Source organism: Moschus berezovskii, chromosome 23, assembly GCF_049115385.1.
Source record: "Moschus berezovskii isolate FMDL1 chromosome 23, NW_MosBer_1.0, whole genome shotgun sequence".
In the NCBI taxonomy this organism is placed as follows: domain Eukaryota; kingdom Metazoa; phylum Chordata; class Mammalia; order Artiodactyla; family Moschidae; genus Moschus; species Moschus berezovskii.
The window spans coordinates 53,862,012-53,930,946 of NC_142482.1; the positions used below are offsets into that span (position 1 = coordinate 53,862,012).

Sequence of the window (68,935 nt, forward strand, 5' to 3'; positions counted from 1 at the left end):
TATTTAACTGGTCTCCCTGACCAATTATGGGCTCCCCCAGTGGCTCAGATGGTAAAGCGTCTGCCTGCAATGGGGAGACCCAGGTTTGATCCCCTGGAGAAGGAAATGGCAATCCACTCCAGCACTCCTGCCTAGAAAATTCCATGGACGGAGGAGCCTGGTGGGCTACAGTCCATGGGGTCGCAAAGAATCGGACACAACTGAGCAACTTCACTTTTCCTGACCAATTATACAATATAATCATGTGGAAAAATCTTTATTCTTATGTCCTAACTTGTGGTTTAAAATATTCAAAGTGCACTTACATCCCAGTTCAGGGGAGTCACTTTTTACTCAATTGGGAGGAAAAGTGGGGGTAAGTGACCAGAACAGCCTCTCCGCTGTAGGAGTGACCAGTCTCTGGAAACCATGTAAACACTCGCTGGGGAATTGCTTTAGGATTCTGGACCACAAAGTGCTGAAGAGACGATCTGTGCCATCCATCTTTTTCTTCCCCTTCACCCCAAGCCCTGAGAGGTCTCCGTATATATTAATCTCAAATCCCTTGGACAGCAAGGAGATCAAACCAGTCAATCCTAAAGGAAATCAATCCTAAATATTCATTGGAAGGATTGATGCTGAAGCTGAAGCTCCAATACTTTGGCCACCTGATGTGACTCATTGGAAAAGACCCTGATGCTGGGAAAGGTAGAGGGCAGGAGGAGAAGGGGGCGACAGATGATGAGATGGTTGGATTGGACATGAGCTTGAGCAAACTCCAGGAGATAGTGACAGACAGGGAAGCCTGGTGTGCAGCAGTCCATGAGGTTGCAGAGACTCAGACACGGCTTAGCAACTGAACAACAATACTTTTAAATTCACTGAACCCTCCACCTTGAGATTTTTTGGCTTTCACTTCAGCTGATTATGAGGTAAAGAAGCAGAGATCTAGAGAAAATAGCACTTCATCACCTAACAGGATTCCAGATTTTCCTATCCACCACACATGTCCAAAATGTGAAATTAAGGGTTATAACATGGTCTGGATGGGAGGGGAGTTTGGGCGAGAATGGATACATGTATATGTATGGCTGAGTCCCTTTGCTATCCACCTGAAATTCTCACAACATTGTTAATCAGCTATACTCCAATGTAAAATAAAAAAGCTTCAAAAGAAAAAAAAGATTATAACGTGAATTATGAGTTTTTTAATACACACCATTATAAACTAAGTTTTCTAATATTCTGGTTGAAAAATAAATTAGCCAACTTATATTTTCTAAAAGCCCTGGAGGATATAAAATTACTTACAAAGCATTAAAGAATTAACTGGTAACTTTTCCCCATAAGAAAAGGAAGGCTAACATAGAATATTTGGGTATTAGGTATCATAAATAATGAGTTACACATATAATAAGAATAACCGTAATAGTTGGAAAACAAGTAATTCCTCAACTATAAGATCTCAGATGACTTTATCAAGCAATATGGAATAAAGAAAAGGAATCAGCTGATAAACATTTGCTGACTGATGTCCAAAACTATTCTATATAATTGCTACAAAGAACTGGCACATATGGAAATCAAGCGTTGATCTTGAACTATGTTTACAACACTCCAATTCTGTGCCAGACTAAATAAATATATGCATTTCCCATTTTGTAAAGTGGTTTACAAAATGGCTTAAGAGATCTTATCCTCATTTCAACTGAGAGCAGGAAAAAAATGAAACACACGCCCACAAAAGTTTCTCAGCCTCCATCAATCTCTACTAACTGTCCATAGCACAAAACACCCCTTCCTATCACCACCAGCATGGGTTTCCCACGCCTTTTCTCAGCACAGTGGTTACAATCAATACTCACCACACACAGCAGGTCAGCTGACAATACCTTACATTACAGCATTCTTTCCTTGAAGTCCCGGGGCTAACATTATTCTCCCCAGCCATAAATCCAAATCCAAGTGTTTTGGCAATGAAGAAATCATGTTTTTAAAAACTATCATCTTTTTCACAAATACATTTTTACAAATGCTACAGCACATTGTACGAGATGCTAAATTACCAACCAGTCATCACGTTTTCACAGAGCTAAAAACTGCTAGAGAACACTGACCCAGAAACAGCCAACAAAGCCTTCAATGGCCTAATGCTGATCATGCAGGCTCATATGGTTAAAAATATGACTTTCAGTGGCACAAGAACAATGTTAATCTGACTTAAATGAGAACATTTCTTGACTCCTTTTGTCTCTTTGGACATGCTCGCTAAGTCAAGTTAGAGAATTCTTCAGGCTGTGTATATCATTATCAGACTAAATTTTACAACGTATACTAAAATTTAGGACCCGGGTTTTATTTTAATTATTAAATTAAGATTATAAAATTATGACATTACAAAATTATAAAATAATTTTACAAAATTAAGACTTTTCTAATTGTAAGGCAAGGCTCTGAAGCTTAGAAATGCAAAAGGTTTCTACTACTGCGAATGAACCAGCGACAACTGGTATATAACACCTAAGGATGCTCTGTGCTGTTTCCTACTTCCACCAGGTGGCCAATCTCAGCCACAGACCTACGGCACACTCCCATCTGCATTTCCTAAGGGGTTCTATGGACATCACAGCTTTTTATTTTTTTTGGCCTTCATTATTCGGTTATGCACATACCTCGTGATGCTAGTAACATATATAAATATGCCAAATTATTGTTTTTCACTTCACTGACAAGAGCTTCATTTCTTGCTTCAGAGCTTGCGTAAATAAACCACTAGGACAATACTGTACTTGCAATACATGCCTGTTTATTTCTGATGTTTACGGATTTTATTTTCTTGGCAGAAAGCGATTATATTGAATCCTGTGCCTTGGGTGAGCAAAGTTATCACTGTGCTGGATTAACATTGGCTATCTCCAATCTTCAGAATCCAAACTAAGGACCACAGACTAGAACTCATAGTTAGGGGCCCATGTAGCTGAAAAGCAGGTCCAGAATCCTTGCACTTGAATGTTGGATTTGCTAACAAAGATGTGAATTATGCTGTACTATAGCTGCCTCAGAAAGAACACAAAACTAATTATTTTTAGTACAAAACATGAAATGATATTCTGTCTATAGAACAGGACAAGGCCTCAATGTTCATCCTAGTTGCCTTTCATGCTTAAATGAAAAAATGCTTATTTTTCCTCTCCTGGTTATCTTCTGAAAACAGATCAACTTCATTTTAACCAATGTACCATTTCACTACCATCACTGCAGAGTGTTTGTGAATCACTCTACAGGTTAAGATTCAGTTTAATAACAAAACCAATTGTGAAATAATCTGCAAATTGTTGCTGCAACTCAATTCTCTATAGTTTCCAACACAATCTTCTAATGAAGTGACATCACTTAAAATTACTAGCAAATATGAACAGACTCAGAAACCTAGTAATCAGCCAGCTAACAGGTGTTGAAATCCCGAAAGAGAGAAGTATCAGATAATCACTTTATGTCTGATACCTCAAGTAGCTTTAATTCTAATCAACTTAACTGCAATTCAAAATGATCAGTGCCAATGGTTTCTTCTCATTAACTACCTTTAAGCAAAAATACAATTTTTTTCTTTCCATAAAATTTCCTCTGACCTCTTCCAACTTAAAGATTATTTTTCTCAGTTGGGTATACAATTCAATAAGTTGAATTATCTTCCAGTTATCCCCTATTTCAAAAAAATTAACAAATACCTTATTTCCACCTGCACTGACCAGCTTATTTCTAAAACTGAAAACTGTCTTCTTTCACATGGGTACACCTAAAGATGATATCTTAAGTCTTCACAAGTCTATTTTTAATCTACTCTGTGTCTGCTACAAACTAAATATCACGAAATGATGGCAAGGTTGGGGCCCATTGAGAAAGGAGGAGACTTCCCATAACTTGAACAGGTCTCCATCCAGTAACCCTATGCCCTTGGCAACGGGATCGTAACCCTCTCACCAGACTCATAAACAGACGCAAACACCGCCCAGACACCTGCCCTCAGAGGTGCTTTGGTTTGCTTCTTCACATATAGAAACAAAAAAAAAAAAAAAAAAAGGCATTTCCAGTTCCTTAAAGCACGAACACATTACCTTCCAGAAACAACATCGCTGACATGGGTGCCAAGCATCTAATCTACAAAAGGACTGGTCCTGTTAACTCTCGTATTGCCGGAGGGAATTCCAGGCTACCTCTCCCATGTAGTTACAGGTGCCGGCACCCATTCCAAAGATAAAGGTGCTGATGTTCAAAAGCCCAAGGAACTTCAAAAGCGCCTCAAAATGCTCCCGTCCCAGGCATGGAAACCTGGACTCACTTTTCAGAGATTGTTAAAAAAAAAAAAGTCTCAATTGTTCCCTTGGCGACCCATAGCATCATCCCGCCCTCAAAGAGGATCAACTCGGCACATCAAAGTCCCAGAGGGAAATATTTTCATATCTTTCTGTCTTCCCCCGCCACCCCACCAGAAAAGCCTCGATAACACCCCAAAAGAGACAGGCAAGGACGGGTAACGTGGACAGGTTCCACCCCGGCCTCCGCGCACGGCCTCACCCCGCGCACCCCGCCGGCTCCGGGCACCAGCGCCCCGCGCTCGGTCGAGCGGCACCGGGACCGGCCGGGCCCGTCGGGCGCGCCCGCCGCGAAGTTGGCCGCCCGCCGCCGCGCCCCGGGGCGCCGTCCGGGAGTGCGGGGCGGCCCGGCGGAGAGACCGCGTCCGGCGGCGGCGCGCGCCCCCCGGGAGACCAGCCTCCCGCGGCGGGCCGACGCCCCCCGTCCCCAGCCCGCGGCGCCCGGCCCGAGCCTCCGCCTCGCAAGCCCCGGGCGGCGGCGCGCTCGCCTCACCTGACCCGCGGGCGGCCGCGGCGGCGGGTGTGTGAGCGGCGGCGGCGGGCGGCGCGGGCCCGGGCGGGGCGGGAGGCGCCGCGGAGGAGGAGCTCGGGCGAGGAGCGGGCGGGCGGCTTTGTTTCCACCGCGCCGAGCCGCCGACCCTGCGTCACCATGGCAACCGCCGGGGGGCGGGCCCCCGGCCCGGGCCCAGCGGGGACCCCCGGGCACCCGGGGCCCGGGACCCCCGCGCTTCCCCTTCCCAGTCTGGCTGCCCCGAGGGGACAAGGACCACCACCACGACCCCCTCCACCACCCCCCAAGGAGCCGCCCCCGCCGCACACGCCCCTCTCTCGAGGGCCCAAAGCGTTCGTCTGGCCCCAGCAAGAGGGGAAGAGCGGGCGAGAGGAGCCCACCCCGGCCCGATGCCCGTTGGCATCCCCGTAGGCACCCTCTTTGGCTTCGCGCACTGGACATTCCCAAAGCCCACCACCACCACCACCACCACCACCACCCCACCTTTCTCCTCTCTGGCGCTGGGCCCTCAACATGGAAATTCACTGAACAGAGGAGAAAGCGGTGCAAACTGAGAAAGTGTGCAGCAACTGGTCCCGCGGCATCTGTTGCGAGCTGCCGCAGAAGCGCGGCGCTGCCAAGAGGCGCCAGCGCCCCGCCGCCTCCCGCCCCGACCGAGCTGCGCCTCGACGGGTCTGGGCTCGCTCCACCCAAATCCGTTTGTCTCGTGGCGGGGCTCCAGTAAGAGAGAGAAGGGGGCTTCGTGTTTTGGGGGGGGTTTCTTTTATTATTATTTAAACACTGGATGCACTTGTAACCTCATGCAAAAACACAACTTGGAGGCTGCCCTTGTGAATCTCTGCTGCTGCTGCTGTTCGGCTACTGGCCGTGACCGCTAAGCGCCTACCTTGAGCGCGGGCTCGCTCGCTCTCTGTGCCAAGCCCCGGAGCCGTGCACTGCAGGTCGTGGTGTTCCGGGGAAGATAAAAGGGTGAGGCTGACCTTGGCACATGGTAGGCATCCTCTCCTAAGGAAATTCTTGGAGAGGGAGGGAAAAGTACCAGCACAGTCACAGTAATACTTCCTCTGAAGGACAGAGCTGGAGGACAGCTACCACCGGGGTGAGTCATCACCCCATCCTATGCTTTCTTGAAAGATCAGTGGTTGAACCTAGGACCGACAATGTCTTCATTTAGACCCCGGGGAACGTGGCATTTATTTTCTAGCACTTGTGAATCACCAAAGGAATGTCAATAACATAATAAAACCCCAGGGTAGCTGATATTTTCTGGATTTGCTCCCTATCTGAGAAGCCATAAAGCAAAACAAGGTTATTACCAATGGAAGCCACACATTTTAATTAATGAAAATAGAAGATTCATTTTAGGGGGAACAGAAACAGCCTGTTCCTCAGAACAACTGGCCTCTTTCCTGTACTGGGAACATTGGTGCTTCCAGACGAAGTCCAGAGACAAGGTCTTCTCACAGGCTGTTAAGCAGTCTGACAGTATTTGTCAAAATTTTAAATGTACATCCCTTTCTCCCGGCTAGCTCAATTCTCAGAAATTTGTCACGCGGAAATACACAAGTATACAATAACAGATTAACAAGGATGTGCATTCCAGCAATTATTTATTAGCAAAAAATTGAAACAACTTGTTTGTCCATCAGGTAAATAAGTTTGGCACACTCATACCATGTAGTCCCAACTGACATGTTCAGTAAGTGCAAATTGCTCACCAGATTCCAAACACTTGGAACAATAACCCCCCCAAAGTATAATATCTCATTAATAATCCTTATATTGATCACATGATGAAATAACATTTTTAATATCTGGGGTCAAATGAAATATATTAATAAAATTAGTACAGTTTCTTTTCACTTTAACATGCTTACTAAAAATTTTTAAATTATGTAAGTGGCATATTGGACTGCTCTGTTTTAGAGCTAGTGTTTATGCTAAACATCAGCAGGAAATCCAAAGTTAACTTTTAGTTAAAACAAGATATAATTATCGCATTAATGTTTTCATACATGCGTCATAATATAGCAATTTATGTTAAATATTTTTTACTTATTGAAAACGTTAAACACAGACAAATGTTAGAGATAAAACTAGCTCATTTGTTTATATTTTAGAAAGACTTTACCACAAACACTAAAGTTCAATTACCTCGGCCTGAATCCCAGCTCTACTATGTATCAGCTGTATGACCCAGGCAAGCAGTTTAATACATCTGGTCCTCAGTTTCCACATTTGTTAAATGGGTCCCATAACAGTACTTACCTCATTGAGTTATTTTGAGAATGAGATAAGTGAATGTGTAGAAAACTCTAATTGTGATGTCTGATCATAGACAATGCTGAATAAATTTTAACTATTATTTTTATTACACTTTGTCATATCTGTCACTTATTTTATTAATCTTCAATTCTGGTTAGTCTAAATTTGTCTGGTTAGTCATAACAAATCTTTTCATCTTCCTTTAAGTAAGCCGATTGGCACTGTGACTGAGACATGAAATTTAACTCTCTTTACCCTTGAACTAGTTATAAAATTGCTATCAAAATCAAGGAGATATTTTAATCCATTTAAAAATAAACAAAAACTTTCAGTTACATCATCAGTCAATGTTTCAGAGTCGCCAAAATGTGCTCAATTAACATTCTCAATTCCTTTATCAGAGTGAATCTCTTGGAGAAAGAAAGATCCAGCCAGATGACAAGAATGTCACCTAACTTGAAATGAGCTCTGTGCATCAATTCCTTCATCATTGGGAATCTCTTGGAGACATAAAAATCCAGCAAGCAACGGGAATGTCACCCAGCTTGAAAGGAGCATTTTGTGTAGTGTTGGTTGACAAAAGGCTGCTGCTGCTGCTGCTAAGTTGCTTCAGTCCTGTCCGACTCTGTGTGACCCCACAGACGGCAGCCCACCAGGCTCCCCCGTCCCTGGGATTCTCCAGGCAAGAATACTGGAGTGGGTTGCCATTTCCTCCTCCAATGCATGAAAGTGAAAAGTGAAAGTGAAGTAGCTCAGTTGTGTCCAACTCATCGACCCCATGGACTGCAAAGGCTATGCATCCCCAAATGGCTCTAGTCCGCTTTCCTACTAATGCCGAAGTGAAAGTGTTAGTCACTTAGTCGTATCCAACTCTTTATGACCCCATAAACTGTAGCTTGCCAGGCTCCTCTGTCCATGGAATTCTCCAGGCAAGAATACTGGCGTGGATAGCCATTCCCTTCTCCAGGGGATCTTCCTAACCCAGGGATTGAACTTGGGTGTCCCACACTGCAAGCGGATTCTTTATCATCTGAGCCACCAGGGAAGTCCATCAAATGCCAGAGACATTACTGCTTATAGGAGGACTAATTTTTCATTGCAATCCATTCCACAAAGATAAAGTGAATTTTTAAATTACCTCGCTCTTTATGCAGGTATTGAGAAGAATATTGTCAGTACTTAAAATAGCAATGTATTTACTGAGCTATCTGACATATCAACCTCAGTGTGAGAAATTGGCTGCTAATTAAAGAAATGTATCCTGTAAAAATCCTGGAGGATACAGGTAAAAGTAGATAAGGTTGAGACGTACTGTCCATTTTATAATTAGCCCCTGGTGTGTATTGTGTAGCCCAATTAAAAATATATACATATTCTGTACCAGTGGGGAAAATGGCAGGGAAACAGAGAGTTAAACAAACAAATACATCACAGTTCTTTGCCAAGAGCTCCCTATGGAGAGATTCCACATGATATCTCAGCCAAAAGTATAATTTGATAGCGACCAGATCCCATTAAAGTTAACTTTTGATGTGCTTTAATCTGGTTTAAGTAAGTTTTGTTTTAAATCTATTAATTTGGGGCTGTGTTCAAAAATGTCACAGTTTAAAGATGTTGCTTCCTTTTCTTGAGTCATTAATAGAGCCTCACACCTCTTTTCAGGGTTCTCTGGTGTCAGGCTTTCCCCACACTCATAGCTCATCTCATTCCAGTGGCAAAAAGTGTGTCAGAATATTAACCAGCTCAACATGATGTCTTAAATTCATAGGTCATTTACTTATTGATCCCTGACATAGCTCTTAGCAGACTGGAAATGATTTGTTTCTCGTTTCCTCGCCTATAAAATGAAGGTTCTGAAGGCTGCTCTTGTTGCCAGCAAAGGATTTCCTAAGTCTGAATTAGATCGTTCAGTAAAGCTCATTGATCAAAGGTTCTGTGCAACTCTAATACTGTAACACTTTTGAAGTGAAAGACTAGAATTTGTGTCAAAAGGAAACCATGTGCTGTACACATCATTGTAATAGTAAAACGATTTGAAAGGCCTTCTTTGTGACTAGGCCTTTTGAACATTATAAACGAAGAACTCTGTGCCATCAAAGCCATGGATATTGTGACCAGATAGGCTCTCGTGGATGAGGCACACAACACAGGGAAGGAAAGGTGGCTCAAGACCCTTCCACTGAAACCTCACCATCACTCTGAGAGCTTACCTTGCTCTGCTAGACAGGAATAGAAGACCGGAAGTACCCACATGTTTACCATGGCTTGTTTACTGTGGCCAGACGGGGCAGTTCAAGCAGAGGGGAGAAAGACAAACTCTGCTCAGTAGGGTGGGAGAACTCCAGACAAAGGGCAGGATAGAGTGACCAGATAAAATACAGGACACAAAATTTGGGGAACATATGGATACTTTACTCCTTGGAAGGAAAGTCATGACTGGCCTAGAGAGCATATTAAAAAGCAGAGACATTACTTTGCCAACACAGGTCCGTCTAGTCAAGGCTATGGTTTTTCCAGTTGTCATGGACGTAAGAGTTGGACTATAAAGAAAGTTGAGTGCCAAAAACTGATGCTTTTGAACTGTGGTTTTGGAGAAGACTCTTGAGAGTCCCTTGGACAGCAAGGAGATCCAACCAGTCCATCCTAAAGGAAATCAGTCCTGAGTATTCATTGGAAGGACTGATGCTGAAGCTGAAGCTCTAATACTTTGGCCACCTGATGTGAAGAGCTGACTCATTTGAAAAGACCCTGATACTGGGAAAGATTGAAGGTGGGAGGAGAAGGGGACAACAGAGGATGAGATGGTTGGATGGCATCACCAACTCGATGGATTTGAGTTTGGGTAAACTCCGGGAGTTGGTGATGGACAGGGAGGCCTGGAGTGCAAAGAGTCAGACATGACTGAGGGACTGAACTGAACTGAACCGATACGAAAACATTTTGATGTGTTTATCTGAAGTGCAAATCTAACTGGGTGTCGTCTATCTTTATTGCTAAATCAGGCAACATCAGGTACAGGAGCAGCTCCAGGAAAGAATCTGTTCTAGTGGGCAAAGCAAGACCTCTCAGCGACACCATGGTCAGCGGCTACTAATGGCGGTGCCCGTGAGTCGTCCATGAAGGAAGTGAGGGCCGATGTGAGGGCGCTCACGGAGAGGAAGAACAGTTATTAGAACAGGGAAGAAGATCAAGGCTAGAGTGAGCTGACTGCGAATTCCAGAATAACGGGCGGCAAGTGTGATTCTCCCATGTTTCTGCCTCCATACCGTTCCCAGAACCAGACAGTCCAGAGACCCGGAGGTGTATCAAATTTCCCAACAGGAGAAAGAGTCTTAAAAAAGCCACCCTTCAGCTTCTAACCATAAATGAGGCTATCTCCCCAATTAGCAGTTTTTTGAACATCCCTCTGGTTGATGGAGAATGGATTTGTGGCGAGCAAGATGAAAACAGGGAAACTCACATGTGTATCAGTTTAATAGATCAAGTGCCAGATGATTTTGAATTGGACTGGGTGGGTGGTGACAGACGAAATGGAGAAAAGTAAAAAGATTAAAGAGGCATTTTGGAGGAAGAACAGAAACCTCTTCAGAAGGTTTCCTCCAGGTCATGGAGGAGAGGACTGTGCCAAGAATGCCTTCTAGGTTTCTGGCCTGCCGTGAAAGGTTCTGTGCTGAGGGAGGTCACCTGAGCCAACTAGATTCTCTCTCTTGAAAGAAGAGAGAGGACAAGTGGGTAGAAGTGGACAGAGCTGGGAGATTTGATGGACGCCCAATGTGGACCTCCACGTTCATCCTAGGGCCGGAGGAGGACGAGCAACTGCAAGGAGAAAACAGACACCAGGGCTGTGTGACCCGCTGAGACCTAAAGCCTCACGGGCTTGCTTCCTGTCTGAGTCCCCTCCCCAGATCTCCTTCCCTCGTATCTTTCGGCCACCCACTGAAATGTCACCCTCTCAAAGATGGCTTTCCCAACCAATCTGCAAGAATGCCCAGTTTCTCATTATCATATCAGCATCCTTTTTTAATATTTTCAAAATGCCACCTTCTAAAATTGTCATTCATTCATATTGTGTCGCCCACCACCTCTGCCTCTAGAATGCAAGCTTCCAGACCACAGGGATGTGCCTGGCCCTTTCAGGCTGACCACCCTCCACCCCTAGAACAACACCTGGCATGGCTGGACACTCAGTAAACACCTGGTGAGTCGGTTCTGATCTGGCCGGCCTCCCAGCTCCAGGTTCTAATTCAGAGAGATCCAGCCATAAATTGCTTTCTACCCTTAGCTGCTGTAAAATCGCCACATCCTCATAATAATCTTTTCTTTTCCTTGATCTTATTTGAGTGACTTCTTGACCTTACCAACAAAAGGGCTGTACCAGAATACACATAGAAATCTAAATCAGTAGAGGGGCTGGACAAAGACCAGGAAAGATCAACCTCTAATAAAAAGAAAATCCACAGGTTTTTTTGAAAAAAAAAATTAGGACATATACATCAAGGGAAGAATACTCCACTAAGTAAGACAATCTAGTGACTGTCTTACTGCTGATGAATATTAGCTAATTCAAAGGTTTTATTCCTTCCATGTGCAATCTCTGAGCAAGGCCAGGGATCCAGAGATGAAGAAGGGGCAGCCCAGGTGTGAGGGAAGGCAGTGTGCAGAGAGCAGATAAGAGTCTCAGTAATGGCAGCACAGGAGATTCCCAGGTGGCGCTAGTGGTAAAGAACCTGCCTGCCACTGCAGGAGGCACAAGAGACTTGGTTTCCATCCCTGGGTCGGGAATATCCCCTGGAGTAGGAAATAGCAACCCACCATAGCAACCCGCTCCAGTCTCCTTGCCTGGGAAAATCCCATGGACAGAGGATTCTGGCAGGCTGCAGTGCATGCGGTCCCAAAGAGTCACACACGACTGAGCACACGGTAGCACAGGTGGTGAGCCTCCTGTAGCCGTCTGCAGATCAGGCTTCGGGTATTGACAGCCACCAAGGAGGTAAGTTTCCCATTATCTTGAGATAATGAAGGAAGGAGGTCATTCCAGGTAGAGGAAACAGCAGATGTGAGGCGCTGAAGATGCTGAGCCAGGGTATCAAGTTCTGAGCCCTTGATTCAGTGTGGCCAGAATTCAGGATGTCTAAGAGCCAGTGACAGAAATGATACAGAGACAGTAGCAAAGCCCAGACTGGACGGACTGTTGTAAGGAAAAATAATTTTCTTTAATAAATAAAGCCCAAGACAGTAAAATCTAGTCCTGGAAAAATGTCTTGCCTGGTGAACAGGAACTCACAGAGCCTCTGTTCCCTCCTGGATTTTTCCCACCTCCTAGTGATTCTCAATACTAACAAGCTTCAGGGGGACCCTTGTTCTTCCAAGCTGGAGAGCTGGGACTTTATTTTCTAAGTGACCACACACACATACACACATACACGTCCTTTCTTGAATGCTGTTTGCCATTCTCCATGAGACTGCCTTCAAAAGAGCCGAGCAAATATTAAAGCCGCGTGTGATTGATAATGAAGTGCATTGGAAGTTAAGAGGCCGGCTGGTCCCAGTCCAGGTTCCCATGGATGGATATCCAGTGTCGCCAAGACCAGCGCCATTGTCACCCTCCTCAATGACAGCTTGCCAGAGAAAGGCGGCGAGCCAGGAATCCTCCAAAAGCTGCCTGTTGTGTAGGCTGACGGGGATCACAGCATCACAAGGGGCTTCAGTTCACTCATTTAACAGGAAAGACATTCATTAGAACAGTTTGATTTTCATGAAAACAAAACCTGTTGCCTGGGAGGTACTCTGTCCTCTCAGAAACATTAGGGAGGCAACCCGGGGTAAACTTTTTCCTCTGCTTTCTGGCAACTTGCCACATTCTGTCAATTCCATCTTTTTATTTAAATTTCAAACCCACCCTCCTGCTTCACTTTCATTCTCATAATTGTAGGAAGGACTTTAGTATATTTTTATCTGAAATATCATAATAGCTTTTTGACTGGCCATGTGATCATCAGTCTCCCCTTCGTATCACTCATCATCGGACTCATTGTCTCTGGCTCCATCTTTCTAAAGCAGAGCTTTGAACATGCCCTGCTCTGCCCCTGAACACTCTGTATCTCCCCGATGTCTACAGAAAGACATCCTTGGCCAACTCTTCCACTGTCTGCGCTCTGGCGCTAACTCACCTTTCCCACTGTAATGCCTACTAGTTTGTCTTCATGCGTCAGCTGAATTAAAACATACCGTCCTTCTGTAGGGACAGGTTTATTCAGCTTAAAGTGCCCTTTTCTCCAACTTTCCCCACCCTTCAATGCTGACTTCAGATGCCCACACTTCACTGAAGCAATCTCTCATCCTTTTGGTGGGAAGGACTCACCTAGTAGCTCCCACAGCCCGTGACCTCACATTTCTCTTACAGAGCTAATAACCTTGCATTTTGTGCCAGAGTGGTATTTGCATGCGCGCCTATGTGTGTGTGGTTGGGGGGGTGCTCAGTCGCTAAGTCATGTCCTGCTTGTTTGCAGCCACATAGACTCTAGCCCACCAGGCTCCTCTGTCCATGGGATTCCCCAGGCAAGAATACTAGAATGGGTTGCCATTTCCTTCTCCAGAGGATCTTCCCAATCCAGGGATCAAACCCACATCTCCTGCATTGGCAGGAGGGTTCTGTACCACTAAGCCACAAGGGAAGCCCGGTATTTGCATATGTCAAGAATAAAAACTCCCAAACCACGAAGTGTCTGTCTTCTCTTTGAATCCCTCCTAGCCCCTAGTGTCTTGCCCTCGCCAGCAGTTTGTCTGTTGACTGAATGATGGAAGTATTTGATCCCACATAGAACTCCCAGCCCAGGTATAACTTCATGTGGCATCGTGTTTAGTTGTCAGACCAGAGTGCCCATTGAGGATTTGTTTCATTTTCTGTTTTGTGCGGGAGGTAGTGGTTGGCTGTTGGGGGTTTGGGGCAAAAGCAAACTGAACAGGTGCCCATTTGTAAAACCTGGCCTGGAAATCAACTAAACCCCTGCCCTGAAGGGGCTATTACTGGCACAGAAGCCCAGCTTTGGCGCTGCAGTCTGAGCTTCCTTTCCTGCGTCCCTAATTACTCATGTGGGCTCCTTTGTTGGAGGTTTTTTTCCATCTTGGACCTTTGCCCTGCTTAACAGCCCAGAACACCCTAGCGCTAGCAACACATTTGTTTTGTCAGCTTTTACTCCGAAAGGATTTTATAGGATCAATTTGCTTAGGCAAACTTTTAATTTGGTTTTGTTTTCTCTTCAGGGACTTTATTTGTAAAAACTGAAACGCGTGTGTGCAAAATCGGATGATTAAAGTGCTTGAAATGCCAGGGAGCAGAAAGACAGCTCAGTCTCAGGGGACACTGAGACAAACTAGCGGTGTACACCCCAGATGTTCATCTTGACTGTTTGCAGGTTCACAACGGCAAAACGTTCAATGATTACAGTACCTGTATCTGAGTCCTTTCAGGCTGCTATAACAAAAATACCATATACTGAGTGGCTTCAACAACAAACACTTGTTTCTTGTAGTTCTGGAAGCTGAAAAGTTCAAGGTCAAGGTACCAGCAGATTCCTCTTGGCGAGGGCCCACTCTCCAGTTCATAGACAACTATCTGTTTGCTCTAACCTCACATGGCAGAAGGAGAAGGGTCATCTCTGGGGTCTCTTTTATAAGAGCACCAATCCCATTCATGGAGGTTTCACCCTCATGATCTCAGCATCTCCCAAAGGCCCCACCTCCTAATACCATCACATGGGGGCAGAAGGTTTCAATGTAAGAATGTGGTGAGCAGTGAGGGGAGGGGGTGGGGTCTGACACATAAGCATTCAGACCACAGCAACTTAGAGCAGGTAAGACAACCTTCAACTAACAGGAAGGAAATAACTGATTAAAAGTCATCCTGGGGTGTAGAGAAAAGGGAACCCTCTTACACTGTTGGTGGGAATGCAAACTAGTACAACCACTATGGAGAACAGTATGGAGATTCCTCAAAAAACTGGAAATAGAACTGCCATGTGACCCAGCAATTGCACTCCTGGGCATACACACCGAGGAAACCAGAATTGAAAGAGACCCATGTACTCCAATGTTCCTCACGGCACTGTTTATAATAGCAAGGACATGGAGCAACCTAGATGTCCATCTGCAGACGAATGGATAAGAAAGCTGTGGTACATATACACAATGGAGTATTACTCAGCCATTAAAAAGAACACATTTGAACCAATTCTAATGAGGTGAATGAAACTGGAGCCTATTATACAGAGTGAAGTAAGCCAAAAAGAAAAACACCAATACAGTATATTAACGCATATATATGGAATTTAGAAAGATGATAATGATAACCCAGTATACGAGACAGCAAAATAGACACAGGTGTATAGAACAGTCTTTTGAACTCTGTGGGAGAGGGTGAGGGTGTGATGATTTGGGAGAATGCCATTGAAACAAGTATATTATCACATGTGAAACGAATCGCCAGTCCAGGTTCGATGCATGATACAGGATGCTCGGGGTTGGTGTACTGGGATGAACCAGAGGGATGGGATGGGGAGGCAGGTGGGAGGGGGGTTTAAGATGGGGAACACGTGTACAACCTTGGCAGATTCATGTCAGTGTATGGCAAAATCAATACAATAATGTAAAGTAATTAACCTCCAATTAAAATAAATAAATTTTTTAAAAAATTTTAATTAAAAAAATATATATTAAATAAAATTTTTTTAAAAAGTCATCCTGGGACTACTCTGGCAGTCCAGCAGCTAAGACTCTTCACTTCCAATGCAAGGGGCACAGGTTAGATCCCTGGTCGGGAAGCCAAGATCCCACATGCCATGGGGCCATGGTCAAAAAAAAATGTTTTAATAAAAGTAGTCAAAATAATTGTGTTTATTTCATCAAACAATACATCTAAAGGAAGGCAATTCTATAGGAAGGTAGTTCTAACATCAGCAAAGGATAGGACTCTTGCTGTCTCCTTGATCTCCTCTCCCAGTAATTAGCAGGGTCCCCAAATGACTGGCATGACTGCAAGTATCACATCTTCACACAACCACATCCAAACAGGAAGAAATGGGGTGGGACAAAAGGCCTTTCTCATCTTGCTGCTCCTTTTCATCAGAGAGGGACTTTTTCCCAGAATTCTTCAGTAGCTTGTCTTGGTGGACTGAATTGGGTCACATGTTCATCCCTGGATCAATCACTGTTAAAGGGAAATCCTGAAGTTGTGATTGGCGTAGGCCAATGACATCATTCGCAGGAGCTGGGCACCATGTCAGATAAAAAAAGAAATGGGTTCTGAGAGCGAGAAAAACAGGGCATGGTTATCAAGTAGGCAGCCCACTTTATGTGCCAAGTGCTGTACATGGCTCTTCATCTTGTTCAAAATCAAGAAGGTACTTTTTGTGGATAATCAATTAGTACTAATAAGAGTAAAAGGACTTACCATTACTCCAAATCAAATATTAATAATAGCCCACTGTTATTTTTATTGTTGTTATAATTATCGGCATCATCAAACAGGATGATGATATCGGAATCTAAAAGATCAAGACTGTTTTCCCGATTTAAGCTGTAGTTTGTCTTATTGTCCTGGGTATTTTTATACAGGGTTACTGAAACCATATATCTTATGTTTACCTGAATTAAGCTGAAAGTCTATCACTATTTATTCTTTCCACACCAATTGCTAAATTAAACAGTGGCTTATGTATAATTACTGGACCTGGAGGCTTATTCCAACCTGTGCGAAAATTCCTCTCCATCTGTATGTTGCTGTGAGCTTTCATTCAAACTGAGTCACCCAACCTATGACACTTCCTGCAAGTCCAACTACAGCTGTCACTTACCTTTTGTCACTGCTTCCCAGGACGCTTCCTGCCAGCCTTTCTTCCTCAGTGGTTCTGTCTCACCTCAAATTTCTTTCCTTTATTTTTGCGTGGGTGGCTCTTCCTTTGCGTCCTGCATTCACGCACTGACTGCCACGTTCTTCTGAACAGATTGCAATCTAACATTGCCCACAGACACAGACATTCCCCCAAGGGAAGCTGTCAAGGTTACAATTCCAGTGTAAGACTACGAATATCAGAGTCTTCTTTGAAACTGTGCTCCACTTTGAACCTTTCAAGAATCAGCGATGGAACAGACAGAGCAGTTGAACACTTCAAGGAGGATGAAAATGCCTGGGAACAGAAAGATAGTTCAGGCTCAGCGGAAACTCAGAAGACCTTGGACCAGGTGACTGCCTTTATTGTAAAGACACAGGGGAACCTAAGAGCTGTTGGAGGTCTGTTCTAGGAGGCTGGTTTAGTAAATAAGAGAAAGATGACTAGCAGGAGGAATGGTGATGGTGAATTTGATCATACGCTAATTCTGAAGGCTTCTATTGGTCCTCTGCCTTTAAATCAGACTTCCCAAGTGGTGCGAGTGGTAAAGAACCCACCTGCCAGTGGAGGAGATGTAAGAGACGTGGGTTCGATCCCTGGGTCTGGAAGATGCCCTGGAGGAGGGCATGGCAACCCATTCCAGTATTCTTGCTTGGAAAATCCCATGGGCAGAGGAGCCTGGTGGGCTACAGTCCATTGGGTCACAAAGAGTCGAACATGACTGAAGCAACTGAGCACGCATACGCGCCTTTAAGTCACTTAATAGGATATTACGGTTTATCCCTGCTCTCCCATCTTCCTCCATAGCCTGCTGCTACCCACCCTCTTCCTAACTAGATTTAACAGTGAAGCAGAAGTGGCATGTGCAATACCTGAGTTTCTCCTATAAAAAAGAATCCCCCTAACTTCAGGCAAGATCCCTCTGCAAATTTTGTTGCCTTGAAATCCTCTGATAATACATAATGAAGAATGAGACAGGCACTATTTCATGGACATGCTTGCATATTATTTCACTTTCTCTCTCATAAATTCCCAAATCCCCAACCAATTTTATTGCCTGCTCGATCATTTTCTTCTATTTAATACTCCTCCAACATCATCTATGCAGTCTGACTTACCTCTCCCCCTAGATTCAAAAGTAATAAATATAGAGTTTAAGAAAAAACTGTCTTCCTGTGTATGCAGATGGCTCAGACTTTGTCCTTGCTAGGCCTTCTGTGTCTGAGTGACGGGATTCAGTGGAAAGCCTCATCTGGGACATATGTGGCAGCTGCACCCTAAGTGTGCCTTCTTTTCCTGTATATTAGCTCAGCTGGTAAATAATCCACCTGGGAGACCCGGGTTCAATTACTGGGTCAGGAAGATCCCCTGGAGAAGGGATAGGCTACCCACTCCAGTATTCATGGGCTTCCCTCGTGGCTCAGATGGCAAAGAATCCACCTGCAATGTGGGAGACCTGGGTTCGATCCCTGGGTTGGGTGAGATCCCCTGGAGGAGGGCATGGCAACCCATTCTAGTATTCTTTCCTTGAGAATCCCCATGGACAGAGGAGTCTGGCAGGCTACAGTCCAGAGGGTCACAAAGAGTCGGACAGGACTGAGTGACTAACCACACACAGCACTTGATAAAGGGTTTAACCCCGCCAGGTGACCACACCCAAAGACTTCCCTTTGACAGACAGCGAGACCTACCATGAAGAGCAGAGATTCAGAGCCTCCCATTCTTCCCACGTGTCTCTAACTCAGCCTCTCGAAAGCTGAGTAACCTTGGTCAGTATCCTTCCTCCCTCTGTATCTACAGTTAAGCTCAGACAGTAAAGAATCTGCCTACAATGCTGGAGACCTGGGTTCGATCCCTGGGTTGGAAAGATCCCCTGCAGGAAGAAATGGCAACCAACTCCAGTATTCTTGCCTGGAGAATCCCATGGACAGAGGAGTCTGGGGCACTACAGTCCACGGACTCAGAAAGAGTCGGACATGACAGAGTGACTAACACACATCTGTCAAATAAGGAAGATTAAGTTTCCACCTCACGAGGTTGTTGAGAAGATCACAAAAATTAACATATGAAAAGGCTTCAAAGTTTTACATAAGTAGCCACAGGGGACTATGGATTCTTTTTTTTTTTTTTCTTTCTCTTTAACAGCTTTATTAAGGTGTAATTCACATATACACAATTCAGCCAGTTCACCCATTGTATGAATCAGTGTATTTATGGAGTTGTGCAACGATCATGACACTCAATTTTAGAACATTTTTATCACCCAGAAGCACCGTGCTCTTTAGCTGCCACCCTGTCCCCTCACACCCCACCCCCAGCCCAGGGCAATCACTAATGTGCTTCTGTCTGAATAGATCTCCCTGTTCTGCACATCTCGTATGAATGGAACCACATGTGTGGTTGTTTATGCCTGGCTTCTTTCACAGGCAGCACAGTGTTTTCAAGATCCATCCGTGTTGTAGCATGTCAGTGTCCATTCCTTGCCACTGCTAAATGATATCCCATTTTATGGATATCTTCATTTATCAATTAATGGACATTTGTGTTATTGCCACATTTTCACTATTATGAAAAAATGCTGATATAAATATGCAAGTACAAGTTTTTGTGCGGATGTACGTTTTCATTTCCTTTGGTATGTATAAACCCAGGAGTGGAATTGTTAGGTCATTTTATAGCTCTAAATTTAATCAAGCTGCCAGACTGTTTTCCAAAGTGGTAGCACCATTCTCCTTTCCCATTTGTAATGCGTAAGCATTCCAGTTTCTCCGCATCTCTACAAATGTTTGCCGTTTGCTTAGTTTTGGTTTCTGCTGCTGCTGAGTCACTTCAGTCATGTCCGACTCGGTGTGACCCCATAGACGGCAGCTCACCAGGCTCCCCCGTCCCTGGGAGTCTCCAGGCAACAACACTGGAGTGGGTTGCCATTTCCTTCTCCTAGTCATCCTTAATAGGTGGGAAATGGTATCTCTTTGATTTACATTTCCAGATGGTTGGACGGCATCACTGACTCAATGGCCATGAGTTTGAGTAAACTCTGGGAGTTGGTGATGGACAGGGAGGCTTTGCGTGCTGCACTCCATGGGGTTACAAAGAGTCGGACACGACTGAGTGACTGAACTGAACTGAATAACTAATGATGTTGAGCATTTTTGCATGTGCTTATTGGCCACTGGTAAGCTATGAGTTCTTACAAAATACTTCTTGTTGATGCTTCGGGAAACTTACATCATGAGAGATATTCTGAGAGCAGATCCAGCTCCTCCATTCTCTTGAGAGTTTGAAATGATCCAGATGACTCATACAACTTGGCCTTTGCCAGGTGGGAATATTAGCCATGTTTTTAAACATTATACCAATCAGAAGAAACTGAAAGAATAGGCCAAGTTCATCTTGTGTTCAATACGTCTCCTATTTAGCTTACATTTCTGCCCAGGCCTCTTCTGTTTCTATGAAAACTCTTTTATTCCAGTATCTCCCATAGATTCCACTTACCATAATTTGGGTTTTCTCAAATTCTGCTGCCTTGATGTCTTTTTGATGTGTGTAAGCCCTCCCACTGTAAAGTCTTCAAAGATACGGAACGTTTACATCTTTCACGATGCACTTGGAAGTAATCTGTACGTACTGAATGAGAAGGTCAAAGTCATCTCAAGAAAGGGCTTCCTTAAACCAGCCAAAGCAGTTTAAACCAGATTTATAAACTTCAACAAGTTCATTCACTTCCATTTCCACACTGGTCAAATGAGATTCATAATTTCTAATTTATAGAGCTCTTGGGGATAGTAAGAAGCTGCATATATAGTATTTGGCACAGTGCTAGTCAAATAATAAGCACAGAATAAAAGGAATATACCTACAAATCCATTTGTGCCAACTTTAAATTATTCTGTCTAAAATCATGTGCATGCTGGCTCTCCAGTCTCCGGGGACCAGTGATACACATCAGGACTCGAGTCAGGGGCTCCCCAAGAATACAATTTGCTGAGAGGTTGAGAAAAAAGAGAGAGAGACTCCAGACCCACAGGGGCCAATGGATGATGCTGAATTGTCAGAGGCACTTCCAATTCATAAGGCTTGACTTGAATGAGTCAAAGCAGGAGGCAGAGGCCCTGGGCAATCCAAGGAAGGCCTCAACCACATGCACTCCCTGGATGACCTTAGTCCTCCCCGTCCAGCCTGACCCTCCCTATTTTACCTTGACAGCTACTTCAGTGCTGCTGGGGTTCTTCTCCAAAGCCACAAAAGAAGAATCAAAACAGAACAGAATTTTCCAGCTCTGAAGACGAGGGCCACATCTCAGAAAACAAAATGAAGCATCCATCAGAGATGTAATCTGTCATCTTCCACATTCTTTCCTTTACCAGGGTTTTACAACACGGGGCTGATAGGAAGGGGCTAGAAAACCCTGCAGACGGTGACTGCAGCCACGAATTTAAAAGATGCTTTCTCCTTGGAAGAAAAGCTATGACAAACCTAGGCAGCGTATTTAAAAGCAGAGACATTACTTTGCCAACAAAGGTCTGCATAGTCAAAGCTATGGTTTTTCCAGTAGTCATGTATGGATGTGAGAGTTGGACCACAAAGAAGGTTGAAAGCCAAAAAATTGATGCTTTTGAACTGTGGTGCTGGAGAAGACTCTTGACAGTCCCTTGGACTGCGAGGAGATCAAACCAGTCAATCCTAAAGGAAATCAACCCTGAACAGTCATTGAAAGGACTAATGGTGAAGCTTCAATACCTTGGCCACGTGATGCAAAGAGTTGCCTCATTAGAAAAGACCCTGATGCTGGAAAAGATTGAAGGCAAAAGGAAAAAAGGGCGGCAGAGGATGAGATAGTTAGATAGCATCGTCAACTCAATGGACATGAGTTTGAGCAAACTACGGGAGATAGTGAAGAACAGAGGAGCTCAGTGTGCTGCAGTCCATGGGTCGCAAAGAGTCAGACACAATTTAGCTTCTGGACAACAAAGGCCCAGTGGTCTAGCAGAGTAGTCACTTGCTGCCACCTATGGGTAGGACATTAAAAGTGACCCAAGGGGAAATAAAAATTTCTCTCATCCCTCACTGTGCATTTAAATGTAATTCTACAGAAAGTACCAGGGAAGATTTTTTGCTTATTTGTTGATTTTTATATTATGCAGAAACAAAAGAAAAAATGTTAAAGATAGCTACCATCTCTACAACAAACATCACCAAATCTTCCTGAGAACAGTGATTCAAAGATTATGCTATTGGTTTGAAAAATAGATTGATTCTGATTTGTCTAGCCCACCACAGTCTTTAACTGAGAGCAAGTTGAAAAACACAGATCAAATTAGGTTAAAAAGTTGTCATTGTTCTGATTTAAAATAAGCTCATCAAAACCTATTATAGCAAAAGTCTGTTTGTCATGGTTACCATGGAATTAGGCTCTTCACAATTATTTTTAAATAGTACTTCCACTCCACAGCTAGAAACTTCTGCATACAGAAAGGGAAGAATGGGTTTTAATGAGAAAAGCTCAGTTGTGTCCTGAAATATTTATACCAGCTTTTCAAATAAGTATAAAACATTTAAGAGTTCTGCCTCCAAAGATATCCTTGAAAAAGATGGGAAATGTAACCTCTGATTCACCAAAAACAGAAACAAAAATATGTTTTGGCTTATCTGGTCTGCAATTTTAGGCAAATTAAAAAGTATAGGGTAGGTGAATAGAACAAGAAATCGGGAAATGGTGACTTTAATTGGGGCTATGGAGGAAGACGCTGTGCACACAATTCTTAAAGCATTCATATTTCTGGTTAATATGCCTGTCTCCTAAGTAGATATGAGATATTTGAAAGCAGAAGTAGTATTTTATACTTATATCCACCAAAGGTATTCTGAGTGCCTAAAGTTTAGACAATAAAAATTTTTAGATATCTCGCCTCCCAAAATTTATTTCCCACCTACTATGTACCAGAGGTGTAAGCTTGATTTAGAAAAGGCAGAGGAAAGAGAAATCAAACTGCCAACATCTGCTGGATCATAGAAAAAGCAAGGGAATTCCAGAAAACATCTGCTTCATTGACTACACTAAAGTCTTTGCCTGTGTGGGTCACAAAAAATTGTGGGAAATACTCAAAGAGATAGGACTACCAGACCACCTTATCTGTCTCCTGAGAAACCTGTATGCGGGTCAAGAAACAACAGTTAGAACCAAACATGGAACAAGGGACTGGTTCAAAACTGGGAAAGGAGTACATCAAGGCCGTATATTGTCATCCTGCTTATTTAACAGGGTACCTATGAAAAGTACATCATGCAAAAATGCTGGGCCAGATGAATCACAAGCTGGAATCAATATTGCCAGGAGAAATAGCAACAACCTCAGATAGGCAGATACCCTTCTAATGGCAGAACTAAAGAGCTTCTTGATGAGGGTGAAAGAGGAGAGTATAAAGGCTGGCTTGAAACTAAACATTCAGAAAACTAAGATCATGGATCCAGTCCCATCACTTCACGGCAAATAGAAGGGGGGAAAATGTAAACAGTGATAGATTTTATTTTCTTGAGCTCCGAAATCACTGTGGATGGTGACTACAGCCATGAAACTAAAAGAGACTTGCTCTTGGAAGAAACGCTATGACAAACCTAGACAGTGTATTTAAAAGCAGAGTTATTATTTTGCAACAAAGGTCCACATAGTCAAAGCTATGGTTTTTCCAGTAGTCATGTATGGATGTGAGAGTTGGACCATAAGAAGTCTGAGTGCCGAAGAACTGATGCTTTCGAACTGTGGGCACAGCTAGGCCTGTGCACCACAACTGCTGAAGCCCACATGCTCAGAGCCCATGTTCCACACAGAGAGGCCCACGCATCACACTCTCACTCACTGCAACTAGAGAAAGCCCATGTGCAGAAAAAAAAGACCGATCACAGCCATAAATAAATAAATCTGCTTTTTTAAAAAAGGAAGAGTGTTGACTTCAGCAATGCAGACATGATACAAGGCAGGAGAAATAGTATCTTGTTGAACGGATAAGTTCAGATAAGTTCGTTTGATTTGGCTAATAAGTTTGCCACAGTTTAGCCTGCATTGTGGTTTGTCTGGTGGCTCAGACAATGAAGAATCTGTCTGCATTGCAGGAAACTTGGGTTTGATCCCCGGGTCAGGAAGATCCCCGGGAGAAGGGAATGGCTACCCACTCCAGTATTCTTGCCTGGAGAATCCCATGGACGGACAGAGGAGCCTGGAGGGTTACAGTCCATGGGATTGCAAAGAGTTGCACATGACTGAGCAACTAACACTTTCACCATCAGCCTACAATACCAAGAAGAGGTAATGCATGAAGGCTAAACTTCAGTGCGGTATATTGACAAAAGTCAGGCAGATTAGCTGAATACTTCCAGGTGAGGAAGGCAACAACCTCCCCTTTAGGGGAAAAAGAAAATAGATTATCTCTTGTTTACAACTATATCTCTAGCTCTTACAAGCGATACAGCTGAATAAATACCTATCAGTTCAGTTCAGTCACTCAGTTGTGTCCAATCATTTGTGATCCCATGGACTGCAGCACACCAGGCTTCCCTGTCCATCACCAACTCCTGGAACTTACTCAAACTCATGTCCATCGAGTTGGTGATGCCATCCAGCCATCTCATCCTCTGTCGTCCGCTTCTCCTCCCGCCTTCAATCTTTCCTAGCATCAGGGTCTCTTCGAATGAGTCAGTTTTTCGCATCAGGTGGCCAAAGTATTGGAGTTTCAGCTTCAGCATCAGTCCTTTCAATGAATATTCAGGACTGATTTCCTTTAGGATGGACTGGTTGGATCTCCTTGCAATCCAAGGTACTCTCAAGAGTCTTCTCCAACACCACAGTTCAAAAGCATCAATTCTTCATAAATACCTATGACTAAATATTAATATGATAATCTCCTACTGGAAGCATTATTTGCATGTTAGTGAGAATGAGGGCTTCAGAGAGATGGAATGATCATCCCAAGGTCATTTAACAGGAAACTTTTAGTTCCAACTCAAATCGCATCCAAATGGGAGATTTCTGAGGTCCCAGCATTAGTCATTCGACCAGACTGTGTTATACTGCTCAGGTCTCAGACCCCAGTCTTATCGACACTAGCAAATAAGTACACACAAAGAAACTAGTGACTCCAGCCTCGTCACCTGCCTCTGCCCCGAGCCTAACTCAGTTCACCTTCTGTCTGAGGGTCTCCGAAGGCTTTCATGAGAATCACTGAGTTACATAACCATCCAGATGAGATTGTCCTTCCATCTGTTAAGGGCCATCAGAGCCCCCGTGCACTGAATTTCAATTTAAGGAGTTTCATGTCCCATCTGGAGCAAGAGGATTCATTCGTAGACGAGAGAAAGAGATCACTGTGATTTTAACCTGGTTTTAATGGAAATGACTCAATTCTAGTTTTAAAATTTAAATGACGTTTACATATTGTATGTTCCACACACAGCGAGAATTATCTTGCCAACCGTTGTTTTCAAAGTCACATTAGCACGGCAGTAAATGCTCTTTAAAAATAAACCATATAGACAAGAACTCTCATGGCAGCTTTGTTTGCCAGAGAAAACCTGAAGCTAACTCACAAGTCTATCAAAGGAAATGAGATAAAGAGATTGTGTTATGTTCCAACCATGAAGCTATTAAAAAGGATGGAGTCAATCTACATGTGCCAAGGTGACAATATTTAACATCTACCAAAAAATAAAAAAAGTGAAATCCAAAACACTATGCATGTCTCTAATACTAATGATAACAGCAATAAAGGTCAGTATGTGCAGATCACAAAATCTGGAAGAATATGCAACGAACTATAGACAGTAATGACTCCAGGAAATGACATTATGGGATAATTTCATTTTCGACCTTATTCATCTCTGTGTCTTATAAACTTTTACAAGCATTACCTATTGCTTATGTTTTCTGAATGTTGAGCTTCAAGCCAACCTTTTCACTCTCCTCTTTCACTTTCATCAAGAGGCTTTTGAGTTCCTCTTCACTTTCTGCCATAAGGGTGGTGTCATCTGCATATCTGAGGTTATTGCTATTTCTCCTGGAAATCTTGATTCCAGCTTGTGCTTCTTCCAGTCCAGTGTTCCTCATGATGTACTCTGCATATAAGTTAAATAAGCAGGGTGACAATATACAGCCTTGACACACTCCTTTTCCTATTTGGAACCAGTCTGTTGTTCCTTTTCCAGTTCTAACTGTTGCTTCCTGACCTGCATACAGGTTTCTCAAGAGGCAGGTCAGGTGGTCTGGGATTCCCATCTCTTTCAGAATTTTCCACAGTTTATTGTGATCCACACATTCAAAGGCTTTGGCATAGTCAATGAGGCAGAAATAGATGTTTTTCTGGAACTCTCTTGCTTTCTCCATGATCCAGCGGATGTTGGCAATTTGATCTCTGGTTCCTCTGCCCTTTCCAAAACCTGCTTGAACATCTGGAAGTTCACGGTTCACATATTGCTGAAGACTGGCTTGGAGAATTTTGAGCATGACTTTACTAGCATGTGAGATGAGTGCAATTGTGCGGTAGTTTGAGCATTCTTTGGCATTGCCTTTCTTTGGGATTGGAATGAAGACTGACCTTTTCCAGTCCTGTGGCCACTGCTGAGTTTTCCAAATTTGCTGGCATATTGAGTGCAGCACTTTCACAGCATCATCTTTCAGGATTTGAAATAGCTCAATTGGAATTCCGTCACCTCCACTAGCTTTGTTCGTAGTGATGCTCTCTAAGGCCCACTTGACTTCACATTCCAAGATGTCTGACTCCAGGTAATTGATCACGCCATTGTGATTATCTTGGTCGTGAAGATCTTTTTTGTACAGTTCTTCTGTGGAAATAGATGTACAGTTCTTCATGGGAAATAGATGGGGAAACAGTGGAAGCAGTGTCAGACTTTATTTTTTTGGGCTCCAAAATTGCTGCAGATGCTGATTGCAGCCATGAAATTAAAAGACGCTTACTCCTTGGAAGGAAAGTTATGACCAACCTAGATAGCATATTAAAAGGCAGAGACATTACTTTGCCAACCAAGGTCCGCCTAGTCAAGGCTATGGTTTTTCCTGTGGTCATGTATGGATGTGAGAGTTGGACTGTGAAGAAAGCTGATCGCCGAAGAATTGATGCTTTTGAACTGTGGTGTTGGAGAAGACTCTTGAGAGTCCCTTGGACTGCAAAGAGATCCAACCAGTCCATTCTAGAGGAGATCAATCCTGGGTTTTCATTGGAAGGACTGATGCTAAAACAAACTCCAATACTTTGGCCATGTCATGCGATGAGTTGACTCACTGGAAAAGACTCTGATGCTGGGAGGGACTGGGAACGGGAGGAGACGGGGATGACAGAGAATGAGATGGCTGGATGACCTCACCAACTCGATGGACATGACTTTGAGTGAACTCCAGGAGTTGGTGATGGACAGGGAGGCCTGGCGTGCTGTGATTCATGGGGTCGCAAAGAGTCGGACATGACTGAGCAACTAAACTGAATTGCTTATGTAATTTTTTAATGCTTTTGTCTCATTTTAAATATAAATAGGTATAATAAACTTAAATTAATGAACTGGAAGTTTTCAGTGACAGTTTATATGTCAGTAGATCCTTCTAGATAGTTACCATGTGCCTCAAGCATTGTTCATGCTCTTTGGTCCAGTAATCTTTAATACAGAAAACCTGCATCTATACAGATGTGTATTACAGTTCTGTTGTATTAGCAGAAAGCTGTAAACAACCCCAGCGGTTACCAGAAAAAAAATGAAATAAAATCCCATTCTCAAAATATTATGCAACCTTTTAATAAGAAGTGTTAGAAGACTATGAAATAATATGAAATCCTTACATTATAATATGAAGGGTAAATGCAAGATATAAAATTATATATTCAAATGTGTGCGGTCAAATGTCTCAATGGAAAATGAACTAGAAAGAAATTTACCAGAGCTGAGAATAATGTTGTTTTGATGGCGGTGCTCGTGTTTATTTTTCTTCCTTGCTCATTTTCATAGTTTCCAATTTTTCAATTACCTCTTACTGCCTGCATCATGGAAAATAATGCCATCAGTGCTGTTGGAAGGAAATTAAAGAAACAGCAGCATTCTTATTACTGGCTTGGTAGAGAAATTCACATTTTTTCTTTTACATGACTGTCAGGTTCATTTGAAGGAAAAGCAATTTCTCACCCTATGGTTGGCCCTGGCTTCCCCCGTGCTCTGGTGCAAACCCTCCCCAGCCTTTTTGCTCCTTAACTGTGAAATTAGACCACGCCATCAGGCTCAATGAGAAACCGAATAGTTTATGAAAGATGAAATTCCCACAAAAGGTTATTTCTTCTAACGATTAAACTTAGCGTCACGCATGAGCAGCCAGTGACTGCTAGAGAGATTGACAGTCCCATGTCAGGACAACTGAGCTCCAGTTACAGTTCGGACACTTAGTGAGTATTCTTCCTGTCTGTTTTCTAATGGCTCCATGTTTCAACTTTTTCACTTGTGAAATAATTGTGTTGAACTAGAATCTGAATTTTAAATGCAGCCTTTTTCTAAAATGGAAGGAATAGGAAGTACCTTTTGGATTCAAGGACAATATTAGATATCGTTACCTTTATTTGATACATAAAGAAATGAATATATAAAGAAGGTAAGAAAGTCGACCAAGGTAGCAACTAAGCTAGGATTCAGTTCCAGGCCATCTGACTCTTTCTCTTTAAGATTTTGTAGGTTAGGGAACTGAGGCCTCAGAGGACTGAATGATTTATCCAGGGTACATAGCAAGTTAGAGTTGGGGCCAGAATCCAAATTTCCTGATGCCCATCCTACGTTTACTTGACTTAAAAAACAAAACACAACACTCAATTGTAGATTGAAGTTACTTATAGTCCTCCATTTATAGTTGATTATAATCGGTTATCGGTGTTGCCTACCCCTCTTGCTTTATTTTACTTTTCCCTTTTACTTCCTATCCTCACTATAATTTAATTTGCCCTCTGGGGGTGTTTCTGGATCTGTTATGGCAGTTCACTGATTTGTTCTTTGGCTGAATATTTTCTATCGTGTATCCTAGCTCTCAAATTGGATGTTTTAACCATTTTCAAAATATAATCATTATATCCAGTAGATTCTCCTTTATAACCTCCTATTCCTATGTCATTTACCAAATATTCTCTCTTATTTTAAATTTTTGATCAATTTTTTTCAATTCCTATGGGCTTTCCTTGGAGCTCAGTCGGTAAAGAATCTGCCTCCAGTGCAGGAGACCTGGGTTCGATCCCCGGGTAGGGAAAATCCCCTGGAGAAGGAAATGGCAACCCACTCCAGTATTCTTGCCTGGAAAATCCCGTGGACAGAGGAACCTGGAGGGCTACAGTCCATGCGGCCGCCAGGAGTCGGACATGACTTAGTGACTAGAGAGAGAGGATAGTGTAGAATGCACCGCAGTAACAAGCGATACTGGACATTTCAGCAACTAATATACACGAAGCTTTATTTCCCACTCACAGGCAACTTTAGTTGCTTTTCTCAGACTGTGACCCAGGCTGCGTCCACACTGCAACCCCACCATCGTGGAGGTCTTCACTGTAAGTCATAAAAACAGTAGCCAGAGTGCCTACTCACACTCCATTAGCTAGAACTAGTCACATGGCTTCAACCCAACTGCCAGGAAAGCTGGAACATGATAAATGAGCAGATGGACTTTTGGTGAGCACCAATTATCTCCTTGACAAGGGCAGCTTGCTTAATTTGTTGTCTGTGAGCTCATTTTCGCCAGGGACCTCACTGTCCCCCACCCCGTTTTTGGCTGGAAATATGTATCTGGGGAAAGTCCAGGAGCTGTACAGTGGGTGTAATAGTCAGGGTATGCTAACACATATCCCAGGATCCCCCAGATCCCACAGGCTTATCACATTGGAGGCGCTGCTTCCTACTCATACCACAGACCAACCATGCATTCAAGCAGGCAGCCTTCCATGTAGTAACTCAGGAAGCCTGCTCTTTCCATTTGGTGGGTTTCCCAAGCAGGCATGCAGAGCAAAGACCCATGGTCACCCTGCACCATTGCATTGGAGAAGCCCTAGGCAGAAAATAAAAGACACACAGTTCGTGCTCAAGGTGAGATTCTCTCTGCAAGAAATGAGCCCCCGCCCAGAGGAAACTATTTGTTCTAGCCATTACTGAGATCAGAGCTGGGGCTGAGAGGATGTAAGGTAGTATGTGAAAGGCGTCATATACCCCAGCTTCTACAACATTGCTCATCTTCAAAGGACCGTGATTAAGCCTAGCTCTAAATCCATGAATCCCGAGTTTTGTTTAACAACCTGACACACCTCGGATTGAGATGCATAAGGAAAAATGGCAGAAATAGCCCCAATGTTCCTATCAATTTTAAACCAATCACAAGCCTCCATTCAGTTCTCCTTGGATATTGAATGCCCTGTCATTTCATTCCCTTGCTATACCAGAAAGTGTTTCCATGCAGCTCCAAGAATTGTTCTCTGTAAGTGTGCGTGTGTGTTTGTTGTTCAGTCATGTCTGACTCTTTGCGACCCCATGGACTGTAGCCCACCAGGCTCCTCTGTCCATGGGAATCTCCAGGCAAGAATACTGGAGCAGGTTGCCATTTCCTTCTCCACAAGTAGGAACCACTTACTGCCTCAGTCATCTCGAGTGAGTATATGTGCCAAGGATGCCTATGTCAAGTCCTGACAGCTCCGGGACAAATCCCCACATGTATAAAAGTATGTCTTTTAGCCCGGGTCAACTTTTTCTGGGATAAGACATTTCTGCTTTGGTCTGCACAAAGTCTGCACATTAGATTTACATTTCCTAGGAGCTTTACTTGCAAGGGAATAATGCAAGGGAAAATGAAAACAAAAAGAAGAAAGGAAAGCCTATTTTCTGATCTTCCGGATATCTCCTCCTCCTTTTCACCTCTGAACTCATACCCCAGCTGCTTTCCTGAGTGACTCACTTGGCAGGGTTGGATCAGAGCTCACAGGATGTCCTCCTCCTTCTCTCCAAAAGTCTCCCAGGGGTTTCAATCAATGTGCCCCTTTCTTTAACCACCAGGACCCTTCCCTTTGGCCCCTGCAGGGTGGGTCTACAAGCAGTATTTCTGTAAACTTTCTGGAGCTCTGCAGGTGACGTCACAGCTGCCAGGCGGAGCTCCTGGTGGCACCATTCCTATTGCATGCTTGCAGAACAATTAAATGCAATGCTAGTGTGCTTTAATATTCATAAACAAAATAAGTATTATTCATTAATCACATACTACAGACTAGGCACGATAGTATGTTTTGACCTTTCATTTTAATCCTCACCTAAGAGGTAGATGGTATTATTATGACAGAATTCTCTTTAAGAATGGGATAATTGAGTGTGAGAACAAGAAAGAAATCACCTAAGGTCACACAGTTAGTAAATGTCAGTGTGGGCACCCACAACCTTAACCACTGTGCTATTTTGCAAATAGCTCTCAATTTTTGGGATACTAGTGATTAGATCTCAATTTTTGGAAAGCAGACAACATTCGAGGACAAAAGTCTATCTGTTACCTGAGAAATGTTAATACAACAGAGCTTGGCTCATACTGAGAGTTACACCACCTGTCTCTCCAAAAACAAAACTACATAACAGAATAAAATGGGGTTCTTGTAAAGAGCTCATGAAAATTTGAGGAGTTTAATCCTCTGGAAAAGCCCCAAAGGGGCCCATCTGGTTTTGAAATGCAAAATTGGCCAAGTAGAGTCTATACGGAAAACTTTTAGACAAGATCCACAACTGTGCTCAGACACTCAGTTGTGTCTGACAATTTGTGACCCCATGGACTGTAGCCCACCAGGCTCCCCTGTCCATTGGATTTCTCAGGCAAGGATGCTGGAGTGGGCTCCAGGGGATCTTCCCGACTTGGGGATCAAGCACTCGTCTCCTGCATTGGCAGGAGGATTCTTTACCACTAGCTCCACCTGAGAAGTTCACGGTACACAATAAAGTATCAAGAAAGTTTGGAGTTATCAGCCAGTGCTACAAAAGGGAAGTGGACTCCAGAAGAAAGAGAGTGGGGTGGGGGGTGGCCGCTGGGGGTATGCACATGTGGACAGAGCCTGCTAATGGAGAAACTCTCTCGTGAGAGTGGTGGGAAAATTTACAGAGAGCACGACATCATTTGAAGTCCTTTTCTACATTTGCTGTAGTTATCCTCAAACTTCATAAACATTTGTTAGTCAAAAGAGCCTCGTATTAGCACAGTTTTGGAGAAGGAATGGAAGGGCGGGTAGAAGTGACCTAACAGCAAAATGAATACTGTTCCCAACAATGATGAGATGACAAGTTTCAGCAGCAAGTCCACCTGAAGTGTGGAATAATTTTGTGTGTATCCCAAATCCAGGGGACCCTTGGAAGGGGCAGAGAAAAAAACTAGATGCTATCAGCAGGTAGAACAGAGGGTGTGATACAATAAGAAATAAGTAGATTTGTTCTTTGTCCCAATTCTTGACACCTAAAGCCCTTGGAATCTCCAAAGTGATGAGTGTCTTTTGTACACTGAGCTGACTGAAGGCTGGGGGGCCCTGGATAGTTTAAGGACAGGGGCTGGTTCCAGAAAGACCAAGGCATGGAACTTGCAGCCCCACCCCCTGACCTCCAGAGAAGGGAGCAGGGATAGAGGTTGAGAAAAATCACCAGTGGCCAATGAATTAATCAATCATGCCTAAGTAATGAAAGCTCCACAAAAACCCTTAAATGACAGAATTCAGACAGCATCTGAGTTGGTGAACATAGCCACTTATTTAGTCAGAAGAACAATCATCCCTTGGTATCCACAAGGGGACTGATTCTGAAACCTCTGTGGATACCCAGATCCATGGATGCTCAAGTCTGTTGTATAAAATGGAGTAGTACAAACAAGTAACAACCTGAGACTTGAAATTGGCTTCAGAAACTGAGCTCTGAAATGCATGTTGTCTGACACCATGTTGTCTTCCCAGAGTTGTTGAATTGAATTCTAAGACATCCAGTTGGTATCTGGAGAGTTGGAGAAAGTGGCTGTTGTGGAAAATATCCCCACCCCTGTGATGTCAGAAATGTGAGTAAAAATGGCTCAGAGAGGATAATGCCATTTATTGAATGGGTGACATTGGAAAAATAGAGCACCTTAAGTCAATTGGTTTTCACTGGCTTATTAAAAATCAGATGAAATACAGACCAGCTTTTATGTCCCATAAAAGCATAGTCACAAATGCAAACCACACATGTAATTTAAAGGTTTTTTTTAGTAGGCATGTTTTAAAAAAATAAAAAGAAATACATGAAGTTAACTTTAATAATATATTTCATTTAAACTAATATATCCAAAATTATCATTTCAACATGTAATCAATGTCTAAAAATACAGGATTTTGTATTCTTTTATTTTTTGCAGTAAGTCTTTGAAATTCATTTTATATTTTACACTTACAGCTCTTCCCAGTTTGGACCAGCCACATGTGAAATGCACAAATCACTGAAGTTTCTCTGGTCAAGATTTAAAATTAAACTTTTAAATAATTTTTCATGGCAATTTGCATAAAAGATAGTACCATATACTATACTTCCTTTTTGCAGCTTCTTCTCTATTATAAAAGCAATACATGTTCATTTGTAGAAATTTTGAAAAACAAAGCACAAAGAAAAATAAATGCATCTATAAACCCCCTTTTAGAAATAATCATTGTTAAGTATTTTAATACATGTGCTTCTAGAATAACATGTATATATATTACTCCATTTATACTCAACACTTCAACCTAATTCATTTCTCCCCAACATTACCATAGAGTTACCTCTTTAATCTCCCCAAGTCCAGTCTCCTCCATTTCAGTCCATCTTGACTACTGATGCAAAACTAATCTTCCAAAGATGCTATTTTCCAGCTATTGAGGGAAGGCAGGTAAAATGAGAGCTTGCATAGCCAGGTGTGACTGACTCATTCTAACAGAAATATTCACTCCAGGAAATTTTTCCTTCTAATGGAAATAGAATTACTCTTCTGTTACCTTTTCCTCCTACCTAGCCCATTATGGTGGCACAAAGTCTATTGCAAGATACTTAATAAGATCTCAGAAAGATTTGAGAGTACAATCTCTCTAAGAAAGGCTGGAGGCAACAGCAGCTGAGCTCTCCCCCATGAGTGTTACAGCTTCAGGCTACGGCCAAGTATGTAGAGCCCAAGAACTACACTCTCAAGCTTAAGTGCAGACATCGAGACAAACAGATCTCACAGGAAAATCAGTAAAGATGTAAGGCGAGACCATCTAAGAAAACTGAAGGGCTGGCTAGGGCTGCCTACAGTAAGTACGTGTGTGTGAATGCTAAGTCGCTTCAGTCGTGTCCGACTCTTTGCAGCCCCACGGACTGTAGTCCGCCAGGCTCCTCTGTCCATGGGATTCTTCAGAAAAGAATACTGGAGTGGGTTGCCATTTCCTTCTCCAGGCGATCTTTCCAGCCCAGATATGGAATCCTGGTCTCCTGCATTGCAGGCAGATTCTTTACCATCTGAACCACCAGGGAAGCCCAACCTTAAAATAACTTCAGGCAAATATTTCCTTTTTCATATTAGCGTTCAGCCTTGTGGCTCTTGCCTTTATAAGCCTCTGACTCTCTTCCTTGGAATACTCATTTGGTTTTACCTTAAAAAGTGTCTCCCAAATTGCAATTTTGAAGACAGAAAAAAAACCACAAACTTTCATTTCCAGCCTTTCTCAGTTTTTTTGGATGACATTACATGGTGTCAGATATAGATGCAGGCTTTCTGGTTTTTTTCATTTATGATTGACATTATTCACAACTGTTGCACATGGTGTCTAAGGAATTCACTATTTTGCAATAGTAAACAACTCACACATTATTGTTAAGTGTATACACACATACATACAAGATACAACATGTGTGAGGCATGATTCTAATTCTTTACACTGGTAACTATGTGGACATTAAAAACTAAAACTGCAAATAGTTTTCCAATACAAAAAGATTTACGTGATTGTATTCGAATGTATACAAATTAAATAAACTGTCAACTTTAATTTTGAAGTAAAATTTTTATTTTTAATTGTAATTATTTTTCTTCTAAAAGAGCAATTCCAGTATTTTCGAAGAAAATATATAAATTATCAAAGCAATCTACTTTTACATTTTTTGCATTTACCTTATGTTTTTGATGTAAATCATTCAACTTTTGTTCAATTTGAGTATATTTTGCTTTTTAATTCTTTAGATCTTTCCTATCCTAGAAAACGAACTATGTGAAAGTCTCCACTATACCAAGATAATTTGATTTTGTTGAAATGAAGGAAAGAAAAATTAATTTTATAGAGTAGGTAAAAATACATAGAGTAGGAAAGTGTTTCAGTACTCATCTAAACATCACTGGTTCAGGAACAGAACACGCAAATGTGCCCAATGATAATTACACTCATCATCTTTAATATTTTGCCAAGTTTCAGTTATGTAAAAACTGTACAAAACCATGAAAAATCAAAAGCTTTATGCATGTTCTATTTTTCCAGTCTGAAAAGTATATCTGTCAAGTGTAAGGGAACAAAAATTGTTTTTCCATCTTAGAGTCATAGGCTAGGGCCCTGTATATTAAAAAGATAGATTTACAAGAGAAAAACAGACAAGCTTATTAACACATACGAAGAACATACACATGGGAGTACTCAGACAGGAGTAACACAGAGGAGTGGTCAGAACTTGGACTTACACAGCATCTTAGCAAAGAACAACAATTTTGCAGAGAAGTGGCAAGACAGAGGAAAAGGACTTTGAGCATCTTGGGCAGCAAATTGTAGGTCAATATATGGAAAGTAATGGTAGATAAGGGCTAGTCTGAGTGAGTTGATCGTATAGATTCCTCAGATGCTGTCTCTGGGCTGCTAAGAGTTCTCTCTGATGATTACCTTCTGCCCTTCACGGCAGAGAGGGGAGGGGGATACCCTTTACAAACTTATGTCCTGCTTTTAGGCCGAAATGAGGGAGAGTAGAGAGATATTCTTGTATCAGCTTTTTTTCAACAGCCTTCAGTTCAATATAACCTTCATGCCAAAGTGGTATATTTTGGGGTGACATATTTTGCTACCCTTCAGAAGGAAGAGGGATAAACCATATTTTATTTAACAGGATATTAGCTTGATTTTCTCTGGTATAGACCATTTACATTTCATATGATTATTACTATATTTGAATTTGGGTCTACCATTTTACTATTTGCTTTCAGTTTGTTTCCTCTGGTTTTTTATCTATTTTCCCTTTGCTGTCTCTTTGTGGGTTATTTGAGTATTTTTTATTATTACATTTTACCTATTGTGTGTGACTATATCTCTTCAGATAATATGTTTATAGATTATTTTAGGGATTACAGTGTACATATTTTTTAACTTTTCTAAATCTATTTAGACTCAGTATTTTAGCACAAAGATCTCTTTATCCCTGCCCCTTTACTTTGTAGTTACATTACAGAGATGTCACCTTCAGGTCACCACATGGTAACTACACACTGGCCAGGCCCAGGGCCTCCAGGGACAGCCCTGCCATCCTTCACTCTTTTCTACTTGGTGACCTCAGAGTGTGTGAGGCCTGCCTAGAGATCTCACAGCTGGTGGGTCTCAGAGCATCCGCTCTGTGAACCCAGATTGGCTCATGGAAGTCCCCACGTCCAGCTGTGGGGAGATAGCAGGAGGGCCCCATGTCCAAACATATTCTCCTAATCCAACTTTGTCAGAAAGTTCTGAGCCCTGAGGGTTGTTTGCTCCCTGCCTGAAGCCTTAATTTGTAGATACTTCTTTTTCGTTTGGCCTTTTAATCCCTGTATCCAGTCTGTCCATTTATTAAGATTTCTGTGTTAGGGTAAGAGACAGAAATCTTAGTCTATCTGGTTTAAACAAAAACAGTTTATTGATTTATGTAAATAAAAATGTTGGTTACAATCTCTCTTTTTTTTTTTTTTTTTGGTATCTCCTAGTCTGGTGCCTTGGGCATTTCATTCCTTCAACCTAAGAACACCTCTGAGTTCACACAATGGACCAGTATCTGAGACAGGTGCAGCGGGCATTCAAAAAGCTCACTGAACTGAACACTGCTAGTATCAGATATCCTTTTATACCAGTAGGTTTCATTTAACACTCAAACCCCCACGTTTTAAATTCCCAGATTGAGACTTTCTCACTTGATCCACTAATCCGGAAACAAAAACTCTTAAAGTTTAGATTTAAATGCGTTGACTACCTTAAGTGCTACACCCTGGACCCTGTTAATAATCTTTAAAATGAACTCTGGCGCCAACACTCTGAGGGACTTCGGACCGGGAAAGTCAGAAAAACCCAGGGCAGCTCGGCGGACTTTCCACGGGATTCTAAAGGGCCCCAGGATAATTAATGTCTTTATAGGGACATCAGTGTAATAAATAGGCAAATCGTGGCAGTTCCGAGCTCATTTCAGCTCTTTGAAGGCCCACGACCACCTCCTGCTCTCCCCGGTCGCCGTCACGAAGCAGGATGCGGGTTTGATCTGTACCAGACTCTGAACTGCGGTGTTGGCGAAAACTCTTGAGAGTCCCTTGTACAGCAAGGAGATCCAACCAGTCCATCCTAAAGGAAATCAGTCCTGAATATTCTTTGGAAGGACTGGTGTTGGAAGCTGAAATTCCAATACTTTGGCCACCTGATGCGAAGAACCGACTCATTGGAAAAGACCCTGATGCTGGGAATGATTGAAGGTGGGAGGAGAAGGGGACGACAGAGGATGAGATGGTTGGATGGCATCACCGACTCAATGACATGAGTTTGAGTAAACTCCGGGAGTTGGTCGGAGAAGACAATGGCAAGCCACTCCAGTACTCTTGCCTAGAAAATCCCATGGACGGAGAAGCCTGGCGGGCTGCAGTCCATGGGGTCGCTACGAGTCAGACATGACTGAGCGACTTCACTTTCACTTTCATGCATTGGAGAAGGAAATGGCAACCCACTCCAGTGTTCTTGCCTGGAGAATCCCAGGGACGGGGGAGCCTGGTGGGCTGCCGTCTGTGGGGTCGCACAGAGTCGGACACGACTGAAGCAACTTAGCGGCAGCAGCAGCAGCAGCCAGGAGTTGGTGATGGACAGGCAGGCCTGGCGTGCTGCAGTCCATGAGGTTGCAAAGAATCGGACACGACTGAGGGACTGAACCGGAGACGCCTCTGTTCGGGTGCTGCATCCGGTAGACGAGCCCGGCCCCGCCCCCAGCGCGTGCTGGAGCCCCGCCTCCCCGCCCAGCCCCGCCCCCAGCGTGCCCGGAGCCCCGCCTCCCCGCCCAGCCCCGCCCCCGGCGCTGGCCCCGAGCCTCGCCTCCCCGCCCAGCCCCGCCCCCAGCGTGCCCGGAGCCCCGCCTCCCCGCCCAGCCCCGCCCCCGGCGCGGGCCCCGAGCCTCGCCCTGCGGGCAGGAAAGGGCGGACTCGGCGCCGCCGCCCGCGCTCGCTTCTGCCGCAGGTGTCGGGCGGGGGCCGCGCGTGACAGGCATGAGCGCGCTCCCGGGCCAGTGACTGCGTCGGGGATGGACTGCGGCTTCGTCGCGGCCGAGAGGCCGAAGTGCCCGCCCGGCCGCCGACGGCTCCTGCTTCTGCTGGCCGCCGGCCGCGCTGGAGGCCCAGGCGGCCGCGGCATCCGCGCGCGCCGCCTCCTGCCCGCGCTCCCCGGCGCCCCGGCGGCCCGCGGCGGCGCGGCACGCGCCTCCCCGCCGCTCCTCCTCCTGCTGCTGCCCTGCCCGCGCCGGGCGGCCGCGGCCCCGCGCCGGCCGCCGGCGGACTGGGAGCGCCCGCGCGCCGGGCCCCCGGCCCCCGCGGGCCCCCCGGCCGGGCGCGGCGGCGCGTGCAGAAGCCAGCCGGGCCTGGCCCCGGGCCTCGCGGCGGCGGCGGGCGCGCTCCCCCGGTGCCTCGGCCGGGTGGCCGCCCTGGCGTCCTCCAGGAGAGGTGAGGGCCGGGCCGGGGCGGCGGGAGCTGGGCGGGCCGGCCGAGGTCTCCGCGCTCCTCCCGGGCGTGGGGACTGTGCGGCCCCGCCGTCTGGGCCACGCGCTAACTTGGGCTTCCCCAGACGGGAAGGTCCGGCCCCTCCGGGAGGCTGGCGCCCGGTGCACGGCGCAGGTTGTGACTGATGGCTGCGGGAAGGGAGTGCGTACTTCTGCAGATCGCCCGGGTCGGGTGCACACACGGCGAGTAGTAGGCTTGCGATGGGAGGCGCAAAGCTGTGAGAGACGAAGGGATTGTTTCACAGTTTAATTTCAGACCCTCTTTTGGGTTCGTTACTCTGCCTGGCATTTTTCCAGGTACTTAGGGTGTATCGGTCAGCAAACTCTTTTCCTTCTTGGAGCTTAATTCTAGCAAAGGAGATTATATGTATATAATATAATAACATATTATAGAAATATCATATATATTATATATAATTATATATGTATATAATAACATCTGATAAATGCTGTCAGAAAAAATAGAGGGGGTAAAGGTTGGGAAGTGGAGTGGTCCTCCAGTTATTCATGTAAATGGAGTCCTCCTAATAAGCTTCATTGAAAAGTTGGCATTTGATTAAATACTTTGAGAACGTGAGATCAGTCACTCCCCTGCATGAGATGAGGAAAGTCTAAGCAGACTCAGTGAACTATCTTGAAAACTGTTGATTAAAAAAAAATAATAATTTGGGGTAATCGTTATTTATTAGCGAAAGTCTAACTTTTGGGGGCTCCAAAATCACTGAAGATGGTGATCTGCAGCCATGAAATTAGAAGACGCTTACTCCTTGGAAGGAAAGTTATGACCAACCTAGATAGCATATTAAAAAGCAGAGACATTACTTTGCCAACAAAGGTCCGTCTAATCAAGGCTATGGTTTTTCCAGTGGTCATGTATGGATGTGAGAGTTGGACTGTAAAGAAAGTTGAACGCCGAAGAATTGATGCTTTTGAACTGTTGGAGAAGACTCTTGAGAGTCCCTTGCACTGCGAGGAGATCCAACCAGTCCATTCTAAAGGAGATCAGTCCTGGTTGTTCATTGGAAGGACTGATGCTAAAGCTGAAACTCCAATACTTTGGCCACCACATGCGAAGAGTTGACTCATTGGAAAAGACTCTGATGCTGGGGGGGATTGGGGGCAGGAGGAGAAGGGGACGACAGAGGATGAGATGGCTGGATGGCATCACCGACTTGATGGACGTGAGTTTGAGTGAACTCCGGGAGTTGGTGATGGACAGGGAGGCCTGGCGTGCTGTGATTCATGGGGTCACAGAGTCAGACACGACTGAGCAACTTAACTGAACTTTGGGGAATCTATACATATACATCAGTGGCTCTCCCTAACCACACTGATGGCTATTTAAAAAAATGTTTTCCTCAGCAGAAATGCTTGGTGAATGTTGGTTGCTTCTGAAATTTAAGAATATCCTTGGCAGGGCAAGAAGCTGGTTAGTTTCTCACAAAGCATGGAGAGTTGTGTAGGAGACGGGAAATGAGTGGTCAGCTGTCAGTGTGCTGCAGAAATTGTGTCTTTATTTCTGTACTTTGCCTTTTGTTGCTCTTTTTTTGACAAGCTAGTAGCTTATGATTTCTTTTCCTCTCAAGATCCCATGAGCTAATGAGAATTTTGTTTCTTGGTCTTCAGTCTAGTGGTCTGTTTGGTGTCCAGGATTCTCTGTAGAGCTACTTAGACCGAAGGATGGTTTATGAATAGGAACTTTGTGCTTAGTTTCTTCCTCTGTCCAGGGCTGACTCTGGGCTTCTTTTGTATATGCTTTTGATGTGCTGAAGGTTCCCAAAAGAGAATTACGTATCAGAGCTCAGTTTCCTTGTTTCCTGGTTATTAATTCTGGGAATTCACGGTTCTTGGACCTCAATTTGTTGTTACAATGAAGAAGGAAAAGTGGGCCAGAGCTGCTTCTGGTGCCATAGTACTACTGTGTCCCTAGGCCCTGCCCTGTGATGGAGGCAAGATGGACTTCACCTCCTATCAGCTGGGGTTGGAGGGTCAAGTGGCACATGACTAGGCCGTCTCCATTTTTCAGCCAATAATATTTATTTAAAATAAGCTTGCAGTATTATTTTAAATTACATGAATGATTATTGTTGTTAGAGAAAAGGAATTTGGGACTAGAATAATCGCATCAAGCCAGTTCTAGACACAAATATTTTTAAGCTCTCTAACCCATGGAATAGTCCAGCATGGTTCTGAAATGGGTGGGGTGGCCTGTGAAGAGACCTGTAGGAGGCGTATTCATTCATTCACCTGCCATCCAGCCAGGGCTGTTCTGTACCGGGGTCTCTTCTCATAAAGGCCGGTTTTTGCCCAGGGCTGGAAATAAAGGATGAAAACAGAGGTGTCAGGTTTCAGTGACCTCACTTACATGGAAATGGAAAACTGTAGGTGAAGAGGAGAAATTAGTTCATCTCAAACTTTCTTTGTAGACAGTCTACAGATCTGGATCTAAGAATTCATACAGTTGGATATTTTGTTGTTATTTCTGGCCTGCAATGTACCAGGACCTCTGCTAAATGCTAGTGATACAAAAATAACTGACTGGACACTCCTGGGGAGATTGGAATGATATAGACATGGAAATAAATGTAGTAAGTGAATGATAGGCTTGTCTGTCCTGGCTGAGAACACAGATAAGGAATACAGGCTGCTCCCTTACCTGGGAGGAGTTAGCAGAGAGAACCTTACAGGGTAGCATAATGCCCCACCGGGAACATAATGGGCGCTTAGCACATTGTCAGATTAGGTGAAGAGGGGTAAAAGGGATGCTTAAAATTCACCAGTTGGGAAAGGGGAGCAAGCCAGCTTAAGGAGGAGTAGAGAGTCTGAAAGTGCAGGAAACAGAATAGCCTAGGTGGCCAGAACAAAAGCTAAAGGGGTGAGTGGGCTAAATTAGGATGAGCTTTGTGTGCCTTGTCAAGGGCCTTATACTGTAGGCGAGTGCTTCTTTGAATCTAAGCAACTCTCAAGGTTTTTGTTTGTTTTTGTTTGTTTTTACTGTTTGATGCACACATACATACAGTAGTTGCTGTATTTTATATTTTGTTGGTCTGCAAACAGTGCTTGGTGCAAAGTGATTATTGGTTCGTAAGGTCCTGTCCATGTCACATTTTTGCTTACTTGGAATTTCCTTTGAATGTTTAGGGGATGAGAATAAGAGTTGATCAGCTGAAGGACGTTTAGGAGAGCAACTGAGAAAACCTTTGAACTCTGAATTAATAGATGACTATTCTGTCTTCTCTCACTCTTCTACACCTGGCATCTTAGAAAAGTAAGAACAAAGATGTAGTAGTAGGTTTTTATATTCAGTTCAGTGCAGTCGCTCAGTCGTATCTGACTCTTTGCGACCTCATGGACTGCAGCATGCCAGGCCTCCCTGCCCATCACCAACTTGTGGAGCTTACTCAAACTCACGTCCATTGAGTCGGTGATGCCATCCAACCATCTCATCCTCTGTCATCCCCTTCTCCTCCCACCTTCAGTCCTTCCCAGCATCAGGGTCTTTTCCAATGAGTCAGTTATGCGCATGAGGTGGCCAGAGTATTGGAGTTTCAGCTTCAACATCAGTCCTTCCAATGAATAGTCAGGACTGATTTACTTTAGGATGGACTGGTTTTTACATAGCTATGTTTATTACATTTAATTGAAAGATTTTTATTTTAGATTGCCCATCTCTCTTTTTCTTTTGCTGCCAATTTTAGTATGCTTGTAAGAATGAGAAACTATTATGTTTAAATGGCCTTTCTTGATAAAAATTGCAAGTTCATTTTGCAGTTGTTCCCTGTCTTTTTAAAACTATTTTTATGGTTTGTGGAATACAAACACCAGAAAACTATTACTATGCTACCTCCTTCAAATGAGCACCAGGAGGGACTTCCTGGGCTGTCCAGTGGTTAGGACGCCACCCTTCATGTAGAGGGGCTGCAGGTTCAATCCCTGGTCAGGGAACTAGGGTCCCACATATCATGAGGAGCAGCCAAAAAAAATTTAAAAAAAAACAAATGAGCATCTTGAAACAAATTTGCAAAACAGGTTGGACCTGTGGTTAAACGCACAGAAATTCATACAACAGGTAATATATGAATTGTTAGAACATGTCTCCCCAAAGGTAGACTTTTTCAAAGTCAAGGAAAGAAAACTACAGACAAATATCTGTTATGAAAATACTAGCAAACCAAGTCCAGCGATACGTAAGGAGGTCAACACCATGACCAGTGGGCTTCCATCTCAGCAACAGCAGGTTCACGTATCGTCAGAAAACCAATTTGTGTAGCACACCACATTCACCGTGTAAAGGGGGGAAACCACGTGATCGTGGGAAAAACGAAGAATTTGACGAAATTCCATAATCCGTTCGTGACCAATTTGGATCAGAAGGAACCTGCCTCACCTGATTAAGGACATCTGAAACACCCATAGTGAACTTCATACTTCATGGTGAAAGACAAGATAATTTTCCCACCAAGGTCAGGAACAAGGATGTCTGCTCTCACTATTCAGTTGAACGCTGTGCCAGAAGTTCTGGCCAGTACAGTTAGGCAAGAAAATGAAAAGGCGTCCAGATTGTAAAAGAAGAAGTAAATTATCACTATTCACATATGACATGACCTTGTACATGGAAAACTCTAAGGAATTCATTAAAATACTTTCACAGCTAATACCCAAATTTAGCAAGATTGCAGGATACAAGATCAACATACAAATTGTACAAAAACAAAACTCAGTTGTATTTTTATATACTAGCAATGAATAGTCTGAAAAATCTAAAGAACAATTCCAATAACAGTAGCATCAAAAACAATAAAATCCTTAAATTTAACAACAACAACAAAAGCACAAAAGTTATATTCTGAAATCTATATATATCATTATTAAAGGAATTAAAGACCTAAATAAATAGACACTCCATGTTCGTGGTTGGAAGACTTTAATATTTTTAAGGTGGCACTATTTCCCCAAATGGACCTACAGATTTAACACAATCTCTATCACAGTTCTAAGAAGGTTCTTTGTAGAAATTGATAAGATATAATCCTAAAATTTATATGGAAATGCAGTGGACTCAAAATAGCTAAGACAATCTTGAAAAAGAACAAAAGGAACTCACTTCCTGGTGTCAAAACATATTACAGAGCTACAAGTAATCAAGAAAATGGGGCACTAGCAGATGGACAGATATCTAGATCAAAGGAATAGACTGGAGAATCCACAGATAAACCCACCCACTTAAAATCGGTTGAATTTTTGATGAGAGTCACAAGACAATTTAAGGGAGAAAATAGTGCTGAGACAACTGGACATCCACATGTGAAAGGATGAAGTTGAACCCCCATCTCACACCATATACAGAAACTGTCTCAAGTGGATCAAAGACCTAAATTTGAGCACTAAAACTGCAAAGCCCTTAGAAAACAGAGGTAAATCTCTGTGCTCGCATCAGCCAGTGGCTTGTTATTTGTGACCCCAAAAGCAAAAGGACCAAAAGAAAATGATAAATTGGACTTACCTTAAGATATATATTTAAAAAAAAACAACTCTCAGTAATAAAAAGATAGCCCAATTTTTAAAAAATGGGCAAAGGATCTGAAAGTATATTTCTCCAAAGATGTACAAATGGCCAGTAAACACGTGAAAAGATATTCAGCATCATTAACTGTCAGGGAAATGCAAATCAAAACTACAGAGAGATCCCACTTGACACCCACTAGGATAATTATAATAAAAAAAAGATAATAACCGTGTTGAGGATGTGGAGAAATTAGAACCTTCATACAGTTAGTCCTTCAACTGATGACTGCGTTAAAAGAAGAAAAGAACTGGTGTATCTGTACAATGAAATATTATTCGGCAATAAAAGAAATAAGATACTGACATAGAACACGGTGGGGTGAACCTTGAAAATACCACTCTGTGTAAAAGAAACCAGTCACAAGATATCATATACCTAATGACTCTGTTCAAATGAAACGTCCAGAGTAGGCAAATTCATAGAAACAGAAAATAGACTAAGGGATTGCCGAGGTTGGGGGGCACGGAGTAGGAAAATTAGAGAGAGTAGCTAGAGGGTCTAGGATTTCTTTGGGATTGATGAAAGTGTTCTAAAGCTAGTTGTGGGTCAATTGCACAGCTCTTTAAATATACTGAAAGCAACTGAACCATGCATTGAAAATGGGTGAGTCATATACTTGTGAGGTGTATCTCAATAAAGCCGTTGTTAATTAAAAAAACAGGCTTTTGAGGTATGCCTTTTTTTTTCCCCCTGATGCTGAGTTGCTTTTGTTTACCATCAGGTCCTGTTTTGAACCATAGTGTCCTTTCCTTTCTAGAGCTGAGTCTCTGTGCTGGGAACCTACAGCTGGACAGCAAAAGGAGAGAGTTCGCCTCTTCCGGGGCCAGGAAGCTCTACTTTGACACCCACGCCTTAGTGTGTGTCCTCGAGGAGAATGGTAAGCCTCTGCCAGTCATCACTCGGTGCCATCGAGAAACACTGTACCTTACGGCTTCCTGATGGTCTTACCTCATTTCTCATATTTCTCTTTGACTTTGAAGTCTACAGGTCACCTTTTGATCAGTCTCCATTTTTTTAAGTCCTTGTTTTTTTCTGTTAAAGGGCATTTTTGCTTCATCAATACAATTGCGACTTTTCTCCTACATTTTCTCTTTGTCCAAGTGAAGGGTATGTTTATAACATCACTCTGGAAGTATAGTGTTACAGGTTAAAAATTAGACACACGCCAGCAAAACTCAGGAATGACTTCTAGGACAGCTGTGTAAGGCCAGAAGGGACAGTTTTTTTCCTGTGAAATCTCGTGTGCTCTAAAATTTTTCGTGAAATTAAAATGTTGCGGAGCAGCAGTTATTGATCATTTCAGCTTACTGTGGTTTTTAAAAAATATTCATTCTGACATTTCCTCTCACTGCTGTTGAACCAACTGATGTAAAAGATTACTCTGATATGTATGGCAGCTATTGAAGTACTCTTAGTATATAGGTAGCCGCCTCATATTTAATCTTGACAAATGCACAGTGTACGTTTAATACATATTATATTGATAATTCCTTAAACCGTGAACACATATGCTCTCAAACGCAGAATCTCAGATACCACAGCTTATTTTTTGAAGTAAATCAGTCTGTGCTATTGTATAGTCATCCATACAGTTGTGCGTGTTCATATCTGAAAAGCCGCCCTGTGTTGATGTGCTTTGTCTGCCCAGAATACAGTGATGGGGTGGGTCTTTCTGTGCGTGCGTGGGTTAGTTGGAAGCTCTGGGTTCAGGCTCTGCCAGCTTCCAGCTGCGTGGTGTCACAGTCTTTCTCCCTTCTCAGTTCCCAGCCCCGACCTCTGGAGCATGGGTGTACTCAGAATTCCAGAGAGCCCTTGTGAGTGTTAAGTAATGTCCTTGAATGCACGTTGGGAAAACTGTCACATGCTCTGTGATAATTTTTACAGCTTTTTCTTCTCAATCTTGAAACAGTCAACCTTTTCCACCAAGACTTCTTTCTACTCAGAAAAGTAGAAGTAAGAGGGGCATCTAAAATTATCTTGATAAGCAGAAGTCTTTCCACTTTTCTTTTTCTTTCCTTTTTTCTTTTTCATGGACCTTTTGTATTCGAAGTAACCAGTTGTAAAAAAGACATTCCAGAGATAATAGGAGCATCTCTACATGGACTGGATGTCTGATGCTGTTAAGAGGACGTCATTCATTTTGTTAAGCGTGACTGTGGCCAGGTAGCTGCAGTGGACCCAAAGCCTTTCTCCCTTGAAAGGTGGGGTTTGTTTCTCCTCCTGCCTTTCAGAATCCATTTATTTATTTTTGACAAATTAAAAATAATAGATGTTGAATGTTTCAACATATGTACTTCCTACTTTTCTTGATTTAAAACCCTGGCCCATGAGTATTTGCCTGTTTCAAAACCAGTGATGTGAGGACCCCAGTGGGTGTAGGATGTAAAAGTGCTTACATAGATGATGGCTGGGTTAGGGTAAGACCAGGAAGGACCCCTTGGGAAATGTTCTGTCCTTTATCCTTTTTCCCCCCCTCTGGAGTTATGTCTCCTGATTCACAGAACTTCCTCTGTCTATGATCACACTGGCCCTGATTTTGTCCCACCTCTCTTTCCTATTGTTACAAAGAATTCATTTGCATCTGGGATCCCAGAAGTTTTCAGGCTTAACTTCTCCTTATTCTTATCTTTTCTCCTCCTCTAGGTGGTTCTAAATTATAAGGCTGTAAAATTTATCTCTTTTCTTATCAGTGTTTAAGTCCACTTTGGTTTCTCTTTTTCTTTTCTTTATAATCCCCAAGCCTAATTATGTTGAATTATGAACTCTTATTAATAAATTTTTAAAATTGCAAAAGACTTGTTGATTTTTTTTAAATTGGGAAAACAAAAAAGAACCAAGAAAAACTACCCTGAATCCCCGTGCCAGAGCTAAACTGTTAACATTTGAGTGATGTTTTTTGCTAGCTGTTCATGACCCACACATTGAAAATAAAAGGATTTTGAATAAAGTGAAAAGAATAGGTTTTTGGAGGTTTTTTTGTCTTCTTTGAATTTCTTTGTTCTTTTTCAGTATAGTCCCATGCTTAATCTCATCCAGATTGAATCAGGTATAACCTTATCCAGACAAATATGCCATATAAGAATCAGTACATTCTTCTGAAGTTCTTATCCGTTCCGTTTTATAGATGAAAGTATTTAACAGAAAGAATTATATATCAGGTACTTATGCATCTTAAGTATTTAAAATTAAGCATTTTAATTAGAATTTTCAATGTGAAATATGTTAGCACCTATAGTTATTAAAAATAGTAGCACAGCTAAGTTGAGTCTTTATGTAATTCAGTTCAGCGTCATTTATTGAATATAAAAGAACATATTCCTTCCAATTTGGGCTTTCCTCACTAGTGATTGAGGAAGATTGTGGAGGAAAAAATGTAAGAACTGATTTTGTCTTTTAACATTAAATTAACAGCTGAATTATTATTATATAGCCGTTGACTTGACCTATTCGTGCTGGAAATAAAACTTTCTCTACTTAATGTAATTATTTTTTACTAATATATACTAATTTACTAATTTAAAATTAAGGAAGTCATATCCATTTTAGAAAATTAAGACAACACAGAAGAAAATAACAGCTCCCTAGACTCTTTCATAAATTACAAAAGCAATAATATATATTGTATAATATCTGTATTTTTGAGTCTTGCAGCTTTTCACTTGACCTTGCACAGCAGGTATCTCCTGTCATTCTCTGAAAACATGGTTTTTGACCCCTAGGAGGGACGTCAGAGCTCAGCCAGCCCCAGCCCTCATTTTACACGAGGAAACAGTGTAAATCATGTGTCCTACTTGTCCCAGATACATCATAGCCTGTGACTAGACTCCACCCTCTTGCTGTGCTAAACTTTCCAGCTGTTTCTGAATTCAGACATTCACCTGCACGTGTAACTTTGTATTTTCTCCCTTTCTATGAAGGATTTTTTTTTTAAATTCTGACAACTACAGTCTCCCGAGTAATTGTCTTTGTGTGTTTGCCTAGGGTTTACTACTCAACAAGCAGAAGTCATCGTATCTGCCTTGATCAAGATCATGGAGGCCAACATGGATATCATCTACAAAGATATGGTCACCAAGATGCAGCAGGTAGCTTTGCCGGGGCTCTTGAGCAGATTGAGCTAGTGGGCCACCAGGGAAGTCCCAGCATATAGCAATTTTAATATAGACAAGAGGCAAATGGCTAGAGTGGCATAAAATATATTTATTCAGAACTATTTTTTCAACTTCTGTAGAATCATTAAGTTTGAAAACTAACTCTTCTAGTCGACTGTGCAGTGGACATGAGTTTGAACAAACTCTGGGAGATGGGAGGCCTGGCATGCTGCAGTCCGTGGGGTCGCAAAGAATCAGACACAACTGAGTGCCTGAACACCAAAATGCTCTAATAAACGGAGATGTGGCTGGAATTATAGCTGGTGGTCCTCTGACTGCCACTGTTAGCTGTGAGTCATCTGGTGCTGATGCTGGCCTTGAGTTCTTCCTCTTTTCTCGTTTCGAGACAGAGGAGGACCTTGCTGAACCTCTTTCTATGTGCCCATGTCCTGCTTTCTCATTAAGACGACCCCAGGTTGAGATGGTGGGAGGTGGACTTCCTAGGCCAGATGAGGTTATGTTTCATTTTTCTTTTCCCAGGAGATCACTCTTCAGCAAATAATGTCTCAGATTGCTAACGTGAAAAAAGACATGATTATTTTGGAGAAGAGTGAATTTTCAGCCCTCAGATCAGAAAATGAGGTAAAGCTAAAGAGCCACTCATATTTATCAAGTGTTTTTCTATTAGGATATGGAGATATAATGTGCGTACACAAAAGTGTACCAAGAGGTGTACACCTCAGTAAATTTTCAGTATGGACTACCAGTCAGATGAAGAAGCAGTCCTTGACCGGCACCCCAATACCTGCTGTCTCCCGATTCTGGTCACTCCTCCCACAGCCAAAACCACAATCCCAGCTTACATGGCCGTTAACTGGTTTTGCTCTTCCAGAACTTTATCCATGGAATCACAAATGTGTCTTGCAGCAATAGATCACTCTCTTTGATCGTTCCCAGTATTATCGGAACATGCTGCATTATTCTACTGTCATGCATATTAGAGCTGTTTCCAGTTTGAGGTTATTATGAATAAGTGCTGCTGTAAAATATCTCTTCATGTCTTACTTAAAGTGTGGGCGTATGAAATCAGTGTTTCAATAGGTACTGCCTTCACGTCTTCCTCTTGTTTTCAGTCCTATTTAGAGTCCCATGAAGGAAGTTCATTTATCACCTGTTAGTCTTGATCTTATAAGAACCCACCTAGCAGAACACTCCTTCTTTTGCTAGAAAAAAAAGATAAAGTTTGAAAGTATCTTGAAGTCATTTATTTGAGGGCAGAATTGGTTAAAAGGAAACATGAAAGAGGTACTAAAGCATCTCTGGAGGGAATTGAGACCATTGAAGACAGTTGTGTTACTAGTGTGTGGCCTTCAACATGAATCGAAACCCCGCAAGACACACCGTGTCTATAGTACCATCCTGGCATGACTAATGATCATTTCTGCCTCTGAGACTAATCAGTTAAACGGCTGTGTTCTAAACATAGCTAAATTCATGTTGAGGAAAGAACTTGAAGAACTTGCTCATAAACGCATGTTGTAATATTTGTTTATTACCAAGTTTTATGTTTTTCTTCTAACCTTCCAACCATATCCTTGACTGACTTCTTTTTAATGTTTTTTTTAGAAAATAAAACTTGAGCTCCATCGGTTAAAACAACAAGTAATGGTAAGATCCTCATTCCTGTTTGCTTGCTCATTTATAATTACATTAGTTCAGTAATAAGTATAATGTCCAAAATATTTATGTGTTCTTAAAAACCTACTTCTCTGTTAAATATTTGTGTGATGTGTCTTAAAAATACATATTGGAAGATTTAACCGAGAACATAGCCAAAGAATAAGTTACTGATGTCTGTAACCAAATCCATTAAGAAAATTGTGATGCAGAAGGAAGGAAGTCATTTTTACATAAAATTTTTCTAAAACAGCCACATGGAATCTTTACATTCTCTTAGGAGAGACTGTCTTTAAAAGGATTACATGTGATTTTAAAATGCTGACTAATGCCAGCTGCTTGATTTTTTTTTTTTTTAAGTGGAAAAGACGTTGGTGTTAAATAAGAAAAAGGTTTTGATGAGTGTCAGGAAGCTTTATTTGAACCAGAATCTAATATTTCACTTGAGTCCATCTCTGCTTTCCAAAGTTGTCCAGAGAAAAGCTTGATTCATAAATTCCACAAGGTGGTTGTATCAGGAATCTTGATGTTAAAAAGCAACAGTAACCCGCTGTGATCTGACTTGAACATAAAAGGGGATTATCTGTATAAATAACCAGGAAGTCCCCGCATACATGGTTTAACCATTCTCTTGACCTGACTCGTCTCCAGCTCCATCTCTCCACACACGCCCGGCCCCTACCCTCGACCCCTCCAGTGGAGCAGAGGAGACAGTGGACCCAGGCTCATATCTGCAAGGCTTTGGATCTCTCACTTTGGATTTCTTTCTGTCTTTGATGTTTGCCCTCCCACTAGGATGAAGTGATCAAAGTCCGAACAGATACCAAATTAGACTTCAATCTAGAAAAGAGCAGAGTGAAAGAATTGGTATGTTTCTTTATTTAAAAATAGAATATGAATTAATTTCTTTGCAAGACAGAACACTTGGTCAAGTCTAAGGTTATTTACAGTTCATAAATACTGTTAAATATTTACCTGTATATGATAATCATGGTGTTTCTTTATTTCAACTGTATTTTGGATTAGGACTTTAAAAAGTAACATTAAAATCTTGGTCAGGTCAAGTTTGAATCTTGTTTGTTTCAGAGATACTAAACTATTTGTCACTTAGACATGAATAAATTGTTTTATCTTGATCTCTTTGATATTAACTTAAATCTCCACTGGTCCTGATTTTGCAGAAGTTAAGTTGATTATCTGACTTGAATCATATTAAATTATAAATATTAAATAATGTTAAATTCTACATTAAAAGTTGAAAGTTTGAAAACTATTTCCATATAGTTTTTTTAATAGAGAAATCTTAATGAATTTTTTTGCATTGTTTTGAAATGCAAATTCTAAATGGTTCTTTAAGTTACACTAAATTGAAATTTTCAATTAGGAAAAATAATTGAAAAGTAAAACTTTCATTACCAAAAAGATACCACAAAATATGGGTTGTAAATAAGCAGAAGGGATATATATATGTATGTATGACATATATTTGTTGTTGTTTACTTGCTAAGTCATGTCTGACTCTTTTGCAATCCCATGGACTGCCAGCTCCTCTGTCCATGGGATTTCCCAGGCAATTGGGTTGCCATTTTCTTCTCTAGGGGATCTTCCCAAAACAGGGATCGAACCTGTGTCTCCTGCATTGGTTGGCAGGTTCTTTACCACTGAGCTACCAGGGAAACTCCCATATGATATACAAAAGAATTATTAAGCCAATGTTACCTGCCTTTCTAGTCTTGAAACACCTTTAACCATGAAGAGGCAATCACTTAGTATTGCTAAAATATATAATGATCACTAGCATATGACTAGTTTCTAGAAGACGAAAAGCTCCTTTGGTTACCTTTGACCTTAAGGGTTATATATAGGCTTAGCAGGAATTCTGAATCCACTTGTAGGAAGATGCCTCTAGCAACAAAGTCAGGAAGAACTAGATCTCAGAGATTGGGAGATACGGGCTGTGAGCATGGATTCAAGTCAGTGAATTTGTGTGACTTATTAACCTAGCTAGGGCTTCCCTGGTGGCTCAGAGGTTAACACGTCTGCCTCCAATGCGGGAGACCCGGTTCGGTCCCTGGGTCGGGAAGATCCCCTGGAGAAGGAAATGGTAACCCACTCCAGTATTCTTGCCTGGAGAATTCCATGGATGGAGAAGCCTGGTAGGCTACAGTCCATGGGATCACAAAGAGTCAGGAGCGACTGAACAGAACAGATTAACCTAGCTGAGAAATCCTTTTTGGAAATCCTAAATTCAGATTACTCTGAAGTGCAGGACAGCAGTATGCTAGTCTGCAACTAGCATGAGTTTAACATTCCCTGAGGAAGATGAGCTATCCAAGCCTCTCATTCTTTTGTTTAATGCACTTAGAATACTGTTCCAGCAGCATTGACTGTGGTGATACTCACAGCCAGTTTCACATGTAGGATAACCCATGAACCACTTTGGGTGGAGGGGTATGGTTCCCGATAGCTGCTACTTTTCTAACCATGGCAGTGTCGAGATTTGGTCTCTCTTGTGGCTGAATCAGTATTAGTGGGAGCTGGGATTTTAAGGGATGCAGAAAATCCCATTCCACCCTGCCCTCTGGTGGTCATCTGGTGCGTAGCTCCCTCTGAAACCCTGGAGCGTTCTTTGGTCCTACAAGTAGTTCTTGGTTTGGGGATTGGGTTATTTTTTTTAACTCCTAAACAATGCTTATCCCCCTGGTAGTCATAGGGGGATATTTATAGCTCGAAAGTTTCTAGAGACTTCAAAAGCATTAATTTCACCCCTTGAGAGTCCCTTATACCGCAAGGAGATCCAACCAATCCATTCTAAAGGAGATCAATCCTGGATGTTCATTGGAGGGACTGATGCTAAAGCTGAAACTGCAATACTTTGGCCACCTCATGCGACGAGTTGACTCACTGGAAAAGACTCTGATGCTGGGAAAGGTTGGGGGCGGGAGGAGAAGGGGACGATGGAGAATGAGATGGCTGGATGGCATCACCGACTCTGTGGACATGAGTTTGAGTGTACTCCGGGAGTTGTTGATGGATAGGGAGGCCTGGCGTGCTGTGCTTCATGGGGTCACGGAGAGTCGGACACGACTGAGCGACTGAACTGAACTGATAACAACAGTGTTAATTTATTGAGGATTTTTTAAATTCTTCCCTTAAATTACAGATTTTTATTTGCTTAGGCAAATCCTGATGCTTACCACTAAAGAAACATGCCTGATTTTGCTCTCAGTGTTGACAGAATTACACAGTCATTAACAGCAAAAAAGGCAAGATATCATTTTAATTCTGAATAGAACTAATCAATTCCCTTAATAACATTGGATTGTGACAGTGCCCACATGGGTTTGTTTTTTGGTTTTTTTCGATTAAAACCAACATGTGATGGTTTAATGTGTTTCTTGAATCTGCGTATTTACAGTGTTTTATAATCAGAAGGCAACATCTATGTCACAGAATAATCTTGAAATTATTTTTTCCCATCTTTATATATTTTCTCTTTTGTCTCAGTTTCAAATAGTGCCAATTTTGTTTGTAGTTAAGATGGGTTAGCTCCTAAATTGAATTGTTACCCTACTTTTTTCAACCCTCCCGAAGCTGAAAAGCCTATGACTCAGCATCCATCTAAATTGGTCCCAGGAAATGCTGTTATAATAGTGGGAGGGACTTAGAGACATCACAGCGAAAAGATGAGAAGAAAACCAACCGAGAGGGGTAAAGGATGACAAAAGGGAATCTAGATGTTGAAGCAAAGAGTGAACACAAATAAGATTAAAAAAAAAGATCAAAAGGAGAAGGCAGGTAGGCTGCCTAGGGGTGACTGCTCGTGGTACATATTCTTGGAAGTACTGAGACCAGAATATTTAAGGTACCAGAGACAGAGGAGAGGAATAAATAAAGGAATAAATCAGAATCTGACCTGTGTTCCATGTTTGTTTCAGTATTCGTTAAACGAAAGGAAGCTGCTGGAAATAAAAACAGAAATGGTGTCACTGGTAAGGATAGATTCACTTTCCACCTTGCAGAACTGAAACTCTGCCCATTAAACGCACAGCTCCTTCTTCCTCCCGCTGGCTGCCTTCATTCTATTTTCTGCCTCTGTGAATCTGACCACTCTCGGTCCCTCGTGTGAGTGGCATCATATAGTATTTGTCCTTTCGTAACTGGCTTATTTTGCTTAGCTTAATGTCCTCAAGGCCCATCCGTGTTGTAGCATATGTCAGCATCCCCTTCCTTTTTAAAGCTGAATAATATTCCCTTGTATGGACACACTACACTTGATTATTATGGCCATTGTGAATAGTGCTGTAACTGTGGGCATGTGGATATCTGTTGGAGTCCCTGTTTTTAATTCTTTTGGGTATACATACCCAGAAGTGGAGTATCACGGGGTTTTTTTGTTACTTAACAAAATACTTCGTTATTTTAATTGAAGAATAAATAAGGAATGGAGTTTGGTTTTTTTTTTACTATATTTTTAATTTATGGCATGCATAACTTCTTTTCCGTCCTTATTACCTGGGACCTCTGAAACCTGGAAGAGACTTCCATGAGAGAATACTAAACTCATCCTCTGGAATATTTTACTCCTCCACACATTTATTTCCTTATTCATTACCTGAACTATGCACCACGGGGGACTACTTACTTGCCCTGGGATTTTTAGTGAAGTATTTCCCATGCTTTTACACATTCACATTAATGAACCTTTACAAACCCTTTATAACAGCCAAACTCACTACCCTTTGGATGTTAACTATGTATCTGGTTTAATTTATATAATTAATTAATAAGTTAACTAATTTAACCATGTATCTGGTTTATTATATTTGGGAAAGAACTCATATAGGCCCTTGGTATAGCCAAGCCTCATAATAAAACATTTGGTATTTGAATTATAAAAGAAGAAAACTTTTAAAAAATGTGAATAGAAATAGTGTCCAGCAAGCACTGTTGCTTTTAGATTACCTACCTAAGATTCCATTCATTTTTTAAAGCATGTTTTGTATACCTTTTACTGAGAGGAGTTCAGAAGGAGGAGATGTATTCATTGCCATTGAGAACAGACCAGCTTCCTAATCTTAATCTTACTTGTAAAGCTGCCTATAATTTATAAAAGCTTTCTTCCATCAGTAAACGCACTTGATTCTCCAAACAGCCTTTGTGAAGACAGGGCCAGTGTTACTTTTTATCTTTATTTCAAACTGAAGGAAACAGGCCTAGAGATACCTAAGGCCCTGACTAACAGAATATAGCATGAAGCTAGTAGAACTCAAGACTAAAGCTCAGGTCTCCTTAATCTGACCATGGGTGTACCTTGACTGCACCCTGTCGGGGAGGGACTCAGGGACTGTCGGCAGAGGGGACAAATCCAGTGTGGTTTAATGCTGTGAATCTCTTTGTTTTAAAAGCACGCCCAGCAGGATCGGACCGTCACACAGACAGACAGAAAGATAGACACCGAGGTTGCTGGCCTGAAAACCATGCTTGAGTCGCACAAGCTTGATAATATTAAATATTTAGCAGGTAAGCCGTCTTACATTTAGATAGTTAAAATGAACTGAAGATAAATAAAATTGTAAAGTTTTTTGGCCGAGCCTCCATGATCTTAGTTCCCCGACCAGGGATCAAACCCATGTGCCCTGCAGTGGAAGTGCAGAGTCCTGACCACTGGACCACCATTATCCCAAGATAAATGTATAAATTAAGTCACAGACATATTCCATTTCATTGATTCTAGCACATTTTTTTCATGCTTTAACATCTCTGAAATTAGAAGGCATCTTACAGTTTCCAATAGATAAAGTATCATATTTTTTTTTTCTTTCTTTGTAAAGTACATGACTTTGTTTGCTACTACTCATGGCATCTTAAATTTGATGAGATGCTATCATCAAGCTGTAGTTATTGGTAATTATTTTTAGTGACATTCAAGATGGACTATTTTACACATAGTTGAGTTGTGATCTTTGTACTTCGGTGGGTGACACTTCTTATAAGGAGTTATTTTGCTTTCACAATTTTTGAGCCAAAAGAGGGAAAGAAAATTCACGTACCAAAAAAAAAAATTACTTAACCATTATTTTAACTCAAATTTAACATTCTGGATCGATATTTTGGAGTAAAATAGTATTTAAAAGTAGAATTTTGCTCACAGAGTTAAAGAGTGTGTCCCTCTGTGGTACATGTGCATTTACTTTATGACCACAGAATTCTTGGGATTCTATCCATTTATTGAGAAGTTTTCTTGGATATTGAATGCATTTGTCCTTTGGAGATGATGATATCAGATGTGGGTTTTTAATAGGAAGGTGTTTCGTGGATTGTGGCACATCAGTGAACAAGCCAGGTTTCTTGGGTTTGGTTTTACTTTCTTGGAGGATAAATGCCTGTTTGTTTGTTTGTTTGTTTTTTCAGTAAAATGATGTTCCTGCAAGTAACTTTTAATAGAACTAATACTGTGCACAATTGTTCTTTTTCTTCCAGGATCTGTATTTACGTGCCTAACAGTAGCTCTGGGATTTTATCGCCTGTGGATATAATAAAGTGTCTACTTAAAGAGCATTCTATTGTTCTGCCTTAAGAATATCAGATTCTTGCTGTATTTTTTTTTCTCATTTCTAATTATAATGCTGATTTTTTAATTTAATGCATATTATTTATTTTATGCAAATGATGGACATATAACCAAGGCAAAGAAGTAAGAAATTTCATAACTGCTTCTTTCATCTCTTCTATTTAGTTAACTTTATAACTCTGAGTGGTGGACAAAGCAAGGAGGACTCCACTCCCCTGGACCAGTGAACTCGGTCTAAATTGCAGGACATAGCAACAGTGGATATGTGTATAACGCTGCAATTTTAAATCTGTCTCATCAAGGATTGGGGGGTCATTGTGCCTTCATGTAAAGGCACAGGAGCTTTACTAAGTGCTAACCAAACCAAGAGCATCGAATCTTCCTCACCCTGACATCACCCGGTCCCTGGGTTAGAGGTGGTGTTTCAAGTCCAGCCAGTCGGTAGCCTCATGCTACGCTGTACTTGACACCAGAGAGAGATTTTTTTTTTTTCTTTTAGTTTCCATTATCTTCGTTATTATTCCGCTTACTGTTTATGTGCCTTCCAGCTGGAAAATCCTGTTGCCTGATGAAGTATTATGATTAGGGTGGAGACTGCCTCAGCCTCCTGCTGTGCAGACTTCCTCTGCCCCCTCCCCCTCACTGAGTCCCTTCTCCTCTTCCTCTTGATTTGAGAGCTATCATAATGCTCCAGGGATGACACTGCCTCCCTGGAAAACGTGCTCACTCTCGGCATGGAAGTCAACTTCAGTGCGTGTGATCGTCACCCTATGGCCTTCTTCAGCTTTGTACACGATACAAGGGAAGCACAAGGTATAATGTCTGTAGCAATACTGAGAGTTAGATAGTGTAGGTGTTACTCAGAAATTTCTTTAATGAAGACACCTTTGCCCATTACGAGCTCAGGTCATAGGCTTTGAAAATTAGAGAATTGTCCTGCCAGGTATCAGCCTAATGTGGGTTGATTTCTTTGATTGTTAAAGACATTCTCATAGCGACCTTACCTCTGCACTTAAAACAGATTACAACTTGGGGATGGTTTGGAAATGCACATTCTCATCTTACTTGAATGACCTGCGCGTAAAGAGAATAAGCATTCAAGAAATGATGACATCAGATGTCTCCTTCCTGTCTTTCTCACTCGTGTGTGTGCATATCTGTGCGTACCTGGTCCAGTGGAAAAACCACTTAGAGACTTCGGATCACACTGGTGGAATAAAGCGCCCATCATCACTCTTCCATCCACAGCGGTGACTGAGTTGTCCTCTGTCCTTTGGATGCCATTTCTAAACTTTGTAAGTCATTGCCTTGTGCGAGAATATTTGTGTAACTTAAAGAGTCTGAGCTCCAGATAAGTATGAAAATCAAATACGCTGGCATTCGTGGTGTCAGTTTCAAAGTGAAAACGAATCTTTTTTCAACTAGATCCAAAGTTGTCTTAACTATCGCAAAAGAGACTTTATCAATATATTCTTTCCCTTTCAGAGAAGGTTCTCCAGAAAATACATTTAACAGTTTAACAATTGCCCTAAGTATTAAAGAGTGAAGTAAGTGACCTCCCGTTAAGCCCACCTTTGCAACATGACTTTGATTAGGGAGAGCCAGAAGGAGGCTGGAGCACACAGGCTCCAACAAAAGAAAGTCCCAGGAAGAAAAAGCACTGTCTGCAGCTCTGTTTCAAAGCGAACACCAACGCATTCGCAAAGTGACCTTATATTCTGATAAAATATTTTTTAACATTCAGCTGGATGACTTTCTGTCCTCTGCCAGAAGTATTCCATGTGACATTCCTCCTAGTGAGGGTGGGCCGCACCCACCTGTCACTTGGTCCAGACCATCACTGACTGCAGTGGAGTCCTTCCAAGTACCTGCCCGCGCCTCAATGGCCTTGGGAACGATGAACTCTCCTCTCGGTGGCCTGGACTGCAGGTTCGGGACCGTGTTCTCTATTTAGTCAGATACATTCTATTTAAAAGCACAGGAGCCAGAAATGCAAGTATACCCTTCCCAGCGCTCGCCCAGACGTCTGTGACCCTGCACGTGGCTGCAGCCGGATGCCACGTGACAGTTCCTGAGCTCAGCTGGCTTAGAGGAAACTCGGCATTAGCACTTGGAAGGGAGAAGATGCCCGACGGAACTCCCTGCGTCTAGCACATGGGGGAATTGGCCATAGCAAGGTCCTGAAGATCACCCCTCCAGGAAGAGGTTCCTAACCCTGAATGTCAAGTGGCCTGAGTCCTTATTTCCTATTCATGCATAAACCGCTCAAAAGGTTCCTCGTACCTTCTCTACACTCCCCTGCTTTTTATCTTTTTAAAAATAGCTTAAACTGCAGCCCGACTCCTCTCCTGTTCCTTTCATAAGCCAGCCTGTTTGTGTGTATGGTTCTTTAGAGGAAACGTGAATTCTGACTTCCTTGCTGGTCTCAGCCCTCCACTAAGTACTTTTCCAGCTCGGTAGCTAACAAAACTACATTTGAAGATGTTCGTCTTTCCGCTTAAGTACCTCAGTCGAGAAGTCTCTGATTCAGGAAGAAAGGCTTGACTCAAACCAGCCATCTTGCTCTGAGCTCTTTGAAAACCAAACTCCTGAGCCGCAGGGTCTGTGGCCTGGCCTGGGCCGTGTCCCTTTGCTGCTGCACAGAGTGACGAGCTCTTTCTTCCGTCCCAGGCTCCTCTGCAGCCTCTCCTGCTAACTAGCTGTGTCAGCGTTGGCAGGGACCTTTCTCCCCCCGATATGCCGTGTTCTGAGAATTTTGGCATCATTCCTGAACAAATGTTGTATAGACTGCACTGTGGAACTCACGTCTAGAAAACTGGCTCTTAACATACGTTCATCACATGTGTTGTGACTTTTCTGACACTGGAGCAAAAACATGTTAATCAGGAGTGATTTATTCTTTATAGGAAATGTTTGAGCCTGTTTAGCCTTTTATCAGGGTTTCATTTGGAAAATACCAACCTTCCTGCAGATTTATAACTTATGTTCCTCTCATTATAACCCAAATCGTTTCTTAACCCTTTCATTACTTAAGCAAATGTTCGGTTACGTTTTACTGTATAACAGAGGGGGCCTAATATTGTTCTGATCTAAAATAAAATATTTAATCTTATGTGATTAGAATACTCTTCTGTCTGTTCACATTTAGAACAACTTCTGCCTACACTGTTTCTACTGTTTTTTCCTTCCAGTTGTGTATGATAATGATGTGTCATTTTAAAAATCTAAAACCTACACATTTGGATTTGCCTACAGGATACATTTGAAAGTGGTTATTTGATTTAAAAAATAAATTTTTATTCAAAAGACTCTTATTAGCATGCTTGGGGTGAAGTGTTTTAACTCCTTGTTTGAGGGAAAATGCAGTTTATATGCAAGTTTCTACAAAAGCTGAAGGTCAAGTTACAAGTGATAGAAATCCGAATCAGATGAGCTCGAGCAAAGAGTTTGCTTTGCTTCTCACACATGATCAAAATTCAGGAAGAGCGAGACGAAGGTGCCGTGGGAACTCACCTCCCGGCACCTCACATTTCCACTTCTTACCGGGGTGGGCAGTTGTCTCACACCAGCTTCGCAGTGGTGAAGTCGCCAGCACACGCCCTGCGACTTAGCGTGGGAGAGTTCCTCCGTGAAAGGGCCTGGAAGGAAAAAACCGAAGCAAGCGGAGGAGGGGTCCTGAGAGGGTTCTCCACGCTCTTTCCCCAGGACCCACCTGTTCCACACAAATTCCACCTCCGAAAGGTGGGGCTTTTCTGAGTCACCTGCACAGCCTTAGCTTCTGTGTGGCAGACGCCTGCTCGAGAGGGAAGCAGACGAATGGCTTGAGGAAGCAGATAAATGAGAGAACGCCTGGAAACTAATTTTGGGCCCCTTTCATCTTCTCCAACCAGAAACCTTTTCCTCAAGTTAGGGAGTCACCGAGAACTGAGTAGATTCGAGGGGGCCATCCAGTTTCTCAAAGCCCCTAACTGATCCACAAATGCGGCCTTCCTGCGAGAGCCGTGCCACTGAAGCTCCAGACGCCAATCTCCTGTCTGCCTTCTCACCTCAGGCCCCCTTCCACATCTGTGGCTCGCAGACAAACCAAAAACCTGCTTTTTACCACGACTCTTTGATTTCTGTAAGAAGACTGTTCTAAAGAAAGGCATTTTCTAAAAACAGCGTTGTCGCTGGACTCTAACCCCCTGGCATTCCGCAGAGTCTCACTGTTCATTGTGCTGGCAGCCGTTTTTCTACTCTAGTTCTGCAGTTTCCATGGAGGACCAGACTGGGACCCCAGCAAGGGGTCGCGGTGGCCACTGTCAGCCACAGGGTCTGAGCTCCGGCATCTCTAAGTTTTAAATAGGGAGCAGTGAACTTCACTGCTTTGCACTTCACAGGTACATGGGGAACTATTTTTAGGCCAACACTCAGCAGTAAGAAGTTGATAAATGCTCACATTTTATAAGGTCCTAACTATTCCAGTTTTATTTTTTCTTTTTGCACACAATCTGTTCCAGTAAACCCTGATCTATTGTTCATGATTCTGAAGTTCCAAGTCAGCTTAACATAAAGCCCAAGAGCTGCACTCAACAGCTTCACATCAGCATGGTGTTTCTGCACTTACCAGCTCTCAGGGAAGGCTTTTTAAAAAACTTTTCAGCCATTTCTGACTCCTCAACACCCATTCCTCTAGGAGGAAAAACTGCTGCCTAGCAGCCTCTTGTCCCTCAGCATGAAAGCTAGTGTCTGCCTAGCACAGAGATATTTTTCACTAGTTCTCCTACCTTTTATACTAGTTTATGGCCTGCATGAACCTGAAGTGCTATATCAGGCAGTGTCTAGCTCAGACCTCAAGAACTTGAGGTAAAACTTTGGTAAAACTGTGGGGAAAAGATGGAAGCTTGGGGGAATCAAAATACTCAGTGATCCCATGAGAGCACTTAGAATTGTGTTTGTTTGTTTGTTTCACATTTGTATCAGTTGGGTGCTTTCAACTGTAAGTAGCATAAAACTAACAGTGATTTATACCTCATGACTTTTACTACTCAAGTCTAGAAATAGGTGATCCTCAGGACTGTTGGCAGTTTAATCCTTCATCTTTCCACTCTTACCTTCCTCTGTACAGTTTAGTTCAGTTTAGTTCAGTCGCTCAGTCATGTCTGCTTCTTTGCGACCCCATAGAATGTAGCATGCCAGGCTTCCCTATCCATCACCAACTCCCAGAGCTTGCTCAAACTCATGTCCATCGAGTCGGTGATGCCATCCAACCATCTCACACTCTGTTGTCCCCTTCTCCTCCTGCCTTCAATATTCCCCAGCATCAGGGTCTCTGTACTTTAGCTTTCAGCTTCAGCCATGCGATTGCTGATCACAACATGACTGCCACAGCTCCAGGTATCACATCCTCACATAGCATCCAAGACAAAAAGAGATGCATAAAAGCATTCTCATGAAAGGTCTCTCTCCTTTCAATCAGGGGAAAAGGTTTTCCACCCCTCCCACAGAAATTCCCTTATGTCTCACAGGCCAGGACGAGGTCACATGGCCATCTGTAGCAGGACAAGTTTCCAAAGGGAATGTTTAACTTTCTAGCCCCTCTGGTAGGAGGTGGGCAAGGAAGAAGGAGTTTGGAAATGGTTGTTGGATTGGCATTCAACAGTGTTGTTTACAATGTTCGTGAAAATTTAATAAAACACGGGCTACACAGTAAAGACAGCCATAGGACTGCTCGATCTGAAATTCAAGTGGTCGTAGGAAGTGTGAAAAATGAGTCTACGTTTGGTAGAATTCAAGGTCACGGAGGGATGACTGGGACAGCAGCCCTCAGGCTTGTTCAGGGTGGGTGGACCTAGAAGGCATCTTGCTCTCTACAGAACAATATGTTCTTTGTGAAGTACTACAAATTATTGGTGTATCTAATTCCTTCTTGTGACCAGGGAGAGGTGTACCTGCAGAATGTCTACTGACGCATGTATGCAATGAAATCACAAGGTCAGGGGCTTGTGGAAGGAAAACAAAAAGTGGCTGTTGAACCAAGCATGGACAGTGAGTTCTCGGTTTTCTGCATAAATATTTTCGTGAATGCCTTGACTTGGCTAGGAACACCAGCCAAAGGGGGAAGCATAGCAGTTGCAGGTCCACGAAGTTTAAGAAAACTCTAAGGGAAAAGTGAGAGGCAGACAAAAGTCTTGTCTTCCTTCCAACGAATAAAACCACGATTATTTTGTCAGGGCAGCACACTATCTTAGTCTGGTCGCTACACACCAGTTTTTACAGGCAGATCATTTCACAACCACGGGTAGGATGAGTCAGGAGCCCTGGTTTCAGCCTCCAGCCTTGCCACTTGCTTTGCTCTGGGGAAGCCATCTAACATTGCCGATCCTTGGTCCCACATTTCTAAAATAACGATAATGATCATGGGAATAATTATAGGGCATTCATTTACTGTCTTAGAGGCACAGTTCTAAAACCGTGACATGCTCAGTCACTTCAGTCATGTCCAACTCTTTGCGACCCTATTAACTGTAGCCCGCGAGGCTCCTCTGTCCATGGGATTCTCCAGGCAAGAACACTGGAGTGGGTTGCCATTTATCTTCATCGCATCCCTAGGAAGTAAGTATTACAATGATCTCTGTTTTATGTTGAGGGAATCAAGAATGAGAGAGTGGAAAAACTTGTCCGAGAGCACCCAGCTACTAAGCGGTGACTCCAGATTCAAGCGCAAGCCTCCCGACTCCAAGGAATAGAGACACCACCCAACTGAGAGCACTTGGTGAGGATCAAGTGAGGCCAAACACATGAAAACCTTCTATAAACTGTAAAACCATACATTCATGGAAAACATAATGCAGTCCATGTGTAATAACTGGAATCACTTACCAGTAATTACTAGGCATATTAGTTACACCACCACCCAAACAAGTAAATTCCCCTTAGTATGCTCCCTAGCAACCACCCCAGAGCACCGAGACAGACAATGCCATATCCCAGCAAAAGAGCATCATCGTCTTTTGAATGGCTGGTATAGAGATTGCAGTAGATATTAGAGGAATATAGATAACCTAGAGGAAATAAGTGTTATACCACACCAGTCCTTCATATAAATCCCAGGGTAATTGTGACTGTTCATACTTCTCTTTGGAGGTCTTCCTACCAAAGAATTGGTGTTGGCATGGAGCCCACTGTCCAAGCCTTAACTTCATCTGACGTTTAGGCCTTGGGTAATTCCTTCCTGCTTCCTTCAGTACCCTTTTTTCTGTGACACAATCATTAACTAGGATATTTCATTCTTAATCCACGACATCAACCACTACATGAGAAAATAAAACAAATTTCAGCCTCTTTTCAAAAGTTTCCCAGAAAACTGGGTTCCCCAGATCCTGACCCAGGCCCGTTGGGAACATTCACATCTCATCTGAATTCTGTTTTATTTGTATAAAACCCTTCTTGCTTGCTCTCAGCTTTCCATGGAAACCGAAGGTCTCCTCCGCTTCTCAAGCCAAGCAAGATTTCAGATCTCAAAGAGGAGGAAGGAAGAATTGGTACCCTTACAGGTCACACTATGCTTTCACCCCCATCTCTTGTGCATTTAAAAAAATTATGTATATGTAATTATATATGTTAAATGTTGTAAATAATATGTATGTATTGTACACACATATACACAACTTCACAAGAATAAGCAAATCCATAAAGACAGAAAGTGGACTGATTGTAGCCAAGGGCTGGAGGCCGAGGATGAGGGGAGATGAAGTGTGAGAGCTAATTCTACAGGCTTTCTTTCTGGACTGATGAAAATATTCTAAAATCCAATTTTGAAAAAAAATTTTCAGAGTCTGGGATGGTTGGGAACAGGGGGCACAAGGGCACTGAGACCTGGATTTGTTTTTCTAAATTAAGTTGGAAAAGCAAAAACAAAGTAAAAACCAATTTTGGCGATGGTTGTGCAGCCCGGTGAAGGCACTGAGAACCACTGAAGGGCACATTTTAAATGGGTCAGTTGTAAGTTGCATTCTAGCTCCATTAAAGCTGTGTTGTTGGTTTGTTTTCTGGTCTTTTTTAATCTCCGTTCTACACCTCTGGTTTACAGGTGAAGCCCTGAGGCCTGAGGCTTGTCCCTTTGACTGCATGAGTCACACAGCGGCCCGGCTGGGATCTGAGAGGCCAGCTCCTCCTGTGGCCTCATGACTCCTGACTAGTCTCCTGAGGTGATGCTTTGGTTGTTCTTAAGTCCTAAATTACTTTTTATCAGGTTTCAGTGAGAACTAGATGCCATAATAGTCATCCTTCTATTTGTAATGTTTTACAAGGGGCAAAGTCAACTCCTGGTCAGTACAGGGAGAGAAGCGGGAACACGGCCATTTGTGAGCTTGTCTCCTCAAAGGCACTGGGCTCACCCCCTGGCCCAGGCACTCCAGAGTCAGCGTCAGGACTTGCTCTTCTCTTATCCGCAGGATGGCAGGAGAGAGGTGGTACCCACGTGGGCGGCGAGGGTGGCGCGGCAGCCCGTGCTGACCGCAGAGGCCTCTTCTAGGGAGCGAATCAGCGTGTGGCCAGAAGGGGGCGCAGTACCAGGCAGGAAGGCCGAGACGTCCGCCATTCGTGGACTCTTAACAGGAATTCGGTGATTCCATCCTCACGCCTCCAAGTCTGGACTAACCCAGGCCTGGGTAGGCAAGATCCACGTTTCATAATTACCCAGAGAATCAGGAGGCCAGGGCGTGCTGGCCTGGGCACCATAGAATCGCTTTCAGCTTTAGTTTCTTTGTCTGTAAAATAAGGAGGGTGAAGCTGGTGGTTTTATTGTCCTTTCCAGACTCACAGCGACCTTTTAGAACCATTTTTAGAAGACCTGGTCCCTAACTGGTGTCCTTTCCCGGTGTCAAAATAATGCCCAGCACTGCCCAGTTGTTTAGTCACTCAGTCCTGTTGGACTCTTTGTGACCCCATGGACTGTAGCCCACCAGGCTCCTCTGTCCATTGGATTTCCCAGGCAAGAATACTGGAGTGGGTTGCCATTTCCTTCTTCAGAAGATCTTCCCAACCCAGGGATCGAACTGGCAGGCAAATCCTTTGCCAGTGAGCCACTGAGGGAAGCCCACAGAGAGTCTTCAGTAAATGCGTGTGCTGTTTCCTACAGGAATCTGTTTAAAATTAGGAGAAAGTCCAACACTGGATTTTTTTTTTTGACTGAAAGAGATCATTTGGTTTTCATGAGAACCAGAGAAGTTAAGTGACTTACTGAAGTTACTCAGCTGCTGCTGCTGCTGCTAAGTCATTTCAGTCATGTCCAACTCTATGTGACCCCATAGACGGAAGCCCACTAGGCTCCCCCATCCCCGGGATTCTCCAGGCAAGAACACTGGAGTGGGTTGCCATTTCCTAGTTAATGATAAAAGCCAGAATTAGAATCCCGTTCCTTTGACTACCGGCCTGTAGTATTTCCATCGTGTCACAGTACCTTGTGAACTTCCTTTTCCAGCAGAGACGCAGGAACAAACTGAAGTGAGAAAATGAATTTAGGTAGAGCGACGGAACACTGAAAATTTTATCAAGGGTGACTTTTCCCTATTCCCAGGTGGCACTATCGATAAAGAATCTGCCTGCCAATGCAGGAGACGCAGGAGACAGGGCTTCCATCCCTGGGTCGGGAAGATCCCCTGGAGGAGGAAATGGCGACCCACTCTAGTATTCTGGCCTGGAGAATCCCATGGACAGAGGAGGCTGGTGGGCTACAGTCCGTTGGATCGCAAAGAGTCAGATACAATTGAGCGACCGAGCACACATTATAAGCTCTGGATATTTGTTGCAGAGAAGAGCTGTCACCTTCTCATTTGCCTTGCTCCCCTGAAGCCTGAAAGTGTCCTTTAGCTGTGCCACTCGAGTACCTCAGGACTGCCCTAAACAGGGCTTCAGATTACAGGTTAAAATTGGCCTCCTCCCTCTCTGAAGACCAGAGGAGGCAGGAATGTGGTGGGAGTAGGTGGCATAGTGGGACTAGAGGCCAGCGTCCCCCTCAAATGTTGGCATCCGCTGAGGGGGCAGGGAGCCCAGAGATCCCCAGGTTATAAAAATCTTGACTTCTTGTCGTGGCTCTAGTGTCTCTGCAAGGTTTGCTGCTGCTATGTCTCAGCAGTATTGACAGCTGGAATCCTGCAGATTGTTCCCTTTGTGATTATAAACTGTCTCTGGAGTAGCGTGCTGTGGGCGGTTGCCGTTTATATTAATAGAACTGCCTGGACCAATCAGCCTGCTCCTCGAAGGAACACGCGCCTTCCCGTCTTCCAGGATTGTTCCTGCAAAACAACATGCTGTGCCGATCTGTTTGGGAGGAGAGGAGGAGAGAGAGGGCATCTTCCAACTCAGGGACGTGAAGAAATACCGGAGCCCAGGCCAGGCCTGAACAGAACACAGTGGGAACTGTCTGTCTTTTATGTGTCACCTCTGCCCGCCTCCCACCGCCCGCTTTCCCGGCCTTCTCTTCCTTCCATGGCCTCCACCTGCTGTCAGATGCCCACTCCTTTTGTGTTTTCTCAGGGCCCCTACCCACCAAAACCAGACCCAAAACCGTCCACTCTCAGGAATAGCGCACATCTCACCCTTTTGGGGCGGCCTGATGAGGGTGAGACTTCACAAGGAGTGTTCATGCTTAGTCACTCAATCGTGTCCGACTCTTGCAACCCCATGGACCGTAACCACCAGGGTCCTCTGCCCATGGGATTCTCCAAGCAAAAACACTAGAGTGGGTTGCCATGCCCTCCTCCAGGGGATCTTCCCAACCCAGGGATTAAACCTGCGTCATCTCCTCCATTAGCAGGTGGGTTCTTTACCAGTAGCACCACCTGGGAAACCCAACAACAAGGAGACCTGAGTTCAAATCCTCACTCTTCTGCTTCCTAGTTGTCTGAACGATTGCAAATTACCTTCCCTCTCCGATGTAAAATATAGGGCATGTGTGTGTATGTGTGTTAGTCATTCTATCGTGTCCGACTCAACCTTAGCCCTCTGGGCTCCTCCGTCCATGGGATTTCCCAGGCAAGAATACTGGAGTATGTTGCCATTTCCTTCTTCAGAGGATCTTTCTGACCCAGGGATCAAACCCGACTCTCCTGCATTGCAGGCAGACTCTTTACCATCTGAGCCACCAGGAGCCATACAGATCATAACAGTCACCATACCTGTGAGTAGTGTGCTTTCAGCACCAAGTAACCAAAAAGTCAACCCATAAGGAAACGTATTGACCCATATAATCAGAAGTTCAAAATCTTTTTTTTAAGGGGAAAATACCTTTAAAAATAAAATATAAAGTCTTGAGTATGAATGAAAGTGAAGAATCTACCATAATTCAGTGCTCAGGAAATGAGTATTATTACAATCACTATTCTTTTCAGGGAACTTTGCTCATTACACTTGATCTGTTATTGAGGAATTTAAGACTCTCTCAACTAGTAAACAATTTTCAGGTCCTAGTCAGCAAATGAGGCAGCATTTTCTCAGAAAGTGACCTTGCCAGAGTCCCTCAAAACCATACCTATAAGTAACTATTTCCTTAACTGGGAGTAAGACCTTCACTCATGAGTATTTCCAAGATACAGTGGAAAGGTATCCTTTCTATTGGCTTCCACGTGGCTCCTGTATTAGAATGCTGGCTTTTGATGAGGCTCCTATAGATTGACTGATTTTACTAATAATCATGAAGGCTCTTTTAATTCTGTGTAGTTCTTAGGTAAAAGCTAGTCCACCAATGTCCTTGTTCACATTTCAGTTATGGCAAGTCTCTAGAACAACAGCTTATCAAGGTACCAGTCAGGCATCTCCACTCTGAAGACAAATACACCTTCCCAATCTGAACAACATTACCCATCCCTTGGGGCTTCCCAGGTGGCTCCAGGGGTAAAGAATCTGCCAGCAGTGCAGGAGATGTGGGTTTGATCCCTGGGTGGGGAAGACCCCCTGGAGAAGGGAATGGCTACCCACTCCAGTATTCTTGCCTGGAGAATCCCGT

At 43.0% G+C, this 68,935-nt stretch overlaps 1 protein-coding gene across 2 annotated transcripts; it reads left to right on the forward strand.

The window, feature by feature from the left end:
* The first annotated feature begins 38,432 nt into the window (after nt 1-38,432).
* On the forward strand, nt 38,433-60,263 carry MCUR1 (mitochondrial calcium uniporter regulator 1). 2 transcript variants are annotated; one of them, XM_055406695.2, is made up of 9 exons: nt 38,433-38,985; nt 45,365-45,484; nt 48,589-48,692; nt 49,239-49,340; nt 50,325-50,366; nt 51,171-51,242; nt 54,314-54,367; nt 55,784-55,898; nt 56,859-60,263. In XM_055406695.2, exons 1-9 carry the CDS (start codon nt 38,571-38,573, stop codon nt 56,912-56,914), a joined length of 1,080 nt encoding a protein of 359 aa, XP_055262670.2. In that variant the 5' UTR covers nt 38,433-38,570; the 3' UTR covers nt 56,915-60,263. The 2 variants fall into 2 exon arrangements, with proteins under 2 accessions (XP_055262670.2, XP_088687243.1); XM_088831117.1 differs by having other exon boundaries at nt 57,115-60,263.
* Nucleotides 60,264-68,935: the final 8,672 nt, after the last annotated feature.

Bases quoted from the DNA above. Each gene is read 5' to 3' on its own strand.
- MCUR1 (XM_088831117.1), top strand. From the start codon at position 38,571: ATGGACTGCGGCTTCGTCGCGGCCGAGAGGCCGAAGTGCCCGCCCGGC. The intron at 38,986-45,364 runs GTGAGGGCCGGG...TTTCCTTTCTAG, and splicing joins CCTGGCGTCCTCCAGGAGAG to AGCTGAGTCTCTGTGCTGGG. The intron at 51,243-54,313 runs GTATGTTTCTTT...TGTTTGTTTCAG, and splicing joins AGAGCAGAGTGAAAGAATTG to TATTCGTTAAACGAAAGGAA.